Here is a 72,089-nt window from a genome sequence, read left to right on the forward strand (position 1 = left end):
TCTGGATAAATGCAATGCAAGAGGAACTTGATCAATTCAAAAGAAATGAAGTATGGGACTTAGTGCCAAATCCAAGAAGTCAGAAGATTATAGGAACAAGGTGGGTATTTCGAAATAAGCTGGATGAACAAGGAAACGTAGTTAGGAACAAAGCCAGACTCGTAGCTCAAGGTTATAGTCAACAGGAAGGTATTGACTATGGTGAGACCTTTGCTCCTGTAGCTATATTAGAAGCTATAAGAATATTATGTGCATATGCTAGCTTTATGAATTTTAAGTTGTTCCAAATGGATGTCAATAGTGCATTTCTTAATGGAGTTATAAATGAAGAGGTTTATGTTAGTCAGCCTCCAGGGTTTGAGGATCCAAAGTTCCCAAACCATGTTTATAAACTCAAAAAGGCTTTGTACGGCCTAAAGCAAGAACCACGTGTTTGGTATGAAAGGCTGACCAGTTTCCTGCTGACCAGGAACTATGTCAAAGGAAAAGCTGACACAACCTTATTCATTAAGAGGAAGGGTAAAGATACACTGCTGGCACAAATATATGTTGATGATATTATTTTTGGTGCTACTAATGAGTATATGTGCAAGGAATTTAGCAAGCAGATGCAAACTGAGTTTGAGATGTCAATGATGGGAGAACTCAACTTCTTCCTTGGACTCCAAATCAAACAAGGCAAAAATGGCATCTTTATCAGCCAGACTAAGTATGCCAAGGAAATATTGAAGAAATTTGAAATGGAAAACTGTAAGTTAATATCTACCCCAATGGGCACTGACACTATGCTCTGTGCTGATGAAAATGGTAAGTCAGTAGATAGCAAATTGTACATAGGTATGAGTGGCTCTCTACTCTATCTAACGGCAAGTAGGCCAAACTCAATATGCTACTGTGCAAGATATCAATCTAACCCTAAGGAATCTCATTACATAGCTGTAAAAAGAATACTTAGATATTTGCAAAGCTCAGTGAATGCAGGTTTATGGTATCCCAATACAAATGATTTCACACTCATTGGATACACTGACGCTGATTATAGACGAGACAAGCTTGAACGAAAAAGTACTTCAGGAGGATGTCATTTCCTTGGAAGCTGTCTAGTGTCGTGGTTCAGTAAGAAGCAGTCGTCAGTTGCCCTGTCAACTATTGAAGCTGAGTACATTGCTGCTGGAAGCTGTGTTTCCCAAGTGCTATGGATCAAACAATAGCTAGAGGACTATGGAGTTCAAACTAAAACCATTAAAGTCAAATGTGACAACAAGAGTGCCATTGACCTATCAAAGAACCCAATCCAGCATAACAGGATGAAACATGTCAGCATTAGGCATCACTTCATCAGAGATCATGTACTCAAAAGTGAGATCAAGCTGACCTATGTTCCGACGGATGAACAGCTTGCAGATATCTTCACGAAGCCACTGGCTCGTGAACAGTTTAGCATATTAAGGGAAGCTATCGGTATGTTTAATCCTCTTCAATAAATTTCCAAATACAATGAATGCTGAGTGATTGTAACATGCTGAGTAATTATCATGCTGAGTAAACATCTATGCTGAGTAATCACTATATGATGAATTGCTAAGAACGTTGAGTGATTATTAATTGCTGAATTACTATGCATGCTAAGTAAGTTCCTTACGCTCAGTTAACATGCACACTGAGTAAGTACCTTAGATGTTGAGTAAAACAACTTGCGCAATTAATGCTTGCACACGAATTCAAGTAGCCAACTAGGATGATGTAAGCGTAATCATTAGGAAAACCATGCGCTGAAACATGTCATTAATATCAGAATTGAATAACCCCGAGTGGTTCAAATTCACACCGCCATTCTGACCTATCAGATCAACCTCTCTCGGCTATAAATAGTGAACGATTTCTCACTATTCACCCTACGCTTGATAATTTCGTACTCGATCTCTCTCTCTCTCAAATCCCTAATCTTCTGCATTTCTCAAGAACTCTTCAAGAACACCATGTCAAACGATTCCCATAACAACTCTAGTGACCAATACGAGGATAATCGCTCCGACATTGATCCCCCCCCTCTCCAGCTGAGCAGGAATACCAAGAAACTTCTTCCTCAGAATTCCAGAAACAAACCCATGGTCAGCTTGACCAGCCCATGGCCGAGGTTAGCATCCTCGGTGAGAACCCTCACACTGAACAGTCAACTCATTCAAAGAAGAAGAAGGAGAAGAAACCCAAGGAAAGGAAGTTCACTCCTGTCTTCAGTAGTGTCAAGAAACTCAACGTCTTCCATTCCCGCTGGTTCGCTAAAAGCTTCATTGAAGCTGAGAAACCCTTTTGCGAGTGGATCTCAAAGAACGGATGGACCATCCTCTTCTCACTTCCTAGAACAACCTACCCATGACTGGTAACTGAGTTCTACGCTAATCTAACTGTGGCTGATGATGACGCTGACTATATGGTAACCTACGTTAACCATAAGCAGATTACCATTACCCCGTCCTATCTCGCTATACTACTAGACCTCAAGGAAGAAGGAGCGGAGCTGATGAGAACAAATGATTACAAGTATGTTGAGTATAAAGTTGAGTTCTACAAGCCCAAGAATCACATGGGTGAAGTCACCAGTACAAGTTTGGGTCAGCCTCAAAGACAAGCACACTACATCCTGACCAACTACCTTTTTCCCAAGGTCAACGCCTCTTCCTCAGCCTCAAACTTTGAGCACTGCTTCATCTGGCATATGCTCAACTACCAACCACTCAACATGCCCATTTTTCTCATTGGGGCTTTCCAACGAAGCACCGAGATCCTCAGAATGGGTTTCTCATCACCAAAATTCTTCAGGATCACAAGTTCAGCTTCAAGGAAGAAATAAGTGTGATAGGCATTGAGATCACCTCAGGAATCCTAGTTGGCTTGGCACATAGCCTTCCTTTCAAGAGTAAGTCTAAGAAAGGAAAGGAAGTCGTGGAAGAGGAGGAGCAAACTGAGCTACCCAAGAAGGAAAAGAAAAGTTGACCCTAAGGTTAAACCTGCCATTCAAACAGCTAAGAGAATCAAGGTAACACTGACTAAACCTCCTCAAGCTGAGCTAGCCAAGAAAAAGGCTGAACCTACTGAAGCTAAGAAGAAAAGAGCTGTGCATGAAGAAGAAAGTGAGGATACACCTGAGCAACCCCTAAAGAGGAAGAAAACCTCTGGGATGACATCGTTGGATGCTGCTCCACTCGACTTCGTCATCTCAAAGGATTCACATTTCCTGTGAGCTCAGGGAATCGATTTGGAAAAGACTCCCTGTAGTCAGGAGGAAGAGCAAAACTGTACCAAGGAACAGCCTCAAGATGACACAACTGCTCCTGAGTACGATGATGAAAAAGGAGCTGAGTCTCCAGAGAAAAACAAGGTAGTTGAGAACCTTTATGCTGATTTCGGTCTCACCTCTTCTCCCGAGTCCCCAGAACCTATCATTGTTGTCCCTTCTCCTCAAACCAAAAAACATAAGGGAAGCATGGAAAAGCGGTTTAAGCGGAAGGCACAAAAGCCTAACCTAATAGACATACTGGATGATTCTCCGCTGAGGGACCCCATCATCGACCTGACTGGGCGTCAATTAAACTTCTTCACCAACATCACTGAACCCACTCCAAGTCAGGATAAGGAAAATCAAGCCTCTGTTCCTCAGACTCAGGAACATACCGACTCCCAAATCCAAAAAGGGAAACCTTCTGCCGACACCGCTGCTCCACCTTCTACTGAGCAAGTGCTCGAAGTACCTGCTGCTCAACACAATGAGCTAGCAAAAAAAATACTCCTGCTCAAGACAACTATGAACTGATTCCACCAACTATCCCAACTCAACTTCAAGTTGACACTGAGCAGGTCAACACTACTACTGCACAAACCACTCCTAATCCAACTGAGCAGTTAGTATGCTAGTCAGCTCCTGCTGCTGGCCTCAATAATGAGAACGCCGCTACTGACTAAGCTGGCACTTCTACTTCTAGACAGCATCCAAATCCTCCAACACCTGCTGCTAACCAGAAAACAGCCCTTGAGACTTCACAAATCCATGCTGATGATGATCCCTATAACTTTCTGGATGCCTCTGAGTCAGGCTGTTGAATCATTCACTCAGCTCATACGCTTATCCAAGAGATCAATCAGTCTCAAGCTGCTGCTGCTGGGTCCACTCCTGCTGAGTCTACTCAACTTTCATCCATCACGCAACTTCTGATCGAACTCAAAGGTCTCAAGGAGCTGATGAATGTTATGACCTCCTTGGTCTCTCAGCAGCCCAAGCAGGAATTTATGGTCAAGCTGACGGATCTCCAGCTTATGATGGTTCACCACATGGACTCAATAGAGGGCAAGATTAATGCTTTATCTACCGTGAACTCATCAACTGCCACTTCCGCTGAGGTCACTCAACATTTCTCGCAGCTGACCACTGAGCTTACTCAGGCTCGAGAACTTATCTCCTCCACTTCTCAATGCTCCATTGAACAGATTGTTGAAGCTATGCGCCTACTCAACCTGAGCTGAGAAGCGATGGAAACTGACCAGGTTAAGACCAATGACATCCTGCACTGCACCCGCTCAACTCTTGACCACGTCCGTCATCTAAATGCTCAGCGCCACATCTATGATGCCTCTATGCTCAAGATGTACTATCAATCATATGCAAGGATGACAGACTCAATCACCTAGATAGGGAAGTCACTGGAGTTCATACTCAGTGTCATTAGTGCCCATATGAACATTCCCGCATCTAGCATGGCCGGTGATCTCGAGGTCTTTCAAGGTCTCCAAGAAAGTACGAGTCAAATGAAACACTATTCCGATATCCTCACTCGTGCTATTCAGAGGGGTCAGTTCTATGCTTCTGCCCCTTAGCCTAGTGATGCTGGCAAAACGGGGGAGAAAGATAAGCAACCAGCAGAAGGAACTCAACAAAAGAAACATCATCCCGACTCAACTTCTGCTGCCTCGAGCCAACAAGGAGCTGCCAAGCCTTGCCAGACCAAACCCAAAGCTAACCAAGTTCAAGTCAACATTAAGAGATAGAACTAGAAATAGATTTATCTTGTAACTTGTGTTGTGTAAACTGGCATGCCTTCTTGTTGAGCTGACTATCTATATATAAACATCTTTTTCACACACTGTGTTTATATATGATGCTTTATATGTTGTGTTTTTCTATGTGCTGACCTTTCACATATAACTACTTATTGAACAAAATAAATTACAACTTGTGAACATAAAAATTATACAAGTACTTGGCCACTGAGTAAAACTACTCAGTCCCAATTAATATACTCATCGTACCTTAAATCTGATACCTGAACTAAACTAAGTATTAAAACTGAGTAAAAGAAAAATGTTCCAAGTACTGACCTACTTCTGAAGCTGGCCTTAGACTCATTTTGATTAAATCTTAGAAAGTTTAGAACTGAACTAAGTCAGTAGATTCTAACCTTAGACTCACTCGATTAAATCTTAAAAGGTTTAGAGCTGAACTAAGTCAATGGATTCAACCCTTACGGGGGAGTATCTTCAGAAGCTTTTGAAAAGGTCAACTATCATGGGGAAGCTCATCACTGAGTTCATTATTGAATATTTTTGCCAACATCAAAATGGGGGAGTTTGTTGAAACACCGTTCCACATGATTTTGATTTGACAAAATTATTTAAGTAAATCTCCATGATAAAAATATTCCAACACAATTAAGTTTAATTGCTTTGATTTAATTGTGCTAATGGGTTTGTTCAATGTTGAGTAAGTTAATTAACAAGAACAGGAATTGAATATCTATAAGAGAAAGCCAAAAGTCAGCGGATGCAAGCCACACAGCTGGAGCTGAGTAGAATGCAACTCATCTTTGAGAAAAGAAATGTCTTCTTCAGAAAAGCTTGAAGGCAAAGCCGCTGAGTCAAGCTGAGTAGTCGTCAGGTCAGCGTCAATGATCTGTCAACTTGGAAGACAAGGTCTGACAATTTTTTGAAACAATCAGAAGTCTCAGAAATCTGTCTGGAAGACTTTTTCGAGAAAGAGCATGGACCATCTGACATTTACTAGAAGACAAACCTGTCGTAAGAAGACAAACCTGGCTCCTGATGAAAACAGAAGATAGGATTGGCCTGCAGCACTGAATGCTGACCAAGTGATGATGAATGAAGACCGTTTCCCCACAACGGCTATGTCGGGATTCAAATCATTGGCGCCCCAAAGTTCTCTATAAAAAGACCAATCCATCACTTGAATCAAATAAGACAGACAAGCAGATCTTCATCAAGTCAAACTATTGAGTGAATACAAATTAGAAGCTCTGTCAAAAAGAAAAAGCAAGTTCTTACACCAACTCCAATCATTGTGTAAAAGTCTAGAGTGATTTTATTCATCTAAAGTGTTCTTGTTTTACTAAGAATAATTCTTGTATCATCTGTAAACGGTTAGAAAAGAGAAGCTGAGTACTCGGTTATAGTACTCAGTGGTAGAGTGAAGCTGAGTACTCGGTTATAGTACTCAGTGGTAGAGATATGATTGAGTAGACGAATAGAGGATGGTACTCTTGCATACTCAGTTTCTATTGTAAACAGTTTGTGCTCTACCTTTAAAGAGCTCAGTAGAGGATTCAAAAAGCTCAGAAGGATTTCCGGGGACTAGACGTAGGCGGAGAGGCCGAACCAGGATAAGTCTGCTGAGTAATCTCTAACCCTTTATCTTTTGATATATTTGTTTATTGCTTGCTAAATATTACTCAACAAAACAATAACTTGCATACGCTGTGTTGAGTAATCTGAAAGCTGAGTTGTGTAACATGAGTGTTAAATTGGAAATTTACCTAAGTATTGTTTCCTAAACTTACTATTGAAACAGCTCAAGTCAGCGGCTGACTAAAGCTATCTCAATTCTACTCAGCGGTGCTGACCTAAATACTAAGTTAAAGTCTTAAACATTTAAATAAGCCAGCATTAATGTAAAAAAGTTTATAATAGTTCCTAACCCCCCCCCTTTGGAACTAATACTATCACATTACACGGGACCAACAGTTACCTTAGTTACAAGAGAATAATTGTTGTGATAATTCACATCATATCTTTTATCATAGCCGCAAGCCACAAGTCTGGCCTTATATCTTGCTATACTACCATCAGTTGCATACTTCACTTTAAAATCCATCGACATGAAATATCCTTCTCTAGTTGGAGGTAAACCAACTATTTGCCAAGTTGAAATCTCATTTTTTTAATGTCTAATTATATATATATCTTGTTGGATGTCCTGTGGGAACAACTAAAACGCGTTGTCTGTTGGTCAAACACATTACTCTCTAAAGTCATAATACAAAATAAAAGAACAAGCTTATATCAAAAGACAATTATTGATCTATTGGTTGTACCACTAAGTAGTAGTTCGAACCCGACTGTTAAACAAACTCCATTTTTTAACGAATAACTATCGCACATGGGTTTTTCCCACTCACGATTAGGAGAGGGGGACCCACGTGCCGCACTCCGGGCATTTTTCTTCGTCTAAAATTTTTTCGGCGGTGGGTTTTTTTGGATATAGGAATTCGTTGGTGCAATAAAAAATCACAAAGGACAAACGGAAAAAAAATGATACCCAAGTGTCTTCAACCTTGAACCAACCAAAATAAAGGATGTTCAGATTTTACAAATCCAATGAATCAGCTTTGAATGGCTATAACTCTCTCTTTTGTCATCTAAATTTAGTGTGTAATCACTATAAGAAATTAGTTTGTTTGTGACAACAAGTGTTGTCACAAACTTCCGAAAAGTTGTCACTTAACATTATATGTGACAATAAGCAGGTGTCACGAGGGTTGTCACGTAAAACTCCGTTGCTAATATTTATTGGCAAATGTGACAATAAAATATTATCACAAAACTATTTATTTTTTGTGATAATAAGTTTATCGTCACACTACTTTTAAGTGTTACAACTTTTATTGTAACTGGAAAATAAAATATTGTCGCAAACGTAGTATGTTGTCACAAATTATTTGTTAATTAAGCCTAAAAATGTGTGACAATCTTACATAGTTGTCTCCAAAAAGAAATATTTGTAACAATTAAAATTGTCACACGTATAAATTTGTAACACTATTTTTATATTGTAACATTTTATATATGTTACATCTTATAATATTGTTACCATTTTATATATATTATAATATTTAGTTCTCGTAAATATAATTTTGTAACAAAAACTTAGTGTAAAAGAAATTATTGTAACTAATACATATCAGTGACTAATAATTTACAATTAAATTTATTCAGTGACAATGTTTATGTATTATTTTAATTATTGTCACATATGAGAATTTTATTTATATATTAGCTAGTATTATAAATAAAATAAACATATACATAAATATAAAAAAATAAATATTTTATTGATCAAATTTGAAATAATATAACAATTTCAATAAAAGTATTAATTTACATAGTCATTAATGACCAACCACCCAATTGACCCGTCTGGAAATGGCGACCAAAACTTTCAACTATATCACTCGCACCATAAATATTCCCCACCCAAAGCATTAACTCCTACCATGAAAATCTCGCTAGATACTATGAAGCATTCAAAGATTGTAAACAAAAACATGACTACATAATATCTAGTAAAAGTGATCAACTGGCAATGCTTTACACTTTGGGATAGACATCCAGTTTAACTGGTTGGATGAAAGATTCTAACACGCACATTCGCAATATTGTCATGATTCCATAAAGCTAAACTGCAAATAGACACTCTTAAAATAAGTGGAGCCATTGAAGCACCTCCCTTTTTGCTAATAGAGCTAAATCAGGCAATATGAATATAGAGATTTGAGAAAATATAATATGCAAACCAAGTTCTGATGCATATTTACTCTGCTTTTTATCTGCAGGGCCTCGCATTCTTCTAAAATGGTATGTAAGGGCACTCCAGCAATACCAATGAAAGAATATTGGACTGAACTGGACCTATTTGAGCAATTTTAAGAAGGATCAAGCAACGATAAGAGTACTTCTGCAAGATAATACTAGTTTAGGGATTAAACATGTAATTTGTCAAATCAGTAAAACTACTAAATATTAATATTAGAGTGAAACATGATGAGAAAAATAAATACAGTAAGATATAACCATTACACTAGCTTAACATTCTATATATTTACCCGAAACTGGATAATTATAATTCATGTTTCAAAGAAGTAAAATATTTAGACTCAAAACCTTGAAATAAAAAGAAGACACAACAAGACAGATAAGACAATAGATTACTAAAGAACAGTTATAAACTTGAAAGTTGATAATTAGTTCATGGCTTGATGTAACATGATTAAAGTGCCAATGAGAAAGTGGCATGGCCAGCAGCAAGTTCAAGGGCAGCATGTTTCTGCGAACAGAGCAGACATTTGTTCATGGCTTGATGCAACCTGATTAAAGTGCCAATGAGAAAGTGGCATGGCCAGCAGCAAGTTCAAGGGCAGTTATTCCAAATGTCTGCTCTGTTCGCAGAAACATGAATTTCAAAGGGTCTTCAGTTCACGAATCCAGTATCTAACAAACTGCAAAATGAAAATGAAAATTTCTTTTTTCAAATAAATACTAGAACTCACTTAAAGTCATATCCATGCAGTTGTTGCATAACTTCAGGAGCTATCATGGTAGAAAAGGACAAAAAGAAGTTATTTCTGATAATCAAATAAGCTTTAACGTAAGTGAAAGGAAAACTGTGTTAATACATTACCCGCATGGAGTGCCAAGAACATTGAATTGGAAAAGTTCCCCCGTAAGTATGGAAAAATAAACTATCACACAACAAGAAATGTAGTCACTAGAGAGCACTGTGCAAAATGAAAAAATATAATTGCTTAAAGAAAGGCATCCCACACAGACAAAAAGATGATAATGCAAGAATTCACATATTCAATCGAAAAAAATTAGATTCTCCTGGATTCGATAAGGCATGGAACTATTTGCATATCTATGGCTTTTCTCACAATTTTATGTTCGTTTGACATATTACCTAACAGAATGAAGAAAGTTCTCTGTAACAAAATCTGACTACACTTTCTCTATTGCACCCCTTCTTTCCTCTTCTTCAGCTTTAATCCAAGCAGCCTGTAACATGGAAGAACAACAAACACAACAAAAATTCATTCATATTTTCATATAGTTTCACTAATTAAAGACTGAATCACTGATAAATGAAATTAAATCCTTTTCAAGCCTTGAAAGGTGTGGTTAATGGAGTTCCCCAATCTTAAGACTCCCCAAGCTTCTTGCAACTCTCCCTCCCCTACTTCTCTACGAGACACCCCGTGTCCGATGATCTCTTCTTCTCCACCTTGTTTAGAGGAAGAAGAACAAGAAGAAAATAGCTTTTCCCTCTCAAGTTTTGATTTATATTTAACAAGAATTTAGTCCAAGCTACTACCTTCTTCATTCATCTGCTGAATATGTATTTTTCTCCCACTTACCTACTTCTCCTTCACCTCTGCTTCTTCCTTCAAACTGAACTCTATCATGATGAATTATTCACATATTTTCTGTCCTTCTGTTCTTTGCATCTTGGACCTCTTTTTCAAGTCTTGACACACATTTTACAAGAAACTTATCCAGGCTGGGGACCTCAGAAACATTTTCCTTTCTTCGGTGTTCATTGCCATTGGTTTTCAGTGCTTTTTTGAAGTTCTTTCTCATCTCTTGAACTTCCTTTTCAAGCTTTGATGAATACTTTAAGGCCAGTATGTCCCAACAGCAACCATAATGGACCATAAAAGGCAATGAAGGAAAAGTGAGATAAGCAAATTAGTATACCTTAACTTCTCTAAGGAACATCTCTCAATCACCTCATGATATCTAAATTGATCCAGCTCAGACCCAAACAAAATATTTTCTTATACGGTCCCAGTTTGGATCCATGCAACTTGCGGAACATAGGCTATCTTTCGGTAAACACGAACCTGTACAATCAAACGTATTCTTTATCATTAGAAATTTAGTTTTTCATCTGTTAAAATTGTTTCACAATAACCTTAATTAGGAGATACAAGGACAGTGCATGAATTTTTTTTATCAGAACTCAATGTTCCATTGATTTTAAGAACTTCTCCAAACACTGCAGCTAAGAGGGTTGATTTTTCTGAACCAACTTCTCCGCAGATCAAATTACAGCTTGAAAAGAGAAAAAGCAAGAAAAGTTATGTTCCTTAATGTAGGCTTTGCTAAGGGATTAGCATCCCAAAAAATTTCATATGACTGGATAAAAATGGACTCATGTGAAATTCTGAGGAAATAACATGTCCAAAATGTAACTGCTGGTATCATAACAGGGAATGACCAAAACAAAACCATATAGCATGCTTTTTGTAGTAGTAATTTTGATATGTAATGAAGTTCTCTTAATCCACTAATAAGAATCTCGACATGTGTTTGCCAAGCATCCAACTTTATATTAGCTAGTGCCTTTGTAATGACCATAAGCCTCTCATCTTGTTTTTATATTAGTTTCCCTTGATATTTAAGCTATGTTTTAACCATAGGAGAAATTGTAAGCACGGTCAGAACAATGGTAATAAAAGCTGCAATAGTTTCCAATCCAACTATATAATAGATAATAGCTAAGGCAAGACATAGTTGAATGCTTGTTGACCATATCTGATGAAACCAGTATGGAATCCCACCAATTCTATAAGTATAAAAAAACTACATAGTTAACTATCTCACATGGAGAATGAGTTTCCTTAGCCGCATTTGATAGATGTAGTTGCTTTTGGTAGATTGCAGTAGATAACAATGATCTCACTTGGATTCCAATCAGTCATGTCTAAAAATACCACTGCCGAAATGAACCTCCTGACCAAACACAGGCTGCTTCTCGATCCCTCTTCCGTAGGCACTACCAGACCCAAATCGATGCCAACAACTTCTTCTCCTTCGGCGCTGTCGTGCCCTCCCCTGTTCTCCATTTCCCCACTTTTGCGAATCTGCTCCCAAATCAATTCAGTACAGAAATCCCAGCCTTCCAGCTAACCCAGGACTCATAGCTCCCTTCTTCCGATTTGAATCGCCTCCTGACCTCTAGACGAAGACGGTGAAAACGATCCCGAGGAAGAAGAGATTCTGTCGTTCGCTCAACCCTTATCCCCTAATCCCGACTCCGGCCACCCCAAAACTCACCCTAACTCTGATATTAGACATCCGGAGAGGCTAGACGGCTCTGGCAGCGAGCGATAACTAAATGAACCCTAAGGGCTTGATTGGATGGAGGGTTTAGAGGGGTTAGTAAGGGAAAGGTTAGTAAGGGTTGATAGAAATCCTTATTTGGGAGAAGGAAGGGTTAGTAAGGGTTTCTACAAACCCATGTTTGGAACACATACAAAATTAGGAGGGTAAGGGTTTGGAGGGGTTTTGAAGGGTTTCTTTTTAACAAATTGCATCCAATTTTGAACTCTCCAATTTGGTGGTTTGGAAGGGTTAGAAATTACCCTTTCTTTCCCTTCCTTCCCTTTCCTTACCTTCCCTACCCTTCTCTACCCTTTCTTTATTAACCCTTCCCTACCTTTCCTTACCTTTCCTTACCTTTCCCTACCCTTCATCCAATCAAGCCTTTCCTTTTCCTTCCTTATCTTTCCTTACCTTTCCCTACCTTTTCCTACCCTTCTAAGACTCCCACAGGTCGATGGAGACTAAAACTCCCACAAGAGGCGGAGACTCCTAAAAAAAATAAGAGGAATTCTAAGTAAAAAAAATTGTTTTTCTTATTGATAATTTAATTACAGAATTTACTTTATTGTCACAAAATTAGATAATAATTTTTTAATAAAAATTTTAAGTTGTCCAACAATTAAAATTTATGACAATAATAACTAGATTGTCACAAGTTTTACGTATTGTGTCACAACTATTAATTGAAGTATTTTAGTTACACATAAAAGTTTTCTATCACAAATTAATAAATAATTTGCGACAATAATATTAGATAGTTACAAAATTATATTTTATGACAATTATAAATATATAGTCACATATTTATAATATTTTTGTTATAACTATTAATTGTAACAAAAATATTTTAGTTACAATTAAAATTTATTACCACAAAATTAATAAAGAAATTGTGATAATTTCTTTTAACTAGTCACAAAATAAATATTTGTAATAATAATAAATGTGTTGTAACATTTTTTATATTTATTGTTACAATTATAATTGTCATATATAAATTTTAGTTACAAGTAAATATTTATTGTTACAAATTCATTTATTTATTTGTGATAATTTTATAAAAATTGTCACTCATTTAATTTTTGTGACAATTAAAAAATTAATGTCATAAATAATATGCATTTTGTTACAACAATTTATGTGACAGTTAAATTATTGTCGCATAAACAAGGATTTCTTGTAGTGAATATATCAAATTTATGCATGTCTAGTTTCTAACAACACAAAAAAATGCTAGAATTGAAGTAGTACACAAAAAGTTATGCTCATTCAAAGTTTACTGATCGTTTTTCTCTCTTTTGTGGATCTACTTTAAGGAGGAAGAAGGAAGTTCCTTCTTCCTTCTCTCAACGGGTTAGGTTTGTTGTAATTTTTTTATTGTATTTCTGTCATACCCGACCCAAACGGCATCGGGAATGAAGGAAAAACAGGATCGAACTTATATAGTCTAAAAGCCAAACGTATTTTCTAATAGATAAAAATGTTATTTGGACGACTACTTAAAGTTTTATTAATTATTTGGCTCGAACTCGATAATTCTATCAAGTTTCCTACGTATCCCGAACGTCTTTTGATCTTTAAATTGGGAATCAAAGCCACGTAGTTCTACCTATTTTATGTAGTTCTCTTAATAAGTAGTTTTCTTAACTTATTAAGTCGTTTTAACTTATTGACACGTTGAATGACACACTAATATTTTAATTGGATATTTCACTTTGTTATAATCTTTACATTTATCAAACGAATCAAATTAATTAACCGTTTTATCAAAACGAATCATATCGTCAAATCGAACAACGTTTTATCAAAACGAATCAAATCGAACAAAGATTCATCAAATGTAATCAAATCGAATCGTAACCAAATATACATTTTATTCAAACCAATTCGTAATCAAATAAATTGATAACAAGGGAGAAACTTCTGATCAGAGCTCGTCCCTGTAGGGGGCGTCGTTGTGTTCGACGGGGGAAACTCCGATGCCAAAGTCAGTAGAGAATATGAAGAATAAACCGTATTGACAAAGCTTAGAGAATATAGAAAAGTCTGAGTACCTTGATAGCCTAGAATGGTAGGCTATATATAGTTGAGAAGTTCGTAACCTCTAGGTAGCTACAAAGTCCCCATTTAATGCTCATTTAATGGCGGTTACAAGTTACTCTTAACCTGGCGGGTAAGACAGTTAATGATCCATTTAACGATCCTTTATGGCCGAGCCGGCGGCCAGCCGTTACCAAGGTGAATGGAGAGATTCGCCTTAGAGATCCGCCAGCGGATCTCTTAGAGCTAGTCCAGGGAGATCCGCCAGCTGACTTCCTTTGCTACGTGGCATACTTAAAGGCAGATATCTCTTTTGGTCCTCATGATAATATCTCGATGTTATCAGAAGCCCCCCCTAAAATGCCTTTAAAGTCCTTTAGGGCTTTTAGACTTCCGCGCGCCGTCATATGCTCCATCATTAATGTGCGCTCTGTTCAACGCCATTTGATGGTTGACACGTGTGGTGGCACACTGTCCTAGGCAAGTTCAAAAGAAACCTTTTTCTCCTTCTAATTTCTCTTCCTTCTTCGTTTCTTCATCTCTCTCCGTTTTCGAAGCTTTTCCTAGAAGTTTTCCAGAGCTCTTCTTCAAACTTCTACGTTTCCATGTAAGTGCCCTTTCTTTTTATCTTGAATGTTTAGAAGTTCATCCTCGTCTTTTGGGTCGACTTCTGAACTTTTTAACTCGTCATCTCCTCCTAAGATTGAAGTAGATTTTAGTTGGACCACTTCATCGTCGGAGGACTCCCAATCTTCCGTAGGTGCGATTAATTCCCGTTTAGCTGAGTTTAATAACTCGGTGCGTAACCATTACCAGACTCGTTCAACCAGAAATCCCTCTTTCTTTTTTCCTGTTTCCGGTGCCGTTCCGGCCGGTGCTCGTAACCGGTTTCTGGGTTCCATGGCCACTTCTTCCCTCCCTGCTAAGAAAAAGAATCCTCGAGCGGAGTCCACTCCATCCCGTATGAATGCCGCGGATTTGGCGAATCTGGCGGATCGCTTTCCGTGGATCAAAAATTACGAAACCCAACTTGCTGCTTCTCATCAACGCCCCTCCAATCCGCCTAACGGCTTCTTTACTGTATTCTGTAGTCATGTAGAGAGAGGGTTTCGCCTTCCTCTTCCCAAGATGATGGCGGATATCCTCTCATACTTTGACATTGCCGTCAGTCAGCTACATCCTAATGGCTGGCTCGACATGGCCCTAGACTGCTATCTCGCTTCAAATTTAGGCGTTGTTTATACGGGCCGTATTTTTAGGGCCTTTCATAAACCTTCTAAGAGGAAGTCAGAATCCTACCTTACATTCGCCAAATTTGGTGTCTATTCGCCCTTTTACGACAAAATGTCCAACATTCATAGCTGGGATGAGAGTTTCTTCTATGTGAAGATAAAGGAGGATGAACCGTTAGGTTTCCCTTCAGTTTGGAATTCTCGTCCGCTACATATGGCGGGTGACATGCGGATCTTAACAAGCAGTGATGAAGAGGTGGCGGATCTCATGAAGCAGATTAAGGCGGATGAATGGACTTATGCAGATGCCTTAGCCTTCATGATGAGTGACATTCCATTGATTCACCGAGAAGGGGATCAATTTATTTATTCGAAAATTACTCAGTTTGATCAAGGTACCTTTCCGTTACTTCAAAAGTCTTGATTATCTTGATGTCTTCTTTGGCAGGGGTGTATCTAAGGCCAATCACGCTCTTGCAGAGACGCGCATGAAGCTTTTGGAAGATGAAGCGCGCAAGAAAAGTCAAGCGGCTAATCCTCAAGCCGATACGGGCAAACGTCCTGCAGAGATAGCTGTTGATCCGCCACTGAAGAAGAGGCGGCCCAACACTATGGGTAGTACCAAGATTATGGCGGACGCGATACGATCCGCCAAACCTGCTGAGAAGATTGTTCAGGTAATCCATCTTTTGATTTCCTCTGTTGCTCATCCGATTCTAAAGTGATGTATGGATCTTCTCTGTTTGTGCAGATGGCGAAGCCCGATATTGGAGGATACTGGTCCGCCAAATTGGGGGCCCAAGGTTCTTTTGAGAATGAATCCCTTCTGAATGATCTGGATGAGGCCTTGGGTCAGGTGGGAGAGGTACAAAAGAACTATAACCAAATCCCTGGGCCAACTCATGTCCAGAAGGGGAAATCGGAGCTTCTTTCGGTGAGTTCAAAAAGAATGTAGATAATGATAATTCCTTCACCTCTTTTTCGCCCTTGGACTAAATCATTTTGTCTTTTATAGCTGTATGCCCGTCTGCGTACTTTGGAAAATGGACTCCTTCAGAACGTGGCGGACAGGGCAACCATTGAAAGGTTAGAAAAAGAGATAGCGAATGCCAATTCCACCATTGCCTCTGCAAACACGGATCTTGCTTCCGCCACAGCGGCTTTAGTTCTTCGGGATGAAGAGATTAAAAGTTTAAAGGCAACGATGGCTTCTGATACCAAAAGCCATGAGGATGCTCTCGGAGAAGCTGAATACACGGCGGGTGTACAGGCGTTTTACTATGGCGAGATGCTTATGGCGTACTTCTCCCTGGCCCATCCCGAAGTTGACTTCACAGATCCTCTGCTCGCCTTCCCCGAGCCAGAAGACGTGGCGAGGTTCAACAAAATGCCAGATGTCAGGGAATACCTTCGCAATTATGTACGGAAATGGATGAAAGGACACCCGCAGGAGACCAAACCTTCTACCACAGTTGTGGTGGACAATTCTGAAGAGATGCCGCCCAAAGTAGGTACAGAGCCCATTCTTGATTCTGTCCTTCCACCGGGTCCTACTTCTTCGAAGGATAAGGAGGTATCTCCTGGTGGCGGATCTGTGACTGTGGAGAAGAAGGATCCTCAAGCAAGCATCATAGGCGAAGGAAGCAAAAAAGAGGATGCCCCTATTATTATTTAGTTTTTGTTTAAAGATCTTTTTGTAAAAAATCTTCTAAGTACAATCTGGTTAATCCTTTACGCTGTTATCTATTTATTTTACTCTTACATTTACGTAGAGAGGTACTTTGAACATAAGCATGTTTAGGATTTATGTTTGGAGTAGGTGGCCAGCCATACTCCATGGTATGAACCTTTGTGAAGGTTTGAAGCTGTTTTATTCCTTCTTGGAGGAAGTAAAGCTGCCCAAGGGTTCAATTTGCTACCTATCTTTGAGGTGAAATGATCCGCCCGTAGGACTTGTGAATCCCTCTCTGGGAGGGATAAGAGAGTGTAAAGACCTTGCGTCCAAGGATCGTTTTAACTCAATCGGTGATCAGGATCCGCCAAGTGGCGGATCTACATTGAATGTGGAGAGCGTTGGATGCCCCCCTTCTTTTTAAGACTGGAATATTGATATTGCAGCAGTAAACTATAAAAAGAACATAGATGATAAAACCAACAATGTTTATTAATGGGAGAAACACCTTATTACAGCAAATAGGTCTTTATAAATGAGCCTCGTTAAAACCTTTAACAAGAAAAACCACATGGGAAAAAGCTTGTTAAAGGAAAAAGAGTGCTCAAGACCATGAACATACTTCATTTTTTAACAAAGTATTTGCGGAGGTTTTGGAGATTCCACGTGCGTGGCAGTGTATTGCCCTCCATATCTTGTATTTTGAATGTGGCCGGTCCAACCTTGTCTACTATCTGGTATGGACCTGTCCAGTTGAGCCCCAACTTGCCCTTGCCTTCTCGAGATTGGACTTTGTCAGTTTTGCGAAGCACGAGATCTCCTATCTTTAGATCTATAAGCTTGGCATTTTTATCATGGTAAGCCGCGATCCGCTGTTTGTATGCTGCCATGCGTACATAGGATTGGTTCCTGCGATCCTCAACCTGATCCAAACGCTCCCTTAGTCGTTTGTTGTTGTCCTCTTCACAATAAAAGGCTACCCGATCACTGGGGACTTGTATCTCAACTGGGATCACGGCCTCCACTCCATGAGAAAGGGCGAATGGTGTTTCCCTAGTAGCTGTTCTTGGGGTGGTACGATAAGCCCATAAAACACTTGTAAGCTGATCCGCCCACTTCTTGTCATGCTCTCCCAACCTCTTCTTTATCCCCTTAACAATTGTCCGATTGGTAACTTCGGTCATTCCATTGGACTGAGGATAATAAACGGAGGCGAATCTGTTCAGGATGCCCAACCCTTCACAGAAAGCCTTGAATTTGTCACAGTTAAACTGTGTTCCGTTGTCAGTGATGATGGTATGTGGAATGCCATATCTTCCCACGATGTTGTCCTTGACAAACTCCACCATCTATTCTGCTGTAATAGAGGAAACAGCCTCGGCTTCTACCCATTTGGTGAAATGGTCTACTGCCACTATTACGTACCTTTTTTGCCGGCGAGTTGGGGGAAATGGGCCAACGATGTCTATTCCCCAGAGGGCGAATGGACATCCCTCAATGATTGGCTTTTGGATATGTTTGATAGTATGTGACTCATTTGCGTGAATCTGACAATTGTGACAAGATTCTACCAAACTCTGGGCATCTAATTCAGCTGTGGGCCAGTAGAAACCTGCTAACCTGGATTTCTTCAAGATCGTGGCGGAAGCTTCATGTGACCCACAGGATCCCTCGTGTAGCTCCTTGAGGATCTGCTGCCCTTCTTCTGGTAGAATGCATTTCAGCCAAGGATGACTAAAGGATTTTCTGTAAAGACCATCATTGATCAAGGAGAAATAGGCTGATCTCCTAACTATCCTCCGTGCCTCTTCCTTGTCTCTAGGTAATGATCCATTCAGCAGATATTGGCGGATGACCGATCTCCAATCACCCTCCACCATTGTGAGTAGGGACACTTCTTCAGAGGCAAATGCTGGAGCCATTTTTACTTCAAAGGGACAATCCGGGTCCGCCCATTTTTCCTCACAGGAAGCCATTTTGGCCAATTGATCAGCCTCTGTATTGGATTCCCTTGGTATGTGAATCAATTCCCACTTCGTTTCTTTAACTTCAAGGTGATCCAACAACTTTTTGACTTCTGCTACATATTTGGCCAGAACCTCGTCTTTCACCTCGTAATTCTTGATTACTTGGTTGACCATTAGTTTTGAATCGCTATATATCACGATCCGCTCTGGGGTGATTTCTTGAAGTAGACGTAATCTCAGTATCAGAGCTTCGTACTCAACAGCATTATTAGTGGCATGGAAATTTAATTTTGCTGCGTATCGCAATCTTATGTAGTGGGGACCTTTGATCACAACTCCCACACCTGCTCCATCCGCCGAGGAAGCTCCATCAGTGTACATCGACCATTCTTCTAATGGAGGCTTGGGATGAGATATCCCTTCGTCAGTGAATTCATTCACAAAGTCCGCCAGGACCTGACTTTTCAAAGATGATCTGCTTTCATATCTTACATCAAATTCGCCCAGGCGAATCGCCCATTCCATCAACCTTCCTGAAGTGTCCGGCTTCTGCAATACCTTTCTCATTGGTATATTGGTTCGAACTATTACAATATGCGCCTGAAAATATGGCCTAAGGCGAACTGCCGTGGTTACAACAGCCAGTGCCATTTTATCCAGCTTTGAATATCTGGTTTCAGCGTCTTTCAAAACTTTACTCACGTAATAAATTGGGAATTGTTGGCCATCTTCTTCTCGTATCATGACTGTTCATACGGCTTTATCCGTGACCAATACGTACATGTAAAGATCCTCCCCTTTCAAAGGTCGGCTCATCATGGGTGGCTCTGTGAGGAACCGCTTGATTCCTTCAAAGGCATTTTGACAATCCTCATTCCACTCGAATGCTTTTTGTTTCTTGATGACTTCGAAAAAAGGCTGACATCTACGAGCTGAGCAAGAGATAAACCTGCCCAAGGCTATGATACGTCCGTTGAGGCGCTGTACTTCTCTGATATTCTGGGGCGCTTGTATTTTTAGGACTGCTTTGACCTTGTCAGGATTTGGGCTGACTCCTTTTTCGCTGATCATGAATCCTAAAAACTTCCCATATGTTGCCCCGAAAGTGCATTTCTCTGGATTCAACTTGATGTTGTGGTGCCGAAGTACGCCCAATACCTCCTTTATATCTTCTGCATGCCTTTCTACAGTTGTGCTTTTAATGATCATATCGTCTACATAGACAGAATAATTACCGCTCTTATTGTCCGCAAATATCTTGTTCATCATCCTCTGATAGGTAGCACCTGCGTTCTTAAGCCCAAAGGGCATGACTTTAAAACAATAAGTAGCTTGATGCATCACGAACGAGGTCTTAATTCTATCTGAGGGCTCCATGGGGATTTGATGATAGCTTGACTTCACGTCAGTAAAGGAGTACATTGCGTGACCGGCAGTTCCATCTACAAGCATGTCTATGCATGTCAAAGGATAATTATCCTTGGGGCAAGCTTTATTGAGATCTGTAAAGTCAATGCACATGCGGTAAGATCCGCCAGCTTTCTTGACTAGCACGACGTTCGCCAACCACTGTGTGTAGAGTACCTCCTCAATGGCATCCGCCTTCTGGAGCTTGGCGATCTCTTCCTCTATCACCTTTTGCCTTTCCGGACCATGGTTTCTCCGCTTCTGAGCCACAGGAACTGCATCTTTATCGATGTTGAGCTTATGGGTGATCACATCTGGGCTAATTCCTGGGAGAACTTCGTCCTTCCATGCAAAGACATCTTCAGCTTCACAAAGTACTTTGGTGATTGCATCTCTGATCTTGCCCCGTAGCCCCTTAGCTATTCGTACCTGCTTCTCCTCTGCCATAAAGTACATTTCGGTTTCGCCTAAGGCCATTGTGACATGCTCCTCTTCATCTTCTTCCTTAGATTGAGGGCGAATCATTAAGGATGCCGAATATGTTTCTTGGGCCACCTTTTGACAACCTTTGACCATCATACCTCCCCTGACCGTGGGAATGTAAAGTGTCAAATGGCGAATAGAGATAAGAGCTGCAACTTCGGAGATAAAAGGTCGTCCGAGGATAATGTTATAAGCTAATTGTCCATCCAAGATCGAGAACTCCAAATCTCCTCTCCAAACTTGATCATTATCAACAAGCTCACAATCCAAAGTAACTTGGCCTTTCGTCTGAATGGTATGACCTGTCACTCCCAAAATGTCAACCACCGTCGGCTCCACCTGGATGAGATCAATCCGGAGTCTGGCGAATGCTCCTCGGGTAATGACATTACATGAACTTCCCGTATCAATCATTACCCTCTTCATTTCCCAACCTTCGACCATCATGGTGACGACCAGTGCATCCGCATGGGGTGGAATCTCAGGACCTGCGTCTGAGAAAGGGCGATTTAATGATGTCCTATCAAGGGCGGTCGTCTTCGCCTTTTTCGATGCTGGCTGATAACCAGGTCCTCCTGCTATGACATTGATGGTACCCTTTCCTTTCTTCTTTGGGTCCTCCTTGGATCTATCCTCTTCTTTCCCTTCAGCTTGGATGAACCGATCCAATTTACCTCTTTCAATGAGTCGTTCAATTTCTCGAGCTAACGCCCAGCAAGCATCCGTATCATGGCCATTTTTCCTGTGATACTTACAATAATTTTTAGGATTTTTACCTTTATTGGTGTACTCCCCCCTTTTTGGCTCGGGGTATGAAATGCTCCGCTTGTGCTGGCTGTTCTCAATCCATATAAGAACTTCACTTTTAGAGGCATTGAGAGGTGTGAAGGAGGTGACAAACGTTGATTTATTCCGAGAATCCCTTCGTTTGTTCCGAGAAGAAGAATCCTGACGTTTGTCCTTGTCCCGGTCCCGAGGATGAGATTCGCCTCTGTCCTTTTTTGGTGATGATGGCGAACCTCGGTGAATGTCATCCACTTCTATAAAGTCTTTACAACGCTCCATTAACTCTGCCATGCTGGTGGGCTTTTTACGAATGAGATCCTCTTGCAAACTTTTACAAGTAGTGTTTCTCACAAAACACTCCACAGCTACGGAGATATCTACATCAACGATTTGTATACACAATTGGTTGAAAGTGTCCACATAGTCTCGGAGGGGTTCATTCGCCTTCTGCTTTAATTCAAAAAGCTTTCCAGATTTCACCACTGCAGGAATACAACCAGCAAATTTAGCACAAAATTCCCTGCTTAATTGATCAAAGCTGTTTATTGATCCTGGAGGTAGGGATTGAAACCACAAATAAGCTGGACCTCCCAGTGTGGTGACAAACATTTTACAGAGCACGGGTTCGGTGGCTCGATTGAGCCTGGCCAAGATTCGATACTTTCGAACATGAGCTTCCGGATTATCTTTGCCTGTGTATATTGCAAGATTAGGAATCTTGAAAGCTCTGTCGGTTTCCTCTGCCTCGATCCAGGCTGCAAAAGGTGAATCCCTATTGGCGAATGGATTGTGCCTAGCATTTTCTTCGTTCATTTGGAGTACTAGGGCCCTCACTCTATCCTCAAAATTCTCCGGTTCCGCCCTGGGGCGACCCTTTCGTGGCAATCTACTTGGAGAAGAAGAAGAAGAAGAACTTGAATCAGACGATGGATCCGATGGCGAATGTCTTCCTGCATTACCACGTCCGCTCCCTCCTCTTCCTCCACCATCTCCTCCACCACTTCCTCTACCTGGGGGAGTTGGACCATTTCCTCCTTGCTGGCCTCCAGACGAGGTGCGTCCAACAGTTCCTGAAGATGGATGTGGCGGTGGTCCACCTATATGAGATGTTTTTTCTGGCCTTTTACTTCTTCTACGACCAGTAGATGGAGGTGATCTGCCACGGCGTGGGGATCCTGCTTGCTTATTTTTATCCTTTTTATGCTTTTTACGAGTGGGCTCCTTAAATCCGCCAAGAGACGAATTTGTCCGCGGACGCCTAGGTACATTTGGTCCATCAAGATTAAACCTTGGAATCTCCGATCCGCCAGGAGGGACCGTATCATTCCTTCGACTTCCCTCGCCAGGAAATAACTCCCTGATAACCGGTCGTCCGCCACCCGATGCCGTAGTAGTTATCATGGAATCAATATTGTGAGCTTGAAGGAATGAAGAGCTATGGGCACCTGGTCCCAGACCAAAGTTTAATGGAGGTAAAGATGAAACAGCTGACGTAGATACCGTACTCCAACGAGGAGGAAGAGTCATGAACGCCCGGAGGCGGTTCCCAATTTCAAGCCCATATCGTGCCTCGATATCCCGAGCACACATATCGATGAAAGAAGCAGTGGGCATGTTTCCATTGATATTTGTTACAGGAGCAGTTGTGTTAGTGCAATCAGCACTAGATGGTGTAATTATCGGTGATTCAATCCCAGAGGAGGGATTTTGTCCTCCATCGGTCATGATGTTTCAGTGTGAACGAAAAACCCTTTATTTGATCAAGGACTCCACGCTCACCGCACCAATTGATAGCAAGGGAGAAACTTCTGATCGGAGCTCGTCCCTGTGGGGGACGTCGTTGGGTTCGACGGGGGAAACTCCGATGCCAAAGTCAGTAGAGAATATGAAGAATAAACTGTATTGACAAAGCTTAGAGAATATAGAAAAGTCTGAGTACCTTGATAGCCTAGAATGGTAGGCTATATATAGTTGAGAAGTTCGTAACCTCTAGGTAGCTAGAAAGTCCCCATTTAATGCTCATTTAATGGCGGTTACAAGTTACTCTTAACCTGGCGGGTAAGACAGTTAATGATCCATTTAATGATCCTTTATGGCCGAGCCGGCGGCCAGCCGTTACCAAGGTGAATGGAGAGATTCGCCTTAGAGATCCGCCAGCGGATCTCTTAGAGCTAGTCCAGGGAGATCCGCCAGCTGACTTCCTTTGCTACGTGGCATACTTAAAGGCAGATATCTCTTTTGGTCCTCATGATAATATCTCGATGTTATCATAAATATTTATCAAACCAAAACCGTAATCAAATAAACGCTTTATCATACCAAATTCGTATTCAATCAAACTCGTAATTAATCGAACATAAAACCTTATATCAAAATCAATTCGTAACCGAAAACATAAAATCTTATATCCGTATATCCATCCTAGAGTTTCTCCCCTTATGTATCAATCCATAACCACACATATCAATTCAATAACCATATAGTCGAGACGTCTCTTTAACCTTGCCTAATCTCGTATTGGTCTTACCCAACACTTCGCTGCCAATACCCGACTAGGTCTTTAGACTGTATACACAGGCCATGTTCCTCACTGAACATGGTTTTCAAATATCAAAACCACCAATCCGGATCACTCTAGATGGATATAAAAATCATAAAATCACAATATGCTCAAATCTCTTTTCATAATCAAACGTTCAATTTATTCCATAATCATAAAACATTTGACTTCAAATAAATATTTTCGCAAAAATAATCGCAATCGTTAAAATTAAATAATCTTTTAATATAACTAAAATTGTTAAAAATTCGTATAAAATCATCGATTCATAATTTAATCGAACTCCAAGAATTAAATAACTCAAAATATTGTATCGATAAAATTTATTATCGTTAAAAGTAAATATTCTTATCGGACTACTTTCGATCACCAAAACAAAAATTCTAAACCGAATTACTATTAGACTCGTTAAACCACGTTAAACTATTAAGAGTATATCCATCCTAACTTTATATTAAAATTTATCCTACTAATTTTATATTCAAATGATTAGACTCTATTTCACAAATATCGGTATTGATCCTTCTAATTTATAACTTATTTTACCTCCACAATTTAAAGTCACTTAAATAATAACCGAACAACTTAAAACTAAAATTTACACCAAGCACTTTTATCCGACTATTCTCGTTTTTCACCGAAATTGTGACGTGTAAACTAAACTGATATCGTTAACTACGACCGAAGGTTCAATTAGACTCGTGACACTGCTACGAGTCTATCCGTACAAATTTTATTATTAGTTTCTTTATATTATTATTATATTTTTCCGTGACCGAAACTTCTAATTAATCGGCTATTAAATTCTTTCTGTGAAAGAAAGCTAAACCTCTAATTGATCATCTATTTTAATATGTAATTGTCTAAATTTGATAGTTTCTTTAATAACCTATTGACTTAATAAATCACTATTCATAAACTTGTTGAAATTTAACGAAACTATCGGAACCAAACTAAAATCATACCTAGAACATTTTTAAAAATAATTTAGATTTAAAATATAGTTACCGAAATATCGTCGTCGGTCACTGAAAATTAATCAGTGTAATCCATTGACAGCTGATCCGAAATATCGTCATCGGCAGCTAATCCGAAATATCGTCATCAACAACGACCAAAAACGCTTTTCTCCAACTCCTAACAAAAACTCTTTTCTTTTTCCTAATTAATCCCCTTTTTTAAGATACCCTCTAATATATATAATTGTGTTCATATTTTTATTTTAATTTCAATTTATGAAACACTTGTCATCACCAAATTCTATATTTTGACACATCATCTATTATTAAATCATTCTTTTAATATCTAGTTGACACATACATATAGAAAACTATGTTTTTATATTTAATTGACACATACATATATAAAAGCCATGTTTTTATATCTACTTTATTTATATATATATATATATATATATATATATATTATAATTTAATTAATTTGATGTAGTAAAAAGCTTTGTTCACATTACATCATAACCATATTAATCCATTTATTTTAATATGAATTATTTTTTACTTTTTTTTATAGGATACGTTGAAATTACTTTCAACTATAACTTACACGTGTATGTATATTAGTAATTAAAAAAATATTAATTTTGGTCTTTGAATTTATAACTTTTTATTACACTTACCAAAAACTTTTTAATTTAAATTTAAAGACATTAAATTAAACTCAATAGTATATTTAAATTTGTAATTAATTAATACTCTAAAATCTATATCGAAAATTTTTAGACATGGACGTGACAATTCTACCCATCTTAAAGAATTTCGTCCTCGAAATTCATATCGACTTTTTTTTAAAACTCACTATCAAACAATATAACCTTCAAAGTTTTATCCAAAAATTCACATTCTTAAATCACAATCCACACTAAGTCCGAAGCAAATAACTACTATGTCCGAGGAAGATAACCTAGAGCTCTGATACCAAATTGTCATACCCGATGCCGTTTGGGTCGGGTATGACAATTTCTTTTCGGTAAGTGTATATATTTTATTGCATTTCATTATCCATTTGAATTGTATCTGTTCTTCATTATTCTACTATTTATACCTTTTTCGGATTTAGCAAGAACGGAAACGATTTATTTTATACGTGGATCAATATATCTACGTGGTTGCAACATTCGGATCGGTCTAAATGATGAAGATTCGATTGCAGTTGCTTTTCTGCGGATTTGGATTTCGATGAAGTATATGTTTTTTTGTTTTTTTTTGTGAATTTTGTACCTTTTATGGCTTTTTATACTCTTTGTAGTCATTTTCGTCCCATTGTGGATTTTGTAAGGTTTTGTACCTTTCCCGTTTCTTGTTGTACTTGTTCTTTTCGTATTTAATGAAGATATATGCATTCGCATAAAAAAAAAAAGTTTACTGATCATCCATAAATATAATCCAAAACTTAAAAACATAAATTTCAAATTTCAGATTCTTAATTATAATTAAGATGATTACGATCATGCTCTGATACTAATTGATAAAAATATATGATTAATAATGCAATTAATCATAATTATAAACATGAATCAAACTATACAATTGTATCAATGGAAATTGACGAACTATATAAATTAGTTTCACGATATAAATACCGCTTGTAGACTTTCAAATAATAACTTCAATTTCATTGAGAAAGACGAAAAACATAAAGTAGTAGTTGGAATTTGAGGATTATCCCTTTTATTTTCCACAGAGAAGAGAATGTAAGTTATTTCTTTCAATTACTTCTCTATTTATAAAAAAATAAATGGATTGGATCCATCAAAAGTGATTCATCTGAAATATCCAACACAATGGTACATATCAATATTTTAGATATGTTAGAGAGCCAATAATGATTTAAGCGTTTTTAATAGTATAAGGTTCAAAATTGTGCCCATCATTTTTGAAATACAAATTCATAAGTTTAGGGTGTTGTTTAAACATAAGCCTCAATTTTCCATCTCTAGTCCCGTGAAATGACGAAAATACCCTTTGAGGTTTTGGGGTGGGAAATGGAGGATTTTTGCCTCTCCCGGCACATGGACGTGAAGTAATCACGTCCGCACCTATGGTGATGCGTGATTACCTCACGCCCGCGTGGCTTGGATTGGAAAAAAATGACGAATTTAACTCGGATTAACCTTTTAGAAATAAAAATTACAGAATTTAACTCGGATTACCCTTTTACAAATAAAATTTAACAACATAAACATTAAAATAAATTAATAAACATAAAAGAGTACATATAATCTCAAAAGTGTTAAAAGGTAATAAGTTCTAATAGATAAACTCATGCAAACATAATTTAATTCGCCCGACGCCACGCATCCATAAACTCATCCATCTCCCTCCTAATGAGTGGAGCCTGCTCTTCAGATCAGTTGGTAGCCGCTCGCTGGGTGATACGCCACAACCAGCTAACCCACTGAAAAAAATACTAAAAAACAAACACATGTAAACTAACATTAAATAATAATAAACTTACAAATTCATTGTTGGAGCGAGCATGCTGGACCGGTCCATCCTGTGGGGCATGAAGGAGATGAGGATGCAAATATCGCATGTACCAGTCCATGTAAGCAGCATCACAAGCAGTGGGATCGTATCCAATTGGCCGGCATCTCCTCCAATCAATGCCCCGAGCCGATGGAAATCTTCGCTAGGTATCCTCAACTGTGACAGAGGAATGCGTGAGCCTGTACGATAAAGACTTCCATGGTTGTACTGCTCTATCAGGTCTAATACGCTCAGTTGGGATAGGCTGAATATATCCGATCTGACATAACGCTCGATCCGACATATACGGCTCAACAATGTGTCACACCCGACCCTAAACGGCATCGGGTATGAACGGAAAACGGGATAACGAACTTCTAACAGTCTAAAAGCCGAACGTATTTTCTAATAGATAAAAATTCATTTGGACTACCTAAAGTTTTATTAATTATTTGGCTTGAACTCGATAATTCTATCAAGCTTCCTACGTATCCCGAACGTCTTATAATATTTAAATCGGGAATCAAAGCCACGTAGTTCTACCTATTTTCGGTAGTTCTCTCAACTTATTGACACGTTGATGAAATTAATAGACTTCACTTTATTTCTATATAGTTTCGTTTTATCGCTACAACTATTCATAATATATTTAGTATCTCGATCTACGATTTCGACTCGTCAATTTAATACCCATTAAAACTTAATTTAAATCCCTAACTTAACTTAATTTCAGAATAGACCAAAAACGCTTATTCAGACCAAAAATGCCGATATACACGAATACTTTATCGATTCGACAAAATAAAACTTGAACTTAAAAACCTTAAAATCACGTTATCAAATCAAATCAAATCACAGATAAATATCGATATCATTATATCGACATTTTATTAAAACAAACAACTCGTAACCAATCAAATGTTTTATCAAACCAATTCGTAATCAATCAAATGTTTTATCAAATCAAATCCGTAATCAAATATATGCTTTATCAAACCAAATTCATAATCAATCAAACTCGTAATCAATCAAACGTAAAACCTTATATCATAATCAATTCATAACCGAAAACATAAAACCTTATATCCTTATATCCATCCTAGAGTTTCTCCCCTTATGTATCATAAGGACACATATCAATTCAATAACCACATAGTCGAGACGTCTCTTTAACCTTGTCTAATCCCGTATTGGTCTTACAAACACTTCACTGCCAATACCCGACTAGGTCTCTAGACTGTGTACACAGGTCACGTTCCTCACTGAACATGGTCTTCAAATATCAAAACCAACCGTCCGGATTACTCTAGATGGATATATAAAAATCATAAATCACAATATACTCAAATCTCTTTCTTTTCACAATCGAATTTCCAAATTATTCGATAACCATAAACCATTTGTCTTCAATTAACTATTTCGCAAATAGTCACCATTATTCAAAGTAGTTTACAAACAAAATACCAAAATCCTTTAATATAAGTAGAATTGTTAAAACTCGTATAAAATCACTGATTCATAATAACATCTAAAATGTAATCGCTCAAAAATATTGTATTGATAAAATTTAATATTAAACATTCTTATCATACTATTTTTAGACACGGATTAGTAACTCTAAATCTGCATAATTAACTGTTGATATTGTTGAACTCTATAAATTACTATTAAAACACGTGTTACGGTTTAATAAAACTACTAAAATCATACTTGTTCGATTTAGTTTAATTTTCACAAATTTCAATAATTAGTATACTCCTCAAATCTTAAGAATAGTTAATCATTTATAATTTAGTCAAACCTTCGAACCTCAAGAACTAAATTCATCCAAATATTACTAAGAATTTTCTAAACTAATTTCAAGACTATTCTATGCTAATTTCATACCTTATCGGAATATAGCACCGATTACTGGAGTAAATTTGTCGATAACACTTTCCTTGCTATAACGTCTAACTAGCTCAATCGATTTCCATCCTCAATTTTTTTAGGCCCTTCCTCTCTTGCTTTACCAGTTTCATCACTCTTCCCTTCATCCGCTTCTGCTAGGTTCAGTATAAAATTATCAGAAAAAGTTCAGAACCACAATTGCCTAACCTGATGATAATTAGACAACTATGAATAACCCAAACTTCTGATCCTAAATTGAAGAAAAACAACCACTCCCATGATTTTAAACTCTCTCTCTCATATCTTCTTCAAATTAGTCCCTTTAACAATAAAATGATCCTTCCATCAATAATTAGATAACCTTTTATTTATGTATCATTATATGTGCTGGTGTCATATTGTGAAAGACACATGTTTATGTGTTGGTGTCATATTGTCTAGACACATGTTCTCTTGCATGACATGTGTTCATTTTTCTAGCCACATTTATATATTAGAAGTATCCAATTGAACCCTAGCCCTTTTGATACTAAATTTTATTTTACTCTCATTTGAAGCATAAGAATTAATGTTTGTATGAAATTCTAGCTCTATATTTAATCCCCATTTTTATTTTCATATATCATAAAATCCCCATCTTTAAATAAGAGAGGACCATATCATATTTATTTAAATATTGAGTAATGACAAAAAAAAAAAAAAAAAATCATCTTATTTTGGTACATATTCTTACCAGAGATTTGAATTTTAAGTTTAGTTAGAAATTGAAGTGTTCTGAGAGTTAATAGTGGAGACACCATGAAAAGATTTAATTCCAACTTCCAATCAAAATTTTGAGAATTTTCAGATTCGAACATATATCAATAATTAATTGATTTAAATTGTTTTGAATAATTAAGAATAATTTCATTTATTTTTAAATTATTTTGTTTTATAAAAATAGTTCCAATTTCCATGTAAGTGACACAAAATAACTTAACTATATTCATTTCAAGTTATTCATTCCAAACACCTTTTATAATACTCCCAATAATATAATTATAATGCACAATTAATACTTGAAATATATACACTATAACCCCTATAACGATTTGAATACGGACGTGATTGAACTTTTTGGTCACAGACATGATACAATGTCTCTACACAGTATCCAACCGGCGTAGGACACTCGAAGTTGATCATCATCGGGGACAAAACCATAAGGCAACCACGTCATCTGTAAAAAATAATACTCAATAATAAATAATAGGGTAAAGTTCAAATAAAACCCATGTGGTTTCACTAATTTTCAGATAAAGGACTGTGGTTTACTTTTTGTCAAAATAAGGATTGAAGTTTCAAACTTGGATTAATGCTATTAAAACCATCTTTAACGATCTGAAAATGAAAATTTTCAAGAATTAAAGTTGTTCAATGTCATATTTTCTATGAAACTACATTTTCGATTTTCGAAAATCATATCTTTTGGAACTTTCTCTCTCTAAACACTAACTTTATCTCTTTTTACCAAACATCATCTAAACAATCTCAAAATAAAAAAGTTGAAGAATTAAAGTTGCTTAGAATATTAGCAGTTCTTAAAATATGTCATTTTTGAAGTCGTCAAAGGTGATTTTAATAGTATCAATCGAAAAAGTCCTTAATTTGTTAAAGTTAAAAACCTCAATCCTCGTTTTGACAAAAAGTAAACCACAATCCTTTATCTGAAAATTAGTGAAACCACAGGGGTTTTATTTGAACTTTACCCTAAATAATAATATACTATAAATAAGACTTAAATTAAAATTAAAATTAAAAATATAATTAATACTAAAATTATAAATAAAACTATAATTTAATACCTCGGCTGCCGTCATGCGGTCCAGCTATGCACGTATGGTCTCTAGTCGGGCGGTCGTCTTGCCTGGTATCCTGACCTCCCATCTGCATGCACGAGGACAGTCAGTTGGGATCTTGTGTGGTAGTCTATGCGGCCGGAACACCGAAAAATACTCATATATCCACGATTGTAGTAGGGTCAAACATTCGCATATACCAGAACAGTCTCCTCTGCTCTCTATCTCCAGCTGCCGATATAACGTGGCAAGTGTAGCAGACCTTCATGAAAGTCCAGCTGCCCCTCTGACACTGCCGTGAACCTCAGCCAGATGGGATAGCCTAATCCTATCGCCACTCTTGTCAACAAACAAGGTGGATCCGAGCATAAGCCACATCCACGCCGTGGCCCGAGTAGTGTCATCCCTACCCTCGCTGGTAAGTCTGTGTACAACATCAACAAATACACCTCCACCACTCTAGTAATGTCGGGATGGCGATAACAGCTCTTCCTGAGTGACCCCGAACATCATCAAGCACATGACATGCAGCCGCTCAGTACTGGAAGACTTGGACACCATCGTACCATCGATCGGGATACGCAGAATCTGCCATACATCATGCAGTAGAATAGTCATCTCCCCGAACGACATGTGGAAGGAGTTCGTATCCGACTGCCACCGCTACACGAACGCAGTTAATAGCGGAGTGTCGAGGTTCCTAAACATGGTTGATGGGAGGTGCGACAACCCAGACTGGACCATATCCGCAGCTGTAAAATGACACATATACAATTAATAAAAAAAATTATTTGTTTAAGGTTAAAAATAATAATTAAAATAATTTTGATAAACTAAATTATTCTTACCTCAGGTGACGCACTAGATAACCACACCCCCAAATTCTGACATGCTAATGCTCTGTTATAGCATGTCAGAAACGATCGAAGCTCCCCTCCCGGCATCTGTGAGGCAACATGTCCTAAAAAATTAGGAATCACGGAACCATCAATCACTACAAGAAATTAGGTCTTTTATGACGCACATAAATTGTCATGAAAACATGATTTTTCGTCACAATATGCAATAGGTGACGAAAATTTATTGTTACATCGAACGTCATAGTAGGAGCGTGGTATTATGTATATATGATGATTTTTCATTTCGTCATAAATCATTTATTTTTATATGACGAAAAAGATCATGTGTCATTATTCTGTTTTGTTTTAGTGACTCTTATTCTGTCACTATTATTATCAATATTTTGTCACGTAAAACTTAATTTCGTCATGAATTGTGAACACTTAGATGATCGAATTCAAATTTTGTCAACTTAAAACATAGCTAAAGTGACAAATAAATATAAGTTCAAAATTTGAGAGTTTAAATGACATTATAGCTATCACTATTTTTGTCACTTAAGATTAAACTTGGTCATGAAACATAAATATTATATTGACGAAATTCATACTTTGTCCACAAATATATAGTTTAAGGTGACAAATATCTATATCAAACCGAAATTGCAGAATTTTAATGTCATTATAACTGTCAAAATATTGTCACGTTAAAATCTCATTTGTTGTTGAATATTATTAATATATGACAATTATATGGCCATTAAAGGTACATCTTAATTAATGATAAAGATCGTGATGTAATATTATCGTATAATAACAAAATGCTTAATTGTCATATATTAAATATATGTTATGACATTACAATCTGAGATTAAAACAAATAATTTTATGACAACTTTGGTCCAATCGCCTTTTTCTAGGAACGTTCTCCACCGTTAGCTTTGCACTGTTTGGTAAGTTATTGTACTCGACTCTATACATGTTCTCGTTCTGGAAAATAGAAAAGGTGGAGAATAGAAACAAATATTTTGTCATTAAAATTATTATTTTATTCCAATTTGATATGATTAAAAAAATTCTGAAAATATTACGGTGACGGTCATTCAAATATCGTCATAATAATACCATAATGCATAACAATATTTAAATAATATCACAAAAAATAACAATAAATGACAAAATCTAATTCGTTACCATTTGTTCGAATTAAATTATCATAAATACAAAGTGTCATAAAAAATAATTCTTACAACGACGACATATTCGTCACCAATTATTCTTATATCGTCACGAAAATATTTTCCCTCCATATTTATTCTACTTACTTTTACCTCCAAAACTATAAGTTACGATATTCTACTTATTGTCATAATATATATCTAATAGTGACGAATTGGTAGAACAATGGAGATGTTCGTAAAAATTGTCATGAGAAGATTAAAAACAATGATGAAAGGTAAAATTTGTCATATATAACTGATTATTAGTGACGAAATTATGTTTGTAGAAAATAAAATAGTCATAAAATGTCATATTTCTTGTAGTGAATGAGGCCACCATCCACCGGTCTAGAAACAATCCAGCTCTGGTCCTCAATAGCATTGAGACGTTTGCTGGTCCCTGAAATTTAAAATTATACTAAAATCTATACTATACTAAAATTATAAAATTATACTAAAATTATAAAATTATACTAAAATACTAATACTATACTAAAATTATAAAAATACTATACTATACTAAAATACTATACTATACTAAAATTATACTAATATTATACTAAAATTATACTAAAATTATAAAATTACTATACTATATTAAAATAATATACTATACTAAAATTATAAAATTATACTAAAATACTATATTATACTAAAATTATAAAATTATACTAAAATATTATACTATACTAAAATTTAAAATACTATATGCAAATTAAAAATACCTATACTCGCAAAGCAACCACCTCTGCGCTGTCTGCCCTAGATCGGCTGCTCATCGCCATCCTCACCCTCACCATCACCATCACCACTAGATACAGACTGTCGCAGTACCAGGGCTACCACCTGGAAATAGTCATCCACAACATCAACATCACGATCTCGGTCATCATAATCCGTTGCCACCTCCGCTCCCCGAATCTCGGGCTGATCCAATACAGCCTCCACAATCGGACCCCTCCGCACCTGCTCCGTCGCAGCCCATCTCCGTCTACGACCCGATATATCAATACCACATTGTCTCGTATGCCGTGGTGTATCCTCCTCCTCATCCATATCTAAACGACGAGCAGATGACAAGACAGATTTCCCCGCGATAGTAGACCGCTTCGTCTACAAAATTACATTAAATTAATCTAAACATTTAACATATAAATTATAATCAAATTAATCTAAACATTTAACAATTTAATTAAATGTAATTATATATTTTTTTTTTTTTTTAAAAACATCAAACACCACTCGGGCGTATGAACATCACGCCCGAACTATGGTGTGGGCGTGAGAATATCACGCCCGACCTGTGGTTCGGGCGTTTGAACATCATGCCCGATTTATGATGCGGGTATGAGGCTATCACGTCCGCACCATAGGTTGGGCGTGATATTCAAACGTCCGAACCACAGGTCGGGCGTGATGTTCACACGTCCGACTGCGATTCCGACGATTAAAAAAAAAGCGGCACAGATTCAAAAACGAAGCTAAAATCATCAAACGAAAATCGTAAATCGTACCATTTTTGCTTTCCCTTTACCGTCCTTGTCACGATCCATTGTTTGGTTGAGAAATTAGTCCGGATTTGATCCAATAGCGTTTAGGGTGTTTGAGAGGTTTTGGGTTTTTTCAAACTTTGTCCAACCGTCTATTCACGGGGCTAGAGGTAGGAATTTGTGGCTATGTATAGTAATTTACTAAGTTTATCCCTAATATTTTTAATTAAGATAAATTTTATTACTACATAATAAAAAATTCGAAAACATTTTGACTGTTATTTAAGTTTTTTTTTTTTTTTTTTGAATCAAATGTTATTTAAGTTATTATATCCGCAAATATCAATTACTTTTCTGATTTGGAGGCTGAAGGGGTTTGGGTTGGGGTATTCTTTTGTTCCTCATTGTGGGCTTTATCTAAAATTTAGGAAGGCCTAATACTCCAATGGGCGTTCTATGATGCAATCATGCGCAGGTAGTGCGATGTATGCACACGTTAACATTTCCACTTAGGAAGAGAAGCTGCCCGATTTCAATTTTCTCTTTTCTGGTATCAGAAATTGGTGATTTCTATCTTCTTCACTGAGCTCAGCGTCCTTCAAAATGCTAGCTCGTCTCGCCGCCACGCGTCTCCGTGAGATCCGTCAAGTCCTCCGTCCAACCTCTCAGGTTTAATTTTTTCCTCTCAATTTTGCTGCATTTGAATCATTCTTTTGATCTAATTACTTTGTTCCTGTCGTTTCTGCAGACAACTCGATTTTTGTCCACGGCCCTAAACTATGTGAGTCTGAGCGTTGTCGCCAAGATGTTGACCATTCTATGTTTCCATTAATTTAATATCGTAAAATCGGTTATTTTGCAGCATCTTGATACTCCGGAGAACAATCCAAACCTTCCATGGGAGTTCAGTGATAAAAATAGAGAAAAGGTAAAGTGACAAGTGCTAACAATCTGTCTACCAGAATCGTGTTCTTGTGCAAATTTGTGACACGGGCATGTTCAATTTATCATATTATTTCAACTTATTAATTGAGTTCATATATTAACGGTTGAAGCAAATATTGGAAGTTACGTGAATCTACATTTTTTGTATAGGTTCATGTCGGTATAATACTTATATTCATATGATATTATATACTTATACAAAATTTTCTCCATATATTCATATGTCAGTATTATATAATATTATTTTTATTACTGTCCTAATTTTATGATATTCTGATTTTCAAATTTTAGATGTAAAGATCGCTACTGATTTTAGACTTTGAACAACTTTTAGTTTGATAAGGTAAATGTAGGGTTTTTCAAGCGTGGTGTTTCTTATTCAGAAACTTTCTCCCTTCCAACATAAAAGCTTGCAGCAACTCAAATGGACCGCTTAAAGCTATGAGATTTGTATGAATATAATGCTGTAAAGTAGATTGGTTAATTATTATACTAACAGTCTTGATAACTTTTCTTGTTCCTATGATATACTCATTCTGCATTCTGATTTTATGAAGTAGTAATAACTAGTTTGCCTCTACCAGTAGATGTTACTAAATGCTAGTCCTAGAATTGAAAATCTATGATCATGATGCAATACAGAGTCAAACATATCCCTAAGCTATATGATTTTTTGCCCTTTAGCGCGCAATTGGACATATTTTTACTGCAATTTGAAGCTTGAAGTGCCCTGGACCTTTTGTATGCTCACTCTTTTCTAGAACAATTATTTTAGGTTTTTGCCTAAAAAATATTTGTTTAGGTATTAGAACTTTTATTATTAGATATGTCCAGCTCTTTGATATGTTGCTATCAGAGAAGTTATAACATTTAAAGCAAATATTTATTGCTACTTGTATCAGTAATCTAGACACTCAGATTGACGTTGTCAATGATAATGATCTCTTTGCGAACTTATCAATTATTAAACTTTACTCCTTGATTTGGGGTAGTATCAACTAATTTGTCACCATCTAGAAGTCAATTAAGTGGGGAATTCGTTCTATAGCTTTCTCTTCTATGAGTAAGATGATCATCAATATCTTGTAGTTATTATGAGGGAGAAGTGATACAGAACGATTGAGAATTTATCATGGAATTGATATAGATTGAATGATTTTTCACATTATTCAAACAAATTGTTAACATTTTGATTGGGACAGTTTCAAACTCACTAATATTTTTCTTTTCCTACTGGATTTCTGGTGGTAGGTTAAAGAAATACTTTCTCATTATCCATCTAACTATCAACAATCAGCAGTTATTCCTCTGCTAGACCTTGCACAACAGCAGCATGGAGGATGGCTTCCTGTTTCAGCAATGGATGCAGTAAGTGGTCATGAACATATGAAACTTCTGCAATCAATTTAAATTTTTATGTGCTTGGACTCGTTTCTTGAACTATTCCTCCGTGACATTGTGAATTTTGTGATATGCTTGGTATTACACAACATGTATCATGCATGATTATTTACTTCCACGAAATACAAACAAATGATACTGCATAGTAGTTGGTTTGAGTTGAATGCTGTTATATCATTGCCTTTCTTGACCAAAATGGGAGGACATAATTTATTCTTGTTGTGCACAATTAATGGATGATATTGGTGCTAAATTCTAGAGGGCGAGCCTTGGCGCAACAGTAAACGTTGTTGTCGTGTGACTGAGAGGTCACGGGTTCGAGTCTTAGGAGCGGCCTCTTGCCAAAATATTGGTAGGGGAAGGCTTGCCCCCAGTACACCCTTGTGGTTGGACCCCTCCCTGGACCCTCGCTTAAGCGGGGACGCGTAATGCACCGGGCGCCCTTTTTTATTATTATTTATTGGTGCTAAATTCTAATATAAATGCTAAACCAGTATACCCATTGAAGATTTATTTGATTCAAAGTACAGTGAAAATGGTCTTGCTTAACTAAGTCCAAGAGCATCTCATTTTGTTACGCCTCTTATTACCATCTTCAAAAATTGCATCATCTTTATATAGAAAGAAATTTTTTAAGACACAGACAATGTTATAAGTAGAAGCAACAGTAACAGTAAATTGTAGCCACAATCATTGAACTTTGCACTTGAAATTTATAAATTTGTGTTTTGTGTTGGTATCATCATTAAAGAGATAGAAGAGGTTGTAAGAGTAGAAAATCAAAGTCAATGCGGGTTCTTATATTCCTGAATAGAATGCAAATAGGCTCATTTATCAACAGATTACCTTGATCTACACTGAGGAAAAACTCAAACTGATTCTGTAAATCTTCAAGGCAGTTTCCTATTTCTGGATTCCAGCGCCAGCCTAAAATTGTTGTATATTTATATTCTGTGGAAGGAAGCTGATTTTGTGCTCATAGAATCCTTATGCGCTTAATTAGTTTCAAACTGTTCTTTTCAATTGTTGTTTGTCATTTGTTCATAATGGTAAATTTTTGGTTTAAAAACTTCATTTTGCCCAAAATAATTATATATGAATAATTTTTTTAGTTGAATATTTTATGAATTCTGTAGGTAGCTAAGGTTGTCGGAGTTGCTCCTATCCGTATATATGAAGTTGCAACCTTTTATTCGATGTTCAACCGCACACCGGTGAGAAAATATATCTCCTGAAACAGTCTGATAGTTCGAACTTTTTTCTATAGATACCAATTTCTTATGGCACAACGTGCAGCTTACCTACATCAACTTCTTTGATTGAAATTTCAGGTTGGCAAATACCACCTATTGGTGTGTGGGACAACACCTTGTATGATACGTGGTTCACGAGAAATTGAAGATGCATTACTGAAGCACTTGGGAGTGAAGCGTAACGGTGAGATATAAAGAGTAGATATGTTGCCTTCAATCACATTACATGTAACTGCAACTTAAAATGTTTGGATGTGAAGAGTAAGCCTTTTAAATTTCCAATGTGCAGAAGTAACAAAGGATGGTTTGTTCTCTGTTGGGGAGATGGAATGCATGGTGAGTCTTCCACTCTGTTTATGTGGCCTGAATGTGTTTTTTTTTTTTTTGCTACTAGTATAAACATCCCCGTATTTGCATCTGGACAAATTGCTCCGAGTTAACTTTTTGTACCAATTAACCCCTGAACTTGATGACTCAAAATGGCCCAACCCAAGCCATTAAAGTTGAACTACATACATTGATTAAATTTTTTTGTTAACCTGAGATTGAAACCCCATTTCCCCTTCGTATTGACCTCCTGCTTTCACTTCTCCCCTCACCACAGTAGACAGAGATCAAACGTTATCATCTCTTTCTCCTCTGTCTTTGTTGGATTTCACTAATTTCTTTGATTCCAACTCCATCTTACATAATTCACCATTGTCCACCATTCGGGACCCACTTCAATAAATATTGAGCTCCTTCTCTCTGCGTTGCCACTTCAATAAGCATTGATCGCATTGAAATATATGGTAAAATCTTTGAATCAACTATCTATGATCATTGAAATATCAGCTTTTGATAGAAACTGGAAAACATATATATAGAAATAGATTAAGAAACTCTCTCTAGAGATTAAAGAAAAGAACAAGATAGTATTGAGCTGAGATGAACTCAAACTCCACAGGAATTTACAGAATTTACAATTCCCTCTCTACCCAAAGAGCAGAGTCAAAAAACAAGTACTGAATTTTCAGTGGTGAATAATTTCAATATTGAAACTGTTGATGATAGAGTAGTTTGATGAGTTAGAAAAATAAAGTACTGAATTTAAAACTAGGAAGGCGTTTTATGAAAAATTTAAATGATAAAGGGTAATATAATAATTACATTTGAGGAGAATATAAATGATTTGTTAAAGAATTTTAAATATTATTATTGATGTGTTCAACTGAAAATTTGAAGTTAACTAATTTTACTTGTTAGATTAAGTGGTTCTTTTACTTAATTGAGACTTTTAAAATGTGGGACCAAATAAGCTCAAAACTAATGATTGCTTAATATATTAACTTTTATTAATTTTAAGTGTTGAATGAGGTTATCAAACAACCTCTGAGACAAAGAGGCACTTATGCTTGAATTAGCTTTAGTTAAAAGTTAAATCAGTATAATTGAATTTAATTAGTATTGACTCTTCACTATCAGCGTATCTTTTTTTAAGTATTACGTCTTGGATTGACTAATAACCGACTCATCAAATTCGGGGATCAATTGGTTCAAAAAAAGTTAATTTGGAGCAATTTGTTAAATAGCACAACGTGAAGTGTGTTTTTGTACTAACAGAGCTATAGTTTTCTTTTTTAATCAAGTTGGAGTTTAATTACTTGTTTGGTTAATTCTGATATTAAGAATTATAGGCCAATATTTCATCCATGCGGGTTGTTGTTAATAGTATGAAATACAATCTTTGAGTGAAAAATTTATAATAACCATCCAAACTTTTTTATTTTTGTAGTGAATATGCGTTTGTATATGTTCATGCATTTGGATTTATATCTTTCCCAGTTTTCTGAATGTTAATCCTGCAGGATTTTGTGTATATGGTATTTATATGAAGCTTTATGCTACAACCTAAGAAACATTGCATTATTATATTTTATAGTAATAGCATGATACCACCAACATAATGGTATCAATTACCTAAATTTGGGCTTGGTCCATCTTGTTTAGGATCATAGAACATATGAATGTACTTCAAGCTATGAATGAGGATTTTATGTTAGTAAGCTCCATAAGAAATGTTTAATGATAGTTATTGTTTTTTTTTTTTTTTTTGTGGCAGGGATGTTGTGTAAATGCTCCCATGATTACTGTTGCTGATTATTCAAACGGATCTGAAGGATACACTTATAATTATTACGTGGGTCCATGGTGATCTATTTGTGCTTGACAAGTAATACATATTAGTTCAAATATAGATTCATGCTGCTCTCTTATCCTGATTGCAGGAAGATGTTACCCCAAAACGTGTTGTTGAGATCGTTGAGACCTTAAAAAGGGGAGAGAAGCTACCAGTAAGTCAATGTGACTGGTTGCTTGAGTTTTTTCTTTTATAATTGATGATTGTGCTATTCAGTTCTTGAACCTTTTTTTCTTATGTTAGCCTGGCACACAAAATCCAAATCGCATTAGGTGTGGACCTGAGGGAGGCAATACTAGTTTGCAAGGTGAACCAAAACCTCCTCCATGCCGGGATCTGGATGCCTGCTAAAGTTGTGATAAATGTTGTCTAATAATGCAAGCTTGAATATATTTTTTCAAGCTTCCATGTGGTCATCTTTGTTTTTGTTAAAGTGTAACCAAATTTTGTATTTGCCTGCCAGATAATTGAATTCCTTGCAACTTGATATTCAAGTTATGAAATGGCTTAGCAGTTCCTTGATGCAACAGATTTGATGTTTGAAAGTACATTACTTAATAATGTTGGGTATGCAATGATTAAGAAGAAGCAGAAATATAAATATAAATATATATATATATAATATATATATATTTGCATTCCAAAGGAATACAGAAAGTTACTTTGTCAATGAACCTTTTTGAATCTGAGAAATGTCGTAGTCTGGTCTTGTTTATTGCAATTGAGTAGAAAGAATATGCATTTTGTTTTGTCTAAGCTATTGCCTCTTCTTTTCGTATTATGTTCTGAAATGTGCACGAGGGTAGTAAGGGTTAAAGGGTTGCAGCTAGGGTTTTTTACTAGGTTACAATTGACATGGTTTTCCTCTAGTGCTCATTTATTTATTTAAATGTGTTTTTGAGAATAATATCTCAATTGACATATGAAGCTCCCTCCCAGTCCCATATCAGAACAGGGGTAGCTGTTTTTGAGTAAATAATATGTATATTTGACTTTAATTTAGGGCAAAGGATGGAAGATGGAGCTGACAAGAATTGAATAAAGAACAATAAACCTTCACATGTCCTTTTTGTTAGGAACTAATGCAATTACGATAAACGAAACACAAACAAACACATAAGAATTGTTTACCCAGTTCGCCACTCACCAAGCCAGGATATTTCACTATAATTTTTGAGATGCGGATTACAAAGAAAGAAGTATATTTATACTCCTCAAGAAACCCTAATCGCCCAAGAAACCTAGTTTGCCACTCAGTTGGATCGCTGAAGTTGAGCCTATTGCTTAAATTGGGCCTATCTATTAGTCTCCAAAGCCCAACAATCTCTCACCTGGAGACTAAATCCGTTTTCTGGTGGTAGTGCCATGGCTTCAACTTAGTTACCAAGGCCAACTGAAGCCATACAAAGCTTCAGCTTCTCTAAGGTTACAATCTTAGTCAACATGTCTGCATGATTCTCTGTGTCTGGAATCTTCATCAACTGCAATGTCTTCCTGTCCAAGAGATGTCGTATGTAGTGATACTTCAACTCTATGTGCTTTGTCCTTGAGTGAAAGGCGGGATTCTTCGCCAAATGAATGGCACTCTGATTGTCGCTGTATAGAATCAGATCCTTCTACTCCTTTCCCAACTCATGCAAGAAATTCTGCAACCATACCATCTCCTTACTAGCCTCAGTCACTGCAACATACTCAACTTCTGCAGTGGACAAAGCCACCACCTTCTGCAGATTTGAAGCCCAAGAGACAGCAGTACCACCCAATGTGAAGACATATCCGGTTGTACTTCTCTTGTCAAGGTCACTAGATGCCAAATCTGCATCCATATATCCTGTCAACATAACTTCCTTGCCCTCAAAAACAAAGCTTGTTCAGTGGTTCCCTTCAGGTATCTCAAAATCCACTTTACTGCTTCCCAATGTTTCTTACCAGGGTCTCCCATGAAGCGACTAACAACTCCCATAGCATGTGCAATATCCGGCCTTGTGCACACCATTGCATACATCAAGCTGCCAATTGCTGAGGCATATGGAGTTCTCTCCATCTGGGCTCGCTCTTCTCTGTTCTTGGGTGAGTCTTGTTTAGATAGCTTGAAATGGCTACCCAAAGGAACCTTAGGTGGCTTGGCATCTTGCATGCCGAATCTTTTCAAGACCTTCTTGATATACTCAGCTTGTGAGAGATGCAACTTTCCAGCCTTCCTATCTCTTTCAATCCTCACACTCAGAATCTGCTTAGCTTCTCCGAGATCTTTCATAGCAAACCGCTCAGATAACTGCTTCTTCAGTTTTCTCACTTCTCGAGCACTCGACCCTGCAATCAGCATATCATCAAGATATAACAGTAAAATGATGCAACCCTCATCCAGTTTCATGAAGTAACAACAATGATCAGCTTCACTCCTCACGAACTTAATTTCATGCATGAATCCGTCAAATTTCTTGTACCACTATCTTGGAGCTTGTTTCAGACCATACAAGCTCTTGTTCAACTTGCACACGAGCTCAGTGTTATCAGACTCATAGCTCTGAGGTTGCTTCATATAGATGTCTTCATCTAAGTCCCCATAAAGAAATGTCGTTTTTACATCCATTTGTTGCAGCTCCAAATCTTCTGCAGCAACCATACTCAACACTAAACGAATAATAGTCAGCTTCACCACTGGAGTAAAAACGTCAGTGTAATCCATACCGTACCTCTGCTGAAAACCTTTCACGACCAGCCTTGCCTTGTAGCGCTTGCTACCATCAGCCTCCTCTTTGATTATGAAAATCCACATGTTCTGTAACGTCTTCTTACTCTTTGGAAGCTCAACAAGTTCCCAAGTGCCATTGGTCATCAAGGAATCCATCTCATCATCTATTTCAAGCCTCCACTTGTTCGCATCCTCTCCACGAGATGCCTCCAAGTAGCTTTCCGGTTCACCACTATCTGTCAGCAGCATGTAGTTGCTTATAGGCGTGAACCTGTCAGGTGCTCTACGCTCTCTAGTGGATCTGCGTAGTGTAACCGCTGGAGTTTGGGGTTCTTCTTCTTCTTCCTCAACAACTACCTCCTTGCTCCCACCAGAATTCGTGATGTCTAGGTCCACGACTTCAGGTTCTGAATCAACAGTATCAGATGCTCCCAAACTATCTTTGTACATCATTTGCTCTTTGAAAACAACGTCCCGACTGCGAATAATCTTCCTGTTCTGACTATCCCAGAACTGAAATCTGAAATCATCATCGCCGTATCCAATAAACGTGCATTTAACAGACTTCACATCTAACTTACTTCTCTCAAGGGGAGCAATATGAACATATGAATCACATCCAAATACTTGTAGAAAGGACAGATTTACCTGCTTGCCACTCTAAGCCTCTTCAAGAATGCCATTCTGCAAGGGAGTCGATGGCCCTCTGTTGATCAAGAAAGCTGCATTGTTAACTGCTTCTGCCCAGAACATCTTCGGAAGTCCGCACTTCAGCCTCATGCTTCTAGCACGCTCACATAGAGTTCTGTTCATACGTTCTGCAACTCCATTCTCCTGAGGAGTTCCTTTCAGAGTCTTCTCCATGCGAATTCCATTCTCAGCACAGAATTCCTTGAATTCCCTAAGCTCATACTCCCCACCATTGTTAGACCTTAAGCACTTTACCTTCAGACTTGTCTCATTCTCAACAAGGGCTTCCATTTTTGAAAGAAATCAAAAGCATCAGATTTCTTTTTCAGAAAATAGATCCACAATTTCCTAGTGGAGTCGTCAATGAAGGTCATGTAGTACGAAGCTCCACCAAGAGATTTCACAGGTGTAGGACCCCATAGATTGCTGTGAACTAACTCCAACTTCTGTTTCTTTAAAGTTCTGCCATCCTTAGAGAAACTGACCCTTTTCTGCTTCCCGAAGATGCAATCTTCACACAGCCCAAGATCAGCAGATTTTAGACCCGGCAACAGACCCTTTGAACACAGCACTTTCATCCCCTTTTCACTCATGTGATAAAGACAACAGTGCCACAAGTCTGCATTGACATTCTCTCTCACAACATCAATGTTGTTACAAACGTTGTCTGTTAGGTACAACGACCCAACCTTCTCACCACGAGCAACCACCATGGCTCCTTTGGTTATTTTCCAGGCACCACCTCCGAATATCACACAATAACCTTCATCATCCATTTACCCAATTGACAGAACATGCATTACACCAAACAGCTTTATCACAGATCCATTCAGGCTCTTGATCGAAACACCTCCCTTCCCTATAATCTCCAAAGGCTCATCATCAGCAAGATAAACCTTTCCGAACTTCTCAGGGGTATAGTTTTCCATCAAATCTGCGCTACTACATGAGTGAAACGAAGCTCCTGAATCTAACACCCAAGACTCAAGAGGACTTCTTACGCTCAATACCAAGGCTTCTGCTGTGGTTTCTGTAGGTGAATCACTCAGAATAAGTGCATCACCAAAATCTTCGCTGGCTGAGTTCACTGACTTGTCCTTCTGCGGTGCTTCTTATTACAATTCCAACACTTGATGTGGCTCTTGTCCTTGGCAAGTTTCCCTCTCCCTTTTGAGTTAGACCTACCACGATTCTGCTTTGACCTGTGATCTGACCTGCCCCGATTTTCTGCATTCAAGGCTGATCCAGATGTGGAACCTGACTATTTCCTGCGAATCTCCTCGCTTATAATCAAATCCCTGACATCATCAAACCTAACTTTTTCTTTCCCTGCTGAAGCACTTAGAGCAGTAACTGTGCCACTCCAACTCTCTGGTAAAGACGATAACAGAATTAGGGCTAGTACCTCATCGTCGAAATCAATTTCTACAAAGCTTAATTGAGTGATCGTCATATTAAAATCATTCAAGTGCGTCGCCACTGCTATATTCTCCGTCATCTGCAGATTAAACAGTCGTCGCATCAGATGAACCTTATTTGCCGTGGAGGGCTTCTCGTACAACGAACTCAAAATCTCCAACATCTCCATCATGGTCTTTGCCTTCACTGTGTGATGCGCCACATTCCTGGACAGCGATGAATCACACTCAACGTTTTTCTATCCAACAGCTTCCACTCTTCATCATACATATCATCCGGTTGGTCACCTAGTGGCTGGTACAGATCTTTACCGTACAGGTAATCCTCAATATGCATCTTCTAGAAACTGAAATCCGAACCATCGAATTTCTCCACAGGTGTTTTTCCATCTCCCATCGTAATCGCCCCAGTAACCTCGCTGTGATACCAATTGTTAGGAACTAATGCAATTACGATAAACGAAACATAAACAAACACGCAAGAATTGTTTACCCAGTTCACCACTCAATTTGAATGACTACGTCTAGGGGCACTACCAAGCCAAGATATTTCACTATAATTTTCGAGTTGCGGATTACAAAGAAAGAGGCTATATTTATACTCCTCAAGAAACCCTAATCGCCTAAGAAACCCAGTTCGCCATTCAGTTGGATCGCTGAAGTTGGGCCTATTGCTTAAATTGGGCCTATCTATTAGTCTCCAAAGCCCAAATTTTTTTTATCTATTTTCTTCTCACCCCTATCCCATAACAGTTATAGACATATATTCTTAATTTTAATGACTAAGAACATTTCTAATCAGTATGAACAAGGTCCTACAGCGAAATTTTTCCACCATCCTAAAAATAATTCAAAAAACCTTTCACAAATTTAATTATAAATTCTAAGTCCTTAACGACAAACTAAATGAAGAAACTTAAACATCAGAAAATCTGCTGCTGAAGTGCCTCAAATATACTTCACCATAAATTGCTACTGTTGCTTTGTCTTTGTCAACCGTCCAAACAACAAACAAATAAGCAGTAGTTTTCTCTCAGGGAAGTAAAGCCGTACATAAAGTACTCTACCACTCCATATTTAAAGACGCATGGAGCTGACAAGAGCCTTCTTGTGTTCTGTAATTTATCAATTCGGAATCTCATATAGAAGTGGAAAACTAACCTATGCAGCTCTTTTATATCCTTCTATTCACAGCTACTTATTAAGATCATCTCAAAATTAAAAGAGCAAGTTGAGGCAATTAAGGAGTTGATAAACAATTTAATTTCTCGCTCCACCATTTCTCTCCAACCAATCAAACCGTTAGCAGGGAAATTAACATAGCATAACTCAATAACAATCTTTGAATTGAAAAGAGAGGAAAAAACAAGCAAAAACTAATCCAAAACCAACAATTGTAGTATGATAAAAAAAACAACTAAAACTTATATATCCTTTTTTATTTCTGCTACTAAACTATTAATTTAAGACTCAAAGATCTATTTATTTAAGACTCAATGTCAGTCAAAAACCTCAACTACCCTTTATCTCCAAATGTTTCTTTTCTTTCCATTTTGGCTTCTTATCACTCCATAACTCCACCCATGAGTCTTTTAAGATCAGCTATTCTTGAACCCTTTGACTTAAACTTTAGTAAGGATATTTCTTTGTCCAACACTTTGATGATCTCCTCATATTTCTTCACATCATCTTCTGCTTTTTCTTTCATCATTTCATCCTCTGATGTTAACGCGGCTTCAAGCTGTTGTCGTTCATCGTTCAATGAGGCTACTTGTTTAAGCAATCCTTCCTTCTCGGTTGTCTCCTCTTTCAGTTTGGCCTGCATATTCCAACATAAATCACAATGAACGTTAAACTAGTAATACTTCTTGTAGAGAAAATTAACTATTAATTTAAAACAATTGTTGTAAAGTCCCAATTAATGAGGGACTATTTTTGTAATTTGTAGTAATGAAAGATTGTTTTTGTAATTTGTAAAAAAATAAAAAAATAAAAAAAGTTGACTACCGAATTCGGTGGTCAATGGATGGAGGAATTAATTTTGCCAGCAATTTTGCTGGCAAAATTAATTAGAGGAGCTGCATCCTTGGCTTATAAAAGTCAAGGATGCTATTCTCAAACATTGGGGTAAATTTAATCAATGGTGTACAACCTTTGGTCCATTTCACACTTTGGTGTAGAACCTTAAATTTGTCTCACTAATATGTACGAACATATAGGTGACCTCCCACTTTGGTGTACAACAGGTAAAAATGACCGGTCAACGCGAAGTCAACACGCCACATCAGCGGTTTGACCGGTCAAAAAGTCAAAATTTGACCACCTTATGTAAAATTACTTATATGCCCTCTTCTTCTTTCTCCTTCCTCTTTCCCTTCTCTCTCTAACTCCTCTCTCTCTCTCTAATTCTCTCTCTACCTTATGATTAGAATCAAAAAAAAAAAAATTCAATGCATATGAATCCCATAAAAAAAATGAAGGATTTCTCGGGTTATCCAGAAATATTTTAAAAAAATTTAATCCCATTTATGCGTTCGTCAAAGTTTTTGTAATCTAATAATTATAGTTGAGACCACCACTTGTATGTGAAGCATATTTTTGAAGAAATTCAAAGAAGACTTCTCCTTGTTCCTTGAATCCAGGTAGGTCCAGATCATATTGATTGAGGTAATTATTTCTTATGGGAACTTCTCTCAAGATCTTTTCCCATTTTGCTTTCCATTTTTCTTTCTCAGTTCCTACCTTTTAATCCTATTATTACTTTAATCTATGAAATTCCTTTTCCTAATTTTCTTAATTATGGTTTTCATCCATGAAAAACTTGATGGGTCTTTCTGAACTATCTGTTAGAGAAGATGTCGTTGGAAATATATTTGGTCGATCTTGAGTTTTTAGTTACCCATATTTTCATCACTCTTTTTTTATACAATTTCGAAAATAGTTTAAAATGACCATAAACCTTAGTAATTTTAATTTAGTTGTCCGTGATTTCCATTTGCAGGGATGGCTCGGAGAGCTTGTTGTAGTTGCAACTGGTTCTCATATGGATGCCATTTGCGTATTTTGGGAAATATGATGGAGTTATTTAGTAGTACCACATATCTCTTGAATATGATTCTAGATTCTGTGTACCATGGTTCGATAGAATTTCATTTGGGATTCTAACCATAAGGTAGAGAGAGAATGAGAGAGAGAGAGGAGTTAGAGAGAGAAAGGGAAAATGGGAAGGAGGAAGAAGAGTGTATATAAGTAATTTTACATGAGGTTGTCAAATTTTCACTTTTTGACCGGCCAAACTGCTGATGTGGCGTGTTGACCGGTCATTTTTACCTGCTGTACACCAAAGTGGGAGGTCACCTATAAGTTCGTACATATTAGTGAGACAAATTGAAGGTTGTATACCAAAGTGTGAAATAAACCAAAGGTTGTGCACCATTGATGAAATTTACCCCAAACATTGTGACAAATGAAGTAAAAAAAGAGTGGAAGAAAGATGTAGTTTGAGAGAAGGTAAATTGTGTCTTGTGAGTTTTTGAGAGTTTATTTTAGAGGGTAGTTTAATTATTTTGGGGGAGAGACAAAATAGTAAGATAATTATTTCGGGGTATTTTCGGGAAACACCTGAGTGCTAATATTTTTGTTTTATCTCATTGTGACTCTAAAAAGTTTCTAGAGAACACCCTCTTGTAAACCTCATAAATTCAATAAAATTGTCTTCAAGTTTCAAGCTATTATTTTTCTTATCAATATATTGCTTGTGCTTTGAGATTTATTGCTTCTGTTGAATTGTCGCAATCCAGAAAAATTCCTAACAGTGGTATCAGAGCTATGGTTCAATGTTAGGGCTCCTACTGATATTAGCGTCACGCACCAAATGAATTAGGCATGAGAAATGGAGAAAATGAGCAAGCAGTTGAGAGAGTTTTCTTTGCCCAAGGTTCAAAAGAAAAAAAAATTCCTCAATGTGGTCATTGCAAAAGGCATGGTCATGATGAGAATGACTACTGGCAAGGGGAAGCCTCAATGTTTCATGTAAAAAGTTTGGGCACGTGTAATGGCATTGCATGAACAAGAGAGAAGAGAGTGTCAATTTGGCACATCATGTTGATAAAAAAAGAATTTACTTAATTTGGAGAGAAGTGCTCCAATAGTTTAAGGTTGATGAGAAGTGCATCAACAAATCGATTCGGTGAGAACTGCGCCGAGAAATTGTTTGCGGAGAGAAGTACTCCGTGTACAAGGTGATGATGGGAAAGTATATCATAGATATATTAAAAAAATCAAAGTTTTAAATTAATAGTTAAGAGGAAGATTGTTGAGAAAATTAACTATTAATTTAAAATAATTAAATAAAAAAAGGAATTGTTGTGAAGTCGCAATTAATGAGGGACTATTTTTGTAATTTGTAGTAATGAAGGATTGTTTTTGTAATTTATAAAAAAATAAATAAAATAAATAAAGTTGACTACCTAATTCGGTGGTCAATGGATGAGGGAATTAATTTTGCCAGCAATTTTGCTGACACAATTAATTAGAGGAGCTGCATCATTGGCTTATAAAAGCCAAGGATGCTATTCTCAAACATTGTGACAAAGAGAGTAAAAAAAGAGTGGAAGAAAGATATAGTTTGAGATGAGTAAATTGTGCCTTGTTAGTTTTTGAGAGTTTATTTTAGAGGATAGTTTAATTATTTTGGGAAAGAGACAAAATAGTAAGATAATTATTTTGGGGTATTTTCGGGAAACACCTGAGTGTTAATATTTTTGTTTTATCTCATTGTAACTCTAGAAAGTTTATAAAGAACACCCTCTTGTAAACCTCATAAATTCAATAAAATTGTCTTCAAGTTTCAAGCTATTATTTTTCTTAGCAATATATTGATTGTGCTTTGAGATTTATTGCTTCCGCTGAATTGTCGCAATCCAAAAAAATTTCCAACAGTGGTATCAGAGCTATGGTTCAATGTTAGGGCTCCTACTGATATTAGCATCACACACCAAATGAATTAGGCGTGAGAAAATGGAGAAAATGAGCAAGCAGTTGAGGGAGTTTTCTTTGCCCAAGGTTCAAAAGAAAAAAAAAAGAAATTCCTCAATGTGATCATTGCAAAAGGCATGGTAATGATTAGAATTACTGCTGGCAAGGGGAAGCCTCAATGTTTCGTGTAAGAAGTTTGGGCACGTGCAATGGAATTGCATGAACAAGAGAGAAACGAGTGTCAATTTGGCACATCATGTTGATGAAAAAAAAATTGCTTAATTTGGAGAGAAGTGCTCCAATAGTTTAAGGTTGATAAGAAGTGCATCAACAAATCGATTCGGTGAGAAGTGCTCCGAAAAGTTGTTTGCGGAGAGAAATGCTCCGTGTACAAGGTGATGATGGGAAAGTACATCATAGATATATTAAAAAAATGAAAGTTTTAAATTAATAGTTAAGGGGAATATTGTTGAGAAAATTAACATTAATTTAAAACAATTAAATAAAAAAAAGGAATTGTTGTGAAGTCCAAATTAATGAGAGACTATTTTTGTAATTTGTAGTAATGAATGATTGTTTTTGTAATATGTAATAAAATAAAAAAATAAATAAAGTTGACTATCGAATTCGGTTGTCAATGGATTGGGGAATTAATTGTGTCAGCAATTTTAATGTCATAATTAATTAGAGGAGCTGCATCATTCGCTTATAAAAGCCAATGATGCTATTCTCAAACATTGTGACAAATGTAGTAAAAAAAAGAGCGGAAGAAAGATGTAGCTTGAGAGAAGATAATTGTGGCTTGTAAGTTTTTGAGAGTTTATTTTAGAAGGTAGTTTAATTATTTTGGGCGAGAGACAAAATAGTAAAATAATTATTTCGGGGTATTTTCAGGAAACACCTGAGTGCTATTATAGTGCTACTATTTTTTTTATCTCATTGTAACTCTAGAAAGTTTTTAGAGAACACACTCTTGTAAACCTCATAAATTCAATAAAATTGTCTTCAAGTTTCAAGCTATTATTTTTCTTATCAATATATTGCTTGTGCTTTGAGATTTATTGCTTTCGCTGAATTGTCGTAATTCAGAAAAATTCCCAACATTTCTTTCTAGGATTAGGATTAGGATTAGGCCATTCATTTTAAGAAAAAAAATACCTGAATTTGGTTTTGAACCTTTTCTGCTTTTGATAATTCTTGTTGCAGTTCAACTATCTTCTGATTCTGAGTCATTAGTCCCTCCTCCAACAATATTTTTTCGGATGTCCACTCCAGAGATAGCCTTTTCATGACATTATCATTTTCTTTTTGTAATGGCTCTGTCTCTTCCTTCTCCTGTCTTAATGCTTTAAGCTCATTCTTGTCTTTGTTGAGCCTAGTTGCAGCCTCCATAACTTTTCGATTGGCCCAATCAATCCAACTTTGTTTTTCATTTTGCAGTGTGTCCACTCGATCACATAGGTTCAGGATCATTTTGTCTTTTTCATCTTGTGGTACATAGCTTCCTGAAGACTTATCATATGGAATTCCAACATATTAATCTGAAAGGTTGCCTGAAACATTGACTCTACTTGCTGCAGGAACACGAGCTTCCATTTTACCTTTAGACTTCTTATTCTTTTCAACAGAAAAATCACCAACATTAGTCTTACTCCCAGACAGAGAAATCGAATACAGCTATTTTTTCATAAATAAAATAACTAAATAATAAAGTTTACCTTAGACGAAGCATCTAAGAGTTGAACTACACTCAAAGGAGCTAACTCATTGATGTTTAACAATTCTTTATTCTCCTGTCAATATATAAAATAAATCATTCCTTATATATTGAATTATACATATACCACAACGAGAAAAAATTTTGACATTTTATTTGACATTGGAACTGTCAAAATTGTTGCCATTACTTTACATGGAAATGTGTTCGTCAGGATACTTATTTTGACAGAAAATTTCATAATTCATAAATAACAATATATTAGCATCGGTTTTATAATTTCATCAATTTTTTTTAATAAATAATAATATATTAGCATCAGTTTTATAAGTCATAAATTAAAAAATAAACATTATTTGTTAAATTTCAACATTTGGATTGAATGAAGCTGATTATATCTACAAAGTATTTCTACTTCTAAATTCCAAAACAACAATATGATACTCTTAGTTAATAATCTCTAGTTAATTGTAAATAAATAAATATGAGTATGTAGAGTTTTTCCAAATAAATTAGTTCACCCAGCAAAAGTTTTGACACAAGGTAATACACCAAATATAGCTTTATATATGTCTGCTAATTTTCAAGATTAGAATTCCAGATGATGTCAAATCACGAGTTGATTTCATTCAAAATCTGCAAAGATACAATTTACTGAGCTTCAGAGAATACATCAGTAATTAAACTAACAACTCAATAGTCAGTAATTAACGTCATGGAAATTAACATACCATAACTCAATAACATTTTTTGAATTGAAAAGAGAGGAAAAAAGAACCAAAAACTAATCTAAAACCAACAATTGTAGTATGATAAAAAAAACAATTAGGCCAAAACTTTTTGTTTCCAACCAAAGTTTGTTTCTACTAATGACTAATTAACAATACACCGTATGTTAACAATTATCTTTCAATTGAAATGGTGGATAAATTCTTGCATAAATTAACATATAAACAAATGAAGAAAATCACTGTCAGAATTGGAAAAATAAACATAAGAGGCGGAGTCGGAGAGAATGAGAGATATATACTAAGCCATAGAATACATGAGTAATTAAACTAACAACTCAATAATCAGTAGTTAACGATATGGAAATTAACATAGCATAACTCTAACAATCTTTGAATTGAAAATAGAGGAAAAAAGAAGCAAAAACTAATCTAAACCAACAATTGTAGTATGATAAAAAAAATTAGGCCAAAACTTTTTGTTTCCAACCGAAGTTTGTTTCTACTAATGACTAATTAAGAATACACAGTATGTCAACAATACACCATATGCCAACAATTATCTTTCAATTGAAAGGGGGATAAAAAAAGTGAAATAATAGGGAATGAAGAAAAACCAACTCAACAACTCATCCCAGTTGAATCTAATCATAAATCTTCTTAAAAAAGAAGCCATGGGTATGTGTTGAATCTGATCATAAATTTTCGTGCAGAAATTAACATATAAACAAATAAAGAAAATCACTGTCAGAATTGGAAAAAGAAACATAAGAGGTGGAGTCAAAGAGAATGAGAGATATACACTAAGCCAAGAACGATGGGATGAGAGTGCTTCTCAACGATCAATCCTCTAATCTTCCTCTTGAATTTTAAGCTGCTTCTTACTCCTTGTATATATTACAGACCAAATATTGCAATCATTGTTCAAAATGAAGGCCACCTTGACCGTCTAGGCGCTCAAAATTGAGAATCCGCCCCGATTTTCTTCAATTAATTCCTCTGGGCGTTTTTTTTGTTCCTATGCGTTTTTTAGTCGCTTGGGCTGCGCCTAGGCCGCCTCAACGCTGCCTAGACCGTCTAGGCGCCGCCTAATCGACGATGAAGAAAATTATTTTATATTATGAATTTATTTTTTTATTTATTATAATTTACTTTTGAGTTGTTTTAATGATATTGTTGTTAAAATGTTAATATTTGCACATTTTTAAAAATATATGTTTCAAATATACGTGTTTTTCTATATTAAATAATTTTATAATATTGTTTTTCAATAGTATAATACATATTTTAATTGAATTTATATAATAATTTGTTTATTAATAAATAAAAAATACAAAAATACAAATCCGATTAATCCCCGACTAATTACCGATTAATCATCGGGGGCCCTGTTCGCCCGACTAGCATCTAGCGTTTTTTACAACCTTGATTGTAATACATCAGATCGAAGTCAACTTCAAAGTTCCTTAAAGAAAAAAAGAAAAAATTAGAATGAGGTCTTAAAAAAAACACAAATCAAAATCAAACCATAAGAAATGGAGAATTTGGAAAACTCGCACATATGTTTCATAAAGTAGTTATACCTTTAGAAAGAGAGGACAAAAAGTTAATCCATATCCACATTAGAGAAGGAAAATCATAAACAACAGGATATACCTAGAAATCCATGCCGGAATGAAAACCTAATTTCTTCAAAGCTGGAACAAGTCAAGAAGCATTTGACTGACGATGCCAGAATGAAAAGAGAGAAATGAAAAGAGAGGTGTTGCTAGAAGAGGCAAATCGAGAGAGAGAGAGAGAGAAAGAGAAAGCTGAAGAGAGAGATTAGGAGAAGAAGGAAATAGGAAAGTCGTGGTTCCTACGCAGGAATGAGGAGATGTACCGGGGGTGAGAAAACTCTAAACTACCCTTACTATACGACATCGTTTTGGGGCCAACTGTAAGCACCCTCAGTGAATTTGGAGGGAATGGAGGATTACATAAATGACATTTAAATACATGGAGAAAAGACATGGCAGGACAACATAAATTGAAAGAAATAAGAGGAAAAAGGGGTTTAATTGGAAATTTTGGACTAAATTTGCCAATTTTACTGTTTGGTCTCTTCATCTTTAAAGTCTTTAAAGTGATAGGTATGGAACAGTAGAATTAGGAAATTTTGGCCAATATTTTCCAATGTTACCCTTAGATTTCAGACTGACCGTGTTACCATTGGCATTCACCAATAATTTCCAACCCTTGCACACTAAAATGATGCCATTTTCAGTTCACAAACCTCGATATCTAGGCCATCTTCTTCTTCTCCCTTCTTTCCTTGCTCTCTTTCTTCGATCTATCTCCCATTCTCTCCTTTCAAACTTTCATCTTCAGAAACTCATTCTCCTCCTCCATACAATACAGGGTTCCTACTCGGTCGGAGAAGCTCGCAGCTGTTCTAGAATTGAACGATGAGGAGGTAATTTTGATTTCTTTTGTTTAAATATATTTTCTTTTTTCTTTGCCTGTTTTTGTTCCTTTTTGCAGGATTTATGAACTGAATATGGAATTCCCCTTCAGTGTTAGTTCTCAACCGACTGCGAAAATAGGTATTCTTCTCCTTTTTCCTTTGTTTCCCTCCTCCTTTGTCTCTATTGTTTTTTCAGATCGGCAAATCTCTTCTCTTTTATTTAGATGGGGTCGATATCCTAGCATCCCAAATCGTCCTCGCCGGATTTGTTTCTGTGGAGTATTTTGCTGGATCATTGATTAGTTTACACCGTTTGTTCTCATTGTCGGTTACTCTCTTTGTATTATCGTCGTTATCGCAAGGTAATTTTCTTTTATGGCAGTGTTGAAACATAGTTATAAAGCTCAATTTGGAGTTTTCTTTTATGATTTTTTGTTGTAAACCCTTCTTTTTAAGTTTTGGTTTTGGTTTGTTTAATCATTTATTATAAATCTACTTTTGCTATGATATATTAAGAAGTTCGAGAAAACCACAAGGGTATTTGGTTGGGCTCTATATCTTCTTCATTTCAGTTTTAGGCCTTTCGTCTAATATAATTGAGGAAATTTTGAAGCTTCGTGAGAAAATTGAGATGGGAATACAAAAAAGGAATGCAAACCGGTCTTATGCCAATAACTTGCTTGCTCACACATAACAAAGGCTAGGTATCTAAAGTGAAAGAGATGCACTAAAAAAATACTTGATGAATTCAAGAGTGAGATTGAGAATGCCAGTGTAAAGAGTGACCAAGCTGACTAGAAAAATGGTACAGACAATATAGATACACACTTGCGAGAATGTTCTATTTTTTATTGTTCTTATTTTCGGTTTTTGATCATGGGTAAAAAAAATTACTGAAATTCTGTGCAAAATCTATACTTCGAATTTCCACGTGATACTCGCACCAAATTAGTAATCATGTCCTTGAGTCGAAATAGAAATTTTTATGTTAAGTTGTGTGATTTGTTAAATTTCCTAAAGTTGTTGGGTTTCTTACCCTCCCTTTCCTTACCAAAAGAAAAAAAAAATTTCTTAAAGCTAATATTTACATATAGAGAGGAGATCTTATGCAATTAATATTTGAGTTTTCCCTCTTTACGCTTTTAATCATGCTTTGTGGTTGATCCAGTCTTTTTTATACTTAGAGTACTTATACCAACATCATGTTAAAAAGTTCTTTATTCTAAAATATTAATAATTTTTTTCTTCTGATGTTTATTCTTTGTCATGCTTAACATTTGAATCATAATGTGCAATTTTAATGGCTTTGCAGATGATCATACTATATAAATGACAAATTAGACAAGAAGACACGTACATATATATTTGGTAGACAGCATGGTCTAATTCATAATGTGTCGCCACTCTTTTTATACCTTCATTTCACAACTATGGTAGAGAGTATAGTCTAATTTTGAAGAAAGAACCAATAAGGATGCAGAGAAGGATGATGAAGCAATGAAAAATCTAATAAAAAGTTGAGGGATGTCATTGGGGATATTAATTGATGGCAGAGAATTAGATGAATCGGTTTGTGTTTAATGGCATATGGATCTACGATTAGCTGCGTTAGTATTATTATCTTGCCCTATATCCTCTGTTTGTTCTCTTTATATCTTTCTTTCTTCGACATGCTCATTCTATTTTGGTCTTTTTTCTGATCGTAGGACTGTCGTGCATTTTGGTATTCCTCGATCTAGATCTTCAAGCTTCTGTTCTGGATCACATAAGCTGGTTTGTGCCCATGGCATGTAGATTTGCAGTCAGGTTAGTATTATTAGTATTTTTTTGGTTTCAGTTATACAACTTATAGCCAATGCAATGTCTTTTTTGTATTCTTTTCATTTACTTCTATCATCTACTTGGTAAGCTTATGTTCCAAATTAGCTGGATAGTTGATCACACATGTGCTCTTACAAATATTCCGTTTTATCCATTATTTGCAGCCTTGCAGGCATGTTGTCTTTAATGTTCTTCATTATTTTGTTATATTTTCAGTATGAGGTTAGATAATTGTATATTTGATCTCTATTATTTTGTAACTTATGTTATTCATATTTTGTGTTGTTTTTTCATTCATTGCTCATTCTTTTTTTCTTTTGCAGCTACTTCCATTTTTGTATTGCCTTCAATATGCTTCATAACATATTTTACCTTTGTGAATGGTGTTTCTGTTTAGCATGTATTACTCAAAAAGATTTAACTTTGCTTCAAATTTTGAAGCTATGCAAGTTTTTTGGATTTAAGTCTAATATCTTTTAACGGTTTAATCTCATAAAATTCATTCTAAACTTTTCCTAATTTATAATTTATTCTTTAACATTTTTTCCAATATGATACAATTATGCTATTATTCATTATTTGAATAAATAATGGAGAAAATATGTTAAAGTTGAGCAATTAATTCATTTTTTGAACAAATGATGATGTAGAATATTTTTAATTGATTGTCGTTTTAATCATTTGAAGTTTTATTTATATTTTATTTTTAAATATTTTTTGTCATGTGTATATTTTAATTTTAATATCCTAATATCTTCTAATTTTTTTAATATTATTACAAATCTTATAGTTTTACTTTTAGCTATTTTCTATTTGAAAATATGTATAATATTTAACTTTTGTACTCCATAACTGTACTCTAATTAGTCAACTTTAGAACTCGATCTACATATGAAATATTCAATTTCTTTTCACTTTATTATTGTCAGTTTATAGATATTGCTATTAAGCCTTATTTCTTTTTTCTCTTTTGTTGTGCATCTTTCTCATCTAAACAAACTTGAATAAACAATCCATGGTCACTTTTGTGTATTCACTGTGCCCACAACTTTTTATTTGTTTCCTTCCATCTAAGTATTTTATTTTCTTCCTTTCTTAGAATAATAAATCTATATTAACATTTTTTTCCTTCTCTTCGTGGGTTATGCCTCCACCTTCTCATTGTAGACACCTCAAATAATGATATATGTCTTAAATACGTTGTTTTCATTTTTTATTTCTTTCTTTACTGTTGACTTTTGGTTATGGAATCATTTATGAACTTTATAATATTACCTCTTTAGTCTATATTTACCATAACTAATTTCCGTTTCCGATTCCAAAGTTTAAAACAAACGACTCCTAAATACTCCTTATTTATTTTTTATCATTAAATTTTTAATGTATTATTTACCAATTGTGAAAAGATAGATACTCGTCAATAATAAATTATTAATAAAAAATAAATAGTGGATTAGAATTTGAAAAAGACTCCTCAATAATAAAGAGAACTGACACTCTTACAACTTATTCAATAATTTATACATTCAGTCACTCAATATACATGACATTTCGTTATTGTAAGGCTTTTTTTATAATTTTAAAATTTAACTTAAGAACATAACAATGATTTTCTTAAAAATGCTATTAATTAATAATAGTGTTTTTAATGAAACATTTTTTCTTAATGCATTTAAGAAACAATTGTCAACATTTCTTCCCACTATAGTGAGATATTCAATTTATGATTTATTAAGATTAAGATGAAATTGTATTTTTTTAGGTGTTGTCAAAATTAAGTTAAAAATTACCCTTTATTTTTTTCTCTGTCAAATACAATAACTTTGTAACTCAAGGGATCTAATAGTTAGAAAATTATATTATACTTTGTAATTCAAGGGACCCAATAGTTAGAAAAATATTATAATATATATACACACTATAAATACACTATCAAACTTAATTTATTGCTTACATTGATGCTTCTCTCATACTATTTGATATTTCTTTTCTTTACAAGTTTATTTACCCATATTAATTTTAATTCGTTTCATTTTCTTCAACTTGTAATTTATATATATAGTTCATCTTATTACTGGATACTCTTTAAGTTAGTCTTCATGTATCATGCAAACAAAAAAAAGTACATTCAACTATTAGATGGGTGCTATTTTTAATATTGAACTACATATATTTAATATTTTCAATTGTCACACTTTTGATAGATTTAACTATTTTTGTACTATTTTTATAATACTGGATGCATCTATTTATATTTTCCTTTCTCACAGCTTTTATTATAAACATTCCAGTCTACTACCAAGGCATGTCTTTAATCAATTTTCTTTAACCTATGTAATACAAACTTGTGAATACGTTAATTTTATTCCATGCTTAGCCATAGTTAACATTTTTACTCTGGATGTGTTGTAGAAATTCAGTCTAAATTTGTATTTTATTTTCTGAAAGACAAGCTAAGTTTTATGGTCTTAATTTTTTCAGACTTAAGAAATTTTTGAGAGCATCTCCAAATTTTGTTTAGGATTACTCCTAAAATTTCAATCAATTCTCTCTTCCTCCATTTCTCCTGCCAAGGTTGTTCCTCTTTATAGCCATTTCTGTTGTTTCTCTTTATAGACATTTCTTTCCCTCTCTTATTTTGTACTACTGGTTCATCCTTACCAATCTTCCTCATGCCTCCTGGAATTACTTTTGCCTATCCGAAATATTTCTGATCGTAACTGTTCCTTTTACCAGACGACTAAAAGAATCTGAAGAAAATCTTTATCTGTTTTTCGAGTGTGCAGACGGCGATGGTTGGACTTTCACTACTGCATTTCAGAAATATTGTTTTCCCGATTCCTATCCGTTTACGAGAAGACGCTATCAATAGATCGGGAAAAGCCGTATAATCTCAAGTTCAAACGATGGTGGTGGTGAGACGTTGATTGTCTAAGTTTCAGATCCTCATGGATCTGGTTCTTTACAATAAGTTTTTTTTTCTTTTTATGGTTTTCTTCTTTGTAGTAGAGATTGAAGCTTTTTTCGTATTTCTATGTCCGAAATAATTGCGATTTTCTTATTATAGTCGTCCATTTTTTCTTCAATGTGTGCTTAGAATTTTATTTAGTTTAGTTTTTTTAGGATAATTAGATTTCTTGGTTTTATTTGTCATATTCAACCATTGTAATTTTGTTCTCTTTTTTGGAAATTTAACAGTGGTTGTACTTACAATGTATATAGAATTTTGTTCTCTTTATAGTATATATAATTTTATAGTGTTGTGTTGTGGAAATCTTTACATTCAATCTTGCTGTAGCTTCTACAATGAGAAACCAATCTTAAAACTCTCATTGTTTTTCTCAAAAAAAAAAAAATAATAATCCCAAAACAATAAGACACTGATATATCTCTTATGCACAGTTGCTCCTCTGTCAAAACGTATTCATTTTCTTCAGCAACCAATTGCAAATGCTATATGAACTCCCCCGGATTAGCCAATATAACTAACCTGTGGATCATTTTCTCACTTAAACCTCTCATAGGAGTCCGGAAACGATCTCGACAACTAAAATATGTCTATGGTTTTTGGGGTATAAAATAGCACTAATGTAAGTTTAATGTTTAAAAAATAGTATAACTTTAGGCCTTGATAACGGAACGCGACACATTTTTCATGATTTTAGTTAGGGATAAGGTCCCAAAATATGTCTATGGTTTTTTGGGAAGCACAACGACAACTCCACGTATAAAATAGCACCATATAAGTTTAACGTTTAAAAAATACTGTAAATTTAGGCATTGATAACGGAACAAGACACGTCATTAAAATTACTACATTAAGTTCTGTTAATTTTACGTTGAGTGGAGGGAGAAATCAGAACTTGCCGGAATAATAAGAATGACGTGCCCAATCCTTTCTTGAGGCCTAAATGGATATCCTTTTTAAAAGGTTACGTCTATATTGGTGTTATTTTGTATGTGGAACCTAAAGTAATATTTTCCAAAAACTATAGACCTATTTTGGTACATTATCCCTTTTATTTAACACCACATGATAACTAACATTATAGGGGTAACGTTTTGTAATACACAAGAGTTGAAAGATATTAGGGGGCGTTTGGTTCAAAATTTGGAATTAGAATTGTAATCGGAATCGGAGTGCTGCGGAATCAGGATCAGAATGCATATTTATTTCTTTTGTTTGGTTTAATTCAGAATCAGAATTTAACTGCTTTTAGAAGCATTTGGTTCAAATATTAGAATGGGAATCAGAATACGAAAAAATTAGAATTAATTAAATAATAATATATTTAGTAAGGTAAATAAATATAAAAACAATTTGTGGAACATGTTAAATAATAATAAAAATAAAAATACTTGATAGGAATTTATACTATTTGTGGAACAAGTTAACCAAACTAAAGGTTTAAGTGATAGGCTTTTTTTATCAAAAAAAAAAAGTGATAGATTTTTTTTATTAATTTTTTTTATTCAATATGGACAGCTGAAACCAATAAATAATTGTTTAGATTTGTATAGAAAATAAAAGAAAAAAATTGTGTCAGTCAACTTTTAGATTTTTGCAATTACATTATTAAGATATGGTTTCATTTTCAAGGAAAATAGCAGTTTTGCAGATTGACTAATATAGATAAGGAATGAGTATAAATAATAATCTTTTTTTCAACTTTGACTCAAACATAATTAATTGTCATGTTTTGTTTTTTTGGGACAAAAATAACAGAGCATTTAATAATTGCACACATATTCTTATTTTAAAAACAAGCAAATAATTTAAAAAAAAATTAAAAAACGAAAATAATAATAATAATAATAATAATAATAATAATAATAAATGAGACAATTCAAACTAAATGATTGCATGACATTTAATGATTGCACACAAGTTCATATTCATATGGAATCCAAACTTTTATACTCTCATGTCAATTTCAGTTTGATAAACTAAATACCATTTTTCTTAAAATATATCGATGTACTAAAATGAGATACGAATAATAATAGTTAGTTTTGTTAAGTTTTATTAATATTATTAAAAAATATTTTATAAGTTTGGTACTGATTCCGATTCCAGTTATTATAGAACCAAACGACATTAATAGAATCGATTCCTTTTCTAGATTGAACCAAACAAAATAAATAAATAGTCATTCTTATTCCGATTCCATCATATTCCGATTCCGATTCCGTTTCTGATTCCAAAGTTTAAAACAAACGACTCCTAAATATACTCACTTCTTATTTATTTTTTATCATTAAATTTTTAATGTATTATTTACCAATTGTGAGAAGATAGATACTCATCAATAATAAATTACTAATAAAAAATAAATAGTGGATTAGAATTTGAAAAAGACTCCTCAGTAATAAAGAGAACTGATACTCTTACAACTTATTCAATGATTTATACATTCAATCACTCAATGTACATGACATTTCGTTATTGTAAGGCTTTTTTTTTATAATTTTAAAATTTAACTTAAGAACATAACAATGATTTTCTTAAAAATGCTATTAATTAATAATAGTTTTTTTAATGAAACATTGTTTCTTAATGAATTTAAAAAACAATTGTCAACATTCCTTCCCACTATAGCGAGACATTCAATTTATGCTTTATTAAGGTTAAGATGAAATTGTATTTTTTTTAGGTGTTGTCAAAATTAAGTTGAAAATTACCCCTTATTTCTTTGTCAAATACAATAACTTTGTAACTCAAGGGATCTAATAGTTAGAAAATTATATTGTACTTTGTAATTCAAGGGACCCAATAGTTAGAAAAATATTATAATATATATACACACTATAAATATACTATCAAACTTAATCTATTGCTCACATTGATGCTCCTCTCATACTATTTGGTATTTCTTTTCTTTACAACTTTATTTACCCATATTAATTTTAATTCGTTTCATTTTCTTCAACTTCTAATTTATATATATAGTTCATCTTATTACTGGATACTTTCCCTTTAAGTTAGTCTTCATGTATCATGCAAACAAAAAAAGTACATTTGTCACACCTGACCCTAAATGGCATCGGGAATCAAAGCCATGTAGTTCTACCAGCTTTTACTGGATATTATTTCTATTTCGTTTATATTTATATCTTTATAACTTACTTTAAATAATAACAATTGTTTATACGATTCGTCTTTCGAGTAAAAATAATTTTAACTTTTTGCGCCACATCCAATAGTCAAAGGTTAATATCGATTATGAATAATATTCGTCGAGTGACGAAATTCCTAAAAAAATACTTAATATGACTCACTTGTACAATATAGTACTGACCTAACTTATAGGTCCTAAATTGATAATTATCCCAATATATATATTACATTAGGATAGTGTTTGGTAACCAGAGTAAGTCTATTCTTCCCTTAGAATAAAAAGTAAGGGAGTCTCTCTCTATAGCCTCACTCTATATATATATAACAACTAATAAGGAGGAGAAGGAGAATATGTCGTTGAGATTATAATCTTTATATATATATATATATATATATATATATATATATATAATCTATTCTATATACTAAATCTGTAGTCAAATTTGAAACGTGTCACTTTGAGAGTGCTTATTTGATGATGTGTCAAATGAACGCAAACACAGACATCTTGAGTTGAAACTGCAGTTTTAACTTTTTTTAACTTCTTTATAAACCGCTTGCATAACTGTTCATGCTCATCGTCTCTCCACTCCACCCTCACTATGCCAACTTCCCTCTCCACTCAACCTACATTGTCTTTTCCCACCATCGACAGTTTTTTTAATTCAATTCATTTAGTGTTGACAGCATGAGAAACTCTTTCATTTGCAATTTCCTCCAATTTTTTTTTTCAAATTTCTCATCCCCAACAATGAAAGAAAATTGGGTATATCTCTAATCATTGCTTTTGGATTGGGTTTGTAATACAGGTCATTGAGTTTGTCTTTGTAACACATGCTTTCAGCAGTCTTCTAATAGCAGGCTTTGCTCAAGTTTCCCATTAATGAAGATTTCGATTCTTTTCCCTCCTACTTTCGCTAGGATATGGTATATTTAGTAGAAAATAGAAATTCACTCTAACTCCAATCTACTTTCTCTGGTAAGATTTCTCACTTCACACAGTTTGTTCGTCGATGATTTTAGATATGCTACATTTTATCAAAGCTCTAGAATTGTTGAATTGTGATTTGAAATGATACCGCATTTTCCTTTCAACTGTGTGATCTCAAACAGCAAGGTTGCATTGAAAGGAAGAAGGTGAGTAGACTACTGCTTGGTGCAATTCTTGACAAGGCACTTACAAAAAGTTGATTTCAGGTATTACATGTGATTTCAAGAAGAAGATGTGAGTTTAGTTTTTGCTACTTTGGTTTACTTGCAAATTTAGTCGAATCAATAAAATATTAGTTTTAGATCGGTCAGTTTGTGGGATCCTGGGGAGTGTCGGTGTTTCATTTATTCACAAGGAGTCCTCATCCGTTTGAAATGGATTATTTGTGAATCTTATAGCTAGAAGGTACTTTATTTATTGTGTATATTCATTTTCATTTTTATGTGAATGGATATCGAATGAGAGATTCATTGGTTAATTAAAAATGAACAGGTCCACGATGCAGGGTACATGGTTCTGATGGATACATTGGAAAATTTATGAAGACAAAGATAAGAATGATTCAGAAAATATTGGTGGCTGAGATGTGATTACTTGGTTACATTTGACTGTTTGTCTCGGATAGCTATAGTGTGTTGTTTGTCCCTCTCTCAAACTAATTCTCAATTTTGAGTACTATTATGGTAAACGAGTACCCAATAGACTAATTCATATGGGAAAAATACTATTATAATACATAGCTTGCTCAATTAGTTTCTGCATGATTAGCTATCTCATTTGTTATTGAAATGGATTTTGATTTGAGTTATCTGTTTGTGGGTTTTTTTACATTGTTATTGATTATAATATTTTTTCCTGAGGTGATTAGGTGGGTTTTATTGTATATAATGGGCAGGCTTCCAGTGAGATGTCAGCAGCTCATAGGTTTCCTTCTACCGAAGCTACTTATGACATGAAGCATGGTGTCAAATCAATGCAGGTAATATCTTTAAACGAGGTCATATAAAATTACTTACAATATCAATCGACAATTTAGATTAACTGTACTTAATATATGAACTTTTGTATCAAAATGAATGGTGGGGGTAGATCCTCAACAGAGAGACAAATGGGAGTGTTGCACTAGAAGGTCAAAGAAAATTCTCAAGCAATTTTCTAGAACCGAGGTATCATATGCAGTCTCTAAGAGCAACTCTAGCGGGTGTTGTAAGCTTGTTGCTTGCAACACCCAACCACTAGAGTACATGTAACTTTCTTGTTGCCAATTTATGAAAGTTACTTGCAGTGGTAACATTGCAAACTTTGAAATTTGTGATTTTTGTCTGCCACTCATACAAGTTTCTGCTGCCCGATCTAAAATAGATGGGTTTTTAAGTATTTTTTATTCTTTAATATTTGTTTCTTATTTTTTTTATTTAATAGCAATCGTAAACTTTATTTGTTTGATTTTAGTTTGTTTTTAATTTATTTAATAAAATGATGTAGAAATGGTAATTTTATTTATTTGTTTTTAATTTATTTATATTTCGGATACTTAAATAATTTATGTTAAACTTTTAAAACTATTTTTATTGAATATTTTTTTGGAACATATTTTTTATATATATAATTTTATGGAAATATTAATAATACTAAGTATAACAATTTGTTAGATAAAATATTATTATTTGTATATTAATGAAGTGAATGAAAAATTATATGAAAAGTGGGTCTTATCAAATATTGAAGTAACAACTTAGTATAGTTGGGTGTTTTATATGTGTGTTTCTTATGCTTAGGTGGCACCTCTTTGTAACTTAGTGGTGTTACAACCACTAATGTTGCTCTAATATCATTTTTATGTCTGTTTCTTTAGGAGTGGATGTTGATCAATGAAAACAAATAATGATTAGAGATTGAATGCAATAAAGGCCTATTGAGAATACATCAATCAAGGTTTTAATGTTAGAGATTGAATTTGTCATTGTATTATCATACTTAATTGACATGTTTCTCAAAACATACTTATTTATATTTTATGTTTCAAGTGAGGCAATTACTCATGCATTAAAATATTTGATCTTATTCTATTATTAGTAATCATCTTACTCTTGAGTAGCATGAAATGCATATGTTGTATTTTTCTCGGTAGCTGTTTAGTATATTTTATTGAAAGTATTCCTTTGAAGATGTCACTTCTTTTTATAAATTTGGTATTATGCTCATTTTTCCTTATTAAGAGCTAAAAATTTAGGGAGGCTAGACCACCAAATATCATAATGGTTTAAGACCTTCAATATCATAATTGTATAATAATGTGTCTTGCAAAACTTGAATGGTCTCTTGTTTGTGTGAGGGAACTATTCAAATTACAAGTGCTTATTTTCTTTTTATATACATGGAAATCTGGATGTTGAGATGCTTTTTATTACATGTAGTAGCTTCTTAAGATTGGCCTTGAAACTGGACTTTTAAATGTATTTTTAAATAGGCTAGCATCAGTCTTATATTATGTTAATATTTTTGTAACACCGAGAGCAAAATTAACTTAAAACAAAATTTAAAATTTAAACATAGAGCAAAATATATAATTAATTATCTATTTATATTTCATAATTAATCTTGCTTGATTATTAACTGCAAATTATATTTAAAAATATTATATACACCGTGAATCGCACGGGCATAGAGCTAGTTTTATACTATTTTTACTTAATATTTGTTAATTTCGTATGATTAACCAAACTCATTTTATTCCATAAACGAATCTTTTTACCGAATCAATTTAACTTAAGGTCTAAACGTCTCTTTAACCCAATGAAACCAAATCAAAATTTTAAGTCTAAAACTAGTCGTTCTACTAGAGAAACCTGAGTCAAAATCATCTTACATCCTAAAACGACTAGTGAACAAATCAAACTCAAAGTCTGTAACCCTCGTCCCGGGTCACATTGAAACCGCATAGGAAACCAAACAATTATCATAATTAAGCATAATTACCAACATAGCTACATAAAGTCTCTCCATTTATTTCCACCTATCAAAGTCTCATAACCAAAAGTTTAAATAACCAACCAATTAATTTAATCCATCAACAATATTCGCTTAAATTTAAGCAAATAATCCAAACCAATAATATAATAAATCCTAATGAATGCCTACAAAATTGCTAATGGGAATGAGACGCTTATGCTTGCCAGCCTGAACGTAGGGTAACCCTGAAAATCTAGCAAATAGGAGAACCTCTGAACCTAGCCTGAAAAGATATGGCAAGGGGTGAGCTGCCTAGTCAATAAGCATAATTACAAATATTCATACATATACATATATAAATACATATCATTCACACCTATTATATTTAACCTGATAACATAACAAACCAGACTCTTGACTATAAATAAATCCTAAAGTTAATATATTTATTTTTAAGGGCCCTAGCTAAACCTAAGTGGAATACGTCCAATGGTCTCATGGTTAACAATATTCAATCGTAGGACACATATCCTTTCAACCTTATAATAATTATCCAAACAATACGGTACTGCTATCGCCCCCAGTTTTAGGACACAGTACAAATTCAATCAGAGTAAAATAACACCCTATCCAGGTGTCTGTGATCACAGTATCAACAAACCTTCAGACCATTGTACCTACCCACTTAAGCTAGCTAATTAAGTGAGATTTTAAAATGAGACGTATTATTATTCTACCATAGCCAATCACCTTGTAAAATAATTACCTCAACATATGAACAAAATAATATGCATCATCTACGAATTTAAGCACAACCATATCCAAATTTCGGACATCTATATATCCCTTCATTGCGTAATCTATGATTTTAAATTTGATTCCATTCAACCAAGTAGTAATTATTCTCTACCATTTGATCAACCATACTAAAAACACCCCATCATCATAATTAACAGGTTGTTCCCAAAACATCACCACTATATAACAATTCCTTTTTCCTGGACACGTTATACACATATATTAATTCATATAGCATGGTTTAATCATCACATCACACATATATATTTCTTTGAACAATTCATATATATATATATATATATATATATATATATATATATATATATATAAATATTAATAATTATGATTACCTTTCCTTCCAAGTTAATCAAATTGTTCGAGTACTTGTTCACTCGTTTCTTCCTCCCCTATAAATATAAAAATGCATTCCTATAATTAATTGGTGTTTTAAAAAAAATGATAGATATGTAATGTATGTTCTGAATGTCCCTAACCCCTCTAATTAAACAATAACCATTTACTTAAATCTAAAGTTCTAACCCTTTAAAAATTCAATTATCATAGAAGACTAATAATATAGAAAAAAAATCATATATATCAGAACCTATACCGGGTAAAATTCTAGTTGAAAAACGCTCACCAGAGTCTTGCCAGAAAGCGGTGGCCGGTTGCCGGAATTTCGTCAAACGTGTCGAAAGTGCGAACTGAGACTATCACAAGATAGCCGACGTTCAAAGGAATCCAAAAATATACTCCTTTCACTACTAAAATCGCCTAAAAGGTCGGTATCTAACACTTTCCCGATGAAAATACCCGCTCCGGTCACCACCCTTTTCGGTCAGAAAAATATGAATAGTGGTCTCAAAATCTTCCTTATGAAATAAGGAATTCAATGGTATCATTTTCGCTTCAAACGGTGATCGGAGTAGGGAGTTACGAAGAAAGTTAGGATTGAAAGAAAAGAGAAAATAAAGTTGCGCGGGAAAGAATTTGGTTCTAGTATGTTATCTCGAACCCAACTCCACCAAATATTAGTAATTATAATTATAATAATAATAATAATTAATAATAAGAATTAATACTAAGAACATGGTCCCTCACCTATTTCTTTTCTTCTTCTTTTCTTTTAACAAAAGAACTAATCCCCCATACTTTTATTTATTCATTCCTATTGCTATTTTATTTTATTTTTATTTTTTTTAATAATGCATAAATATTTAGATGTTACAATTCTACCCTCCTTAAAAGAAATTTCGGCCCCGAAATTTACATACCAGTATGTTCAAATAGATACGGATATTGTTCCATCATGTTTTCTTCCAGTTCCCAAGTTGCCTCTCTGAGCGACTTTTTGTGACTCCATCTTACTCGTACTATAGGCATCTCTCGTCTCCTCAACTTCCGTATTTGTCTCTCTAAAATTTCTACTGGATTCTCTTTGACTGTTAGGTTCTTGTTTACAACCTCAATCTCTGGCTTTGAAATCATATGGCTCGGGTCCGACTTATATCTCTTTAATACGGATACATGGAACACGTTGTGAATCTAAAATAGTTCACTCGGAAGGTCTAACCTATACGCCAATGGTCCGATCCGTTCAATAATTTCATAAGGTCCAATGAACCTTGGATTCAGTTTTCCTCGTCTGACAAAACGTATTATTCCCTTCCATGGAGATACTTTCAGAAATACTTTGTCCCCAACTTCATACTCCATTTCTCTCCTGTGTTGATCTGCATAAGTCTTTTGTCGTTCTTGAGCTGCTTTAAGGCATTTCTTCACCATATTTATCTTCTCTACTGTTTCCTGAACTAACTCAGGTCCTTCTAACTGCCTCATACCCTCAACATCCCAGCAAACCGGACTTCTACAAGGTCTCCCATAAAGTGCTTCATAGGGTGCCATACCAATACTACTATGGAAGCTATTATTGTAAGCAAATTCAATCAACGGCAAGTACATGTCCCAATCCCCCTGAAAATTAAGTACACAAGCTCGCATCATATCCTCCAAAGTCTGAATGGTCCTCTCGGACTGCCCATCAGTCTAAGGATGAAAAGCAGTACTGAAATTTAGTTTTGTTCCCATAGCTAACTGTAAACTACCCCAGAATCTAAAGGTAAATCGGGGATCTCTGTCTGACATAATAGAGATGGGTATGCCATGCAGCCTCACTATCTCAGCTACGTACATCTTGGCCAATTTGTCCATTGGATCAGTCTTTCGCATTGGTATGAAATGAGCAGACTTTGTTAGTCGGTCCACAATCACCCAAATACAATCGTGCTTCCTTCTAGTCCTCGGTAAGCCAACTACAAAGTCCATAGTAATCCGTTCCCACTTCCATTCTGGAATAGCTAAAGGCTTCAGCTTTCCAGTAGGAGCTTGGTGTTCAATCTTGACTTGTTGACAAGTCAGACACTTGGAAACAAATTCTGCCACATCTTTCTTTAGGGCGGGTCACCAATAATAGGATCTTAAATTCCTATACATCTTAGTCATACCAGGATGCATAACATAAGGAGCATTGTGTCCTTCCTTCATAATCTCTAGTCTCAAATTATCCACATTTGGGACACAAATTCGGGTTCCCATCACCATTAATCCATTTTCCTCAACTGTAATGTTTGGTTTCTTGCCTTGTTTCACTCTCTCATACATTCTCTGTAAGAAGGGATCTTGCATCTGTGCCAATCTAATTCTCTCCCTCAAGTCTGGTTTCAGTTGTAAGGTAGCCATAAGTCCAGTCACCTCATCGACTCTCAGTTGAACATCCATAGATCTCATTTCCTGTAAAGGATTCATTTTTCCTAACAAACCAGAATTCTTCCTACTTAAGGCGTCTGCAACTACATTAGCCTTTCTCGGATGGTAATCTATCATGCAATCATAATCTTTTAACAACTCAATCCACCTTCTTTGTCTCAAATTCAACTCCCTCTGAGTGAGGATATATTTCAGACTCTTATGATCGGTCAGAATCTGAAACGTCTCTCCATACAAATAGTGTCTCCATATCTTTAAAGCATGAACTATTGCTGCTAACTCCAAATCATGTGTAGGATAATTCTTCTCATGAGGCCTCAGTTGCCTAGAAGCATAAGCTATCACCTTCCCATTTTGCATCAGAACACATCCTAACCCTTGTCCTGAAGCATCAGTATACGCAACAAATCCTCCACCCTCAGATGGTAGCATAAGAACTGGATTTGATGTCAGACTTTTCTTCAGCTCATCAAAACTCTCTTGACACTTTTCATTCCACTGAAATACAACTCCCTTTTTTAGCAGTTTAGTTAAAGGCGTCGCAATTAATGAAAAACCTTCCACAAACCTTCTATAGTAACCAGCCAAAACCGAGAAAACTTCTCACCTCTGTCACATTCTTTGGTGCTTCCCACTCCATAACTGCCTTTACCTTAGAGGGATCAGGCCTAACACCTTCACCGGATACCACATGGCCTAAGAATACTACCTGCTCCATCCAGAATTCACATTTACCGAGCTTTGAATACATCTGTTGTTCTTTTAGGATTTGAAGCACTATCCTCAAATGATGCTCATGTTCTTCTGTCGTTCGCGAGTACACTAGTATATCATCAATAAAAACGACAACAAACTGGTCTAAGTATGGTTGAAAGGTCTTATTCATCATTTCCATAAAAGCTGCAAGAGCATTTGTAAGTCCAAATGGCATTACAAGAAATTCAAAGTGACCGTACCTCGTGCGAAAAGCAGTTTTTGGAATATCAGAATTTGCCACTCTCAACTGCCAATAGCCTGATCTCAAGTCAATCTTAGAGAAGTAGCGAGCTCCCTTCAACTGATC

The 72,089-nt window shown here is 35.4% G+C and overlaps 1 protein-coding gene and 2 long non-coding RNA genes across 8 annotated transcripts; 1 reads left to right on the forward strand and 2 right to left on the reverse strand.

Annotated features, from left to right (window-relative positions):
• Positions 1 to 8,590: 8,590 nt before the first annotated feature.
• LOC136218198 (uncharacterized) lies at positions 8,591 to 12,400 on the reverse strand. 6 transcript variants are annotated; one of them, XR_010683679.1, is made up of 5 exons: positions 11,722 to 12,395; positions 10,019 to 10,958; positions 9,740 to 9,800; positions 9,609 to 9,648; positions 8,591 to 9,016 (listed from the first exon to the last, which is right to left on the reverse strand). It is a non-coding gene; the product is annotated as an uncharacterized lncRNA (long non-coding RNA). The 6 variants fall into 6 exon arrangements; XR_010683680.1 differs by having other exon boundaries at positions 8,591 to 8,741; positions 8,877 to 9,800; positions 11,722 to 12,400; XR_010683676.1 differs by having other exon boundaries at positions 8,591 to 9,648.
• A 15,140-nt stretch (positions 12,401 to 27,540) lies between these two features.
• LOC136218200 (uncharacterized) lies at positions 27,541 to 30,072 on the reverse strand. The gene is made up of 2 exons (XR_010683681.1): positions 29,742 to 30,072; positions 27,541 to 28,031 (listed from the first exon to the last, which is right to left on the reverse strand). It is a non-coding gene; the product is annotated as an uncharacterized lncRNA (long non-coding RNA).
• A 5,515-nt stretch (positions 30,073 to 35,587) lies between these two features.
• LOC136218201 (NADH dehydrogenase [ubiquinone] flavoprotein 2, mitochondrial-like) lies at positions 35,588 to 41,431 on the forward strand. The gene is made up of 10 exons (XM_066004967.1): positions 35,588 to 35,800; positions 35,880 to 35,912; positions 35,994 to 36,059; positions 37,328 to 37,444; positions 38,614 to 38,691; positions 38,809 to 38,914; positions 39,020 to 39,066; positions 40,832 to 40,909; positions 40,998 to 41,063; positions 41,153 to 41,431. Exons 1-10 carry the CDS (start codon positions 35,735 to 35,737, stop codon positions 41,258 to 41,260), a joined length of 765 nt encoding a protein of 254 aa, XP_065861039.1. The 5' UTR covers positions 35,588 to 35,734; the 3' UTR covers positions 41,261 to 41,431.
• The last annotated feature ends 30,658 nt before the right edge of the window (positions 41,432 to 72,089 follow it).

The sequence above is a fragment of the Euphorbia lathyris genome, chromosome 2 (genome assembly GCF_963576675.1).
Source record: "Euphorbia lathyris chromosome 2, ddEupLath1.1, whole genome shotgun sequence".
Lineage (NCBI taxonomy): Eukaryota > Viridiplantae > Streptophyta > Magnoliopsida > Malpighiales > Euphorbiaceae > Euphorbia > Euphorbia lathyris.

Excerpts from the sequence above, each read along its gene's own strand:
- LOC136218201 (XM_066004967.1), top strand. The coding sequence starts at position 35,735 with ATGCTAGCTCGTCTCGCCGCCACGCGTCTCCGTGAGATCCGTCAAGTC. Across the intron at positions 38,915-39,019 it reads CTTGGGAGTGAAGCGTAACG|AAGTAACAAAGGATGGTTTG; the intron begins GTGAGATATAAA and ends TCCAATGTGCAG. Across the intron at positions 40,910-40,997 it reads GATACACTTATAATTATTAC|GAAGATGTTACCCCAAAACG; the intron begins GTGGGTCCATGG and ends TCCTGATTGCAG.